The following is a 72,089-nucleotide window of genomic DNA, read 5'->3' on the forward strand; positions in this document are numbered from 1 at the left end:
AGGCTCTATCGTGGGACCGCTTAGGTCCGCTCACAAAATCCCATGGCTTTTAATTCCACTTTAAGGCTGGATTCACAAGAGCACATTACGTCCATAATGGACGGAACGTATTTCGGCCGCTAATCCCGGACCGAACACACTGCAGGGAGCCGGGCTCCTAGCATCATAGTTATGTACGATGCTAGGAGTCCCTGCCTCTCCGTGGAACTACTGTCCCGTACTGAAAACATGATTACAGTACGGGACAGTTGTCCTTCAGCGAGGCAGGGACTCCTAGCATCGTACATAACTATGATGCTAGGAGCCCGGCTCCCTGCAGTATGTTCGTTCCGGGATTAGCGGCTGAAATACGTTCCGTCCCTTACGGACGTAATGTGCTCGTGTGAATCCAGCCTTACTCTCAATGACACCCAGATTTACCTCTCTGGAGTGCAGAGAGGTAGCATAGTGGCCAGAGTACCAGATTGCCTATCAGCTATATCCTTCTTCTTCTCCTTCCACTTCCTAAAACTAAATATGGAGAAAACGAAATGAATCATTTTTCCCCCATTTCACTCAACCCCCTTAACAGAACTATCAATCACAGTTACGGGCTTCACACTTTCCCCAGTCTTACAAGACCACTGCCTCGGGATAAACTCTGATTTCGACCTATCCTTCAGACCACACATCTGAGCCCTAACCACCTCCTGTCGCTTCTAACTCAAAAAAATTTCTTGAATCCGCTCTCTCCTTAACCGTGAGTCAACAAAAATGCTTGTACCTGCCCTCATCATCTCCCACCTAGACAATGCAACATCCTACTCTGTGGCCTCCTAACACTCTTGCACTCCTACAATCCATCCTCAACATACAAGGCAGTCCACACCTGTGCCCTACAAACCTCTCTGCCCTAATCTCCTGCTACCTCCCTATAAGTAATCTCCGGTCCACAACCTGGACCCTCCATACATCTCTGCTGTAATCTCCCGATACTTCCCTATACATAATCTCTGGTCCACAACCAGTCTGTCTCGCACCCACAAATATCTCTGTCTTAATCTCTTAATGCCTCCCCAGATGTAATCCCTGGTCCACAACCTGCCCCCGCCATACATCTTTGCCCTTATCTCCCTATACCTCCCCACATGTAATGTCCGGTCCACACCCTGTCTCCTCTATCAGGGGCGTAACTAGGAAAGACTGGGCCCCATAGCAAACTTTTGACTGGGGCCCCCCCTCCCCGGGCCCCCACTCCCCTGAGTTTCACACAACCCCCCCTTGTAGATAGTGCCTTTTTTACAGCCCCCCTGTAGATAACGCCATACAGCCCCCCTGTAGATAATGCCATACAGCCCCCCTGTAGATAACGCCATACAGACCCCTTTATAAATAGCGCCATACAGCCCCCCTGTAGATAACGCCATACAGCCCCCCTGTAGATAGCGCCATACAGCCCCCCCTGTAGATAACGCCATACAGCCCCCCTGTAGATAGCGCCATACAGCCCTCCTGTAGATAGCACCATACAGCACCCCTGTAAATAACGCCATACAGCCCCCCCCCTGTAGATAACGCCATACAGACCCCCCCTGTAGATAACGCCATACAGACCCCCCCTGTAGATAACGCCATACAGACCCCCCCTGTAGATAACGCCATACAGACCCCCCCTGTAGATAACGCCATACAGCCCCCCTGTAGATAACGCCATACAGCCCCCCCTGTAGATAATGCTATACAGCCCCCCTGTAGGTAACGCTATACAGCCCCCCCTGTAGGTAACGCTATACAGCCCCCCCTGTAGGTAACGCTATACAGCCCCCCACCTGTAGATAACGCCATACAGCCCCCCTGTAGGTAACGCCATACAGCCCCCCCTGTAGATAACGCCATACAGCCCCCCTGTAGATAGTGCCATACAGCCCCCCTGTAGACAGCGCCATACAGCCCCCCCTGTAGATAGCGCCATACAGCCCCCCTGTAGATAGCGCCATACAGCCCCCCTGTCGATAACGCCATACAGCCTCCCCTGTAGATAGCGCCATACAGCCCCCCTGTAGATAACGCCATACAGCCCCCCCCCTGTAGATCATGCCATACAGACCCCTGTGTAAATAGCGCCATACAGCCCCCCTGTAAATAGCGCCATACAGCCCCCCTGTAGATAGCGCCATGCAGCCCCCCTGTAGATAGCGCCAATCAGCCCCCCCTGTAGATAGCGCCATATAGCCCCCCTGTAGATAGCACCATACAGCCCCCCCTGTAGATAGCGCCATACAGCCCCCTGTAGAAAGCGCCATACAGCCCCCCCTGTAGATAACGCCATACAGCCCCCCTGTAGATAACGCCATATAGACCCCTTTGTAAATAGCGCCATACAGCCCCCCCTGTAGATAACGCAATACAGCCCCCCTGTAGATAGCTCCAAACAGCCCCCCATCTGTAGATAGTGCCATACAGCCCCCCCTGTAGATAACGCCATACAGACCCCTTTGTAAATAGCGCCATACAGCACCCCTGTAGATAACGCCATACAGCCCCCCTGTAGATAACGCCATACAGCCCCCCTGTAGATAGCTCCATACAGCCCCCCATGTAGATAGCGCCAGACAGCGCCCATGTAGATAGCGCCATACAGCCCCCTGTAGATAGCGCCATACAGCCCCCCCTGTAGATAGCGCCATACAGCCCCCCCTGTAGATAGCGCCATACAGCCCCCCTGTAGTTAGCGCCACAGGATAGGGGATACATGTGTGATCGCTGGCACTGATAAGGAGAACAGGGGACCGAAAGTCCCCCGAAGTTCTCCATGACTAACCTCTGACTTCCGGCGTCTGCGCAGCTCAATAAAAATGAAAGGAGCGCTGGTCACGCATGCGCACAAGCGCGACCGGCGCTCCATTCATTTCTACGGAGCTGCCGACACAGACCCCGGAAGTCCGAGGTTTCTCATGGAGAACTTCAGGGGACTTTCGGTCCCCCGTTCTCCCTGTCGCTGCCAGCGATCGCGCAGGTATCCCCTATCCTGTGGATAGGGGATACATGTCTTATGTAGGAACAACCCCTTTAATGGCAGAGCGGGAAGATACCTCCCTGCTCTGCCGTAGTGTTCAGTGGCGTCGCGCTGTAGCAGCCATAGCGGCAGCTAGCGGAGCCTCCGGCCATGGTGGGGGCACGTGCCGGCGGGCGACATGGGCCCCCTCATGCCGCGAGCCCCGTAGCAGCCGCTACTGCTGCTATAGCGGTAGTTACACCACTGTCCTCTATATAGGATATCTCAACCCTAATCTCTCGATACCTCCCCACATGTCATCTCCGGTCGACAACTTGTCCCCTCTATTTATCTCTGCCCTAGTTTCCCGATACCTACCCATGTGTATTCTCTTCTCTACAACTTCTCCCCTCTGCATACTTTATCTCTACCCTAATCTCTCGATACCTTTCCACATGTAATTTCCAGTCTACAACCAGTCCCCTCTATATACTGTATATCTACCCTAATCTCCTGATACCAGCCCTATTCTACCGATACCCCTCCCATACATAATCTCTGGTCCACATCCTGTCCCCTATATATATATATATATATATATATATATATATATATATATATATATATGTGTGTATCTGCTACAATCCCGGCCCACACCGGCTGATCGACAGCCTTCTCCGGACACAAAAGCTGATATAGGTAAAGCTGCCAATCAACCTGTGTGGCCATTGACTAGGAGTCCCGTTTAACTATTCAGAAGTCCTGCTTCAAATCATATAAACCTGTATATCTTAGAGGTCAGCTTCTCTCCCTCTAGCATATGCTGCTTTTAGATAGAGCTGCATAAATCAGCTAACAGGTTCGCTTTACAATCAGTACGTAAAAATCAGAATACCCCTTTCAAGAAGGTTGTCCCACGACAACACTTTTTTTACTTTTATGACTTGTTAATTAGGTCCTTAGAGTGGGGTTATGGACTATGGACACCTCTAACATTACCAAGAATAAGGGAATAGAGGGTTGGTTGCCCTTGTGAGGTCACTCTCCAAAGAAATCATAAAGGGTGTTGGAAATGTGAGCACTCAACTGTTTTTGGTGCTCCCATTCATTTCTAGAGTGTGGCCAACTCTCTGACTGGGAATGGGCACTTGGGGCTCCTAATGCTTACTAATGACTAATGGTGAGGGACTCAATATCTTAATGCCCAACTTTCATACTTTTATGATCTTATTGTAGGGTCACAAAAATAAAAAGAGAACCGGATCGTCATGGGACAGCCGCTTTAAAACTTGCCCTTGGTCATGACGGTCGCATGTTTTGCATCATGGTGGTTCTAAAGTTTCCAGGTCTTCACTTCCAATGATTTCTCATAACTTTAATGATAGTTGATACCTATGGAATTAAACTCTGTTGTCACTCCAGTCTCGCATCGTAAGCTCAGAACAACGTGACATGTTCCCGCGTCTCCTTTAGTTAAAGCTATTTTAATGAGTTCATCCTTCATGGATGCCGGGAGAACCCAGCGATATAAACCTTTAGCTCTAAGGTAGCGTCTGTCTTGCGGGTAATGAACCATATGAAATGACATCTGCAAAGTCTACAAAGTATGATCATTAATTACACCAAAGACATGACACTTCTTTCCAACAGGCAACAAAATATTTCAAAAAGTCAGCGTGATTAGGAAAAGGGCAGAGAAAATGAAGTTGTGTGAAAAATGTCTGTGGCCCACAGGGATCCTAATTCTTCTTCCCAGGTCTTGGAATGACAACGTTTTTCACATTTGTTTTACTGACAGGTATCAGTTTTAGTGACACATGTTATTATATGAACAGTCTGTGGCTTTCTGTGTTAGTGCTTGAGTTCTTCATTAGAGATGAGCAAATCAATTCTACATGAATTGAATTCGCTCTGAACTTTGGAGAATTCCAAAACTTTTGGGGTTCGCGGTGCACGAATTGCGGCCATTTTACAGATTACAAAAATAAGCATATAATCTTGGACGGGGCTTCCCCATAATCAATGGCATCTCTAGCACTGGGCTTTCGGGGCCCAAGCCCTGAATCTTTGGGCCGGTGCCCCGTATGCCCGGGATACTGCAATATAATGGCGTTGCAATAGGGCTTGCAGACTGGGCCCTGAAGTCCAGCACTCCCGCAGCAGGTCTATAAACAGTTATTATGGCATCTGGGGCCTATTTAATAAACTATACGGGCCCCTGTTACTATAGTAACTGACAGTATACTTACCCTCCTCGTTACAGAGCGCAGCGGAGGTCCTGGCTTCTTCTCGTGTCATGAGGCTGTGCATGAGGTCACGACGCTGTGTGCCGCGCACAACATTGCAACGCTGGATGGTGTCAGGATCTCCGCTGCGTCCGGAGCCAAAGAGGACGCTAAGTATAGCGTTACGGTCTGCACACATGGGCCCTATGTCTAAGCCTACAATGTGGTAGGCTTAGATACAGGGCCCAGCAGACAGAATCACACATGCAGGGGCGGACCATCATTAGGGTGGTTTGGGCGGCCGCCCCGGGCCCAAGGCTCCCAAGGGGCCCATGGCCGCCTGAACCGCACATGACCGCACAGGGCCCCTCATGGCGTCTCTAGCACCGGAGGGAGCCCCAGTTCTAGCGAAAGCTACATTTACTCAGGACTCAGATACAAATGAATATTTTAGGCTGCAGGCCACATTAGGCCTGCAGCCTATAAGTTGCCGGAAAGACTCCCTGCGCAGGCCGGCGTGATGATGTCACATCATCACGCTGGTATGCCCATGCGTCCCGCCTGGTGGGGGGAGCGCTGTGTACATTATATACAAGGGAGAGGGGAGCGCTGAGTTGCCCTATATACAAGCGGGGGAGCGCTGTGTGCACTATATAGAAGTGGGGGGAGCGTTGTGTGGCACTATATACAAGTGGGGGGAGCGCTGTGTGGCACTATATACAAGGGGGAGGGGAGCGTTGTGTGGCCCTACATACAAGGGGGAGCGCTATGTGGCCCTATATATATATATAAGGGGGAGCGCTGTGTGGCCTTATATACAAGGGGGAATTGCGGTCTGTGTGGTCCTATATCCTATATACAAGGGGGGAGCACTGTGTGGCCATATATACAAAGGGGGGAGCGCTGTGTGGCACTATATACAAGGGGGAAAGCACTGTGTGGCCCTATATCCTATATCCAGGGGGGAGCACTGTGTGGCTCTATATACAATGGGGGGAACGCTGTGTGACACTATATACAAGGGGGAACGCTGTGGCACTATCCACAGGGGTCTGTGTGTGGCGATTCCTACAGGGGGGGCTGTGTGGCGCGATCTATAGGGGGCTGTGTAACGCTCTCTATGGGGGGATGTGTGTGGTGCTAGCTACAGGGAGATGTGTGATATCTACAGGGGGGTGTGATGCTATCTACAGGGGGCTGTGTGTGGCGCTATCTATGGGGGGTGATATCTACACGGTGCTGTGTGTGGCACTATGTACATGGGGCACTGTGTATGTGGTGCATTACTTTACAGTGTTTGACACAATTTTATTCAGGCGCGCAGTGATTGGTGCTATTATATTTAGGGGCACAGTGTTTGGCACCATGATAATTTTATCTTCGTTCATAGGTGAGGAATGTTGGAAAAGTGAGGAGCCGAAGAAATCTGAGTGACAAATTCTGAAGAAATGGGTCATGGCCGGGAGTATTCGTCATGAACTCTGGACCGGATGGAGAAGAAAACAGGAAAAAAAACTACTAGAATCTGAGACGTCATCACCTGTGAGTCACTAGATTTATAGAGAATCTGTCACCTCTCCTGACATGTTTATTATAGGAAATCCTTGCATTTCACAAATAGTCTTTCTGCAGTCCAGGACTGATAGACAATTCTCCCTGTCAGGAGGATGTGTCCCTGCACAGTGTGATACTGTCAGTATTTAGGGACACAGCTCTGTAATAAGGGGAATCATAACACCCATTTGTTAATGCTTGCCCAAAAAGGTAGTGTTAACAACAGTTGCAGCAAGGCAGGGCGGCGGTGCGGAAGGGGGGCCCAAGTTTGGGTAACAACCCAGGGCCTATGGTCTACTTAATCCGCCACTGCACACATGGTGTGATCCTGTGTGCTGGGCCCTGTATCTACGCCTATCACATGGTAGCCTTAGATACATGGCCCATGTGTGATTCTGTCTGATGAGCCCTGTATCTAAGCCTACCACATAGTAGGCTTAGATAAAGGGCCCCAGCAGAGAGTAATCTTATACTATATAAGATTACGGTCTGCTGGGTCCTGTATCTAAGCCTAACATGTGGTAGGAATAGATAAAAGGTCCAACAGTATCACACATGGACCCTGTATCTAAGCCTACCACATGTGTTTGTGCTTTTATTAAAGGTTCGGTTGTTGGACTACATAGGATTCGAAGACTTTTTTTTCATTTTCAATAAAATGGTTAATGAGGGTTGTGTGGGTTTATTTTTTCTTTCAATAAAATATTTTTTCTGTCTTTGTATTTTTTTTTTACTTTATTACTACCGCCTTAGTAATGGCCACTGGCTGATTGACAGTGTCCATTACTAAGGCGGGGCTTAATGTTAGGTGAAAAGGCTAACACTAGCCCCCATTATTACTATGGTACCCACCCCCGCCAGGGGTGCCAAGAAGAGCTGCGTACGATTCAGTACCCGACCATCTGTAGTGATGGTCCGGCACTTGAGCGACCGCAGGCTGGTATTATTAGGCTGGGAAAGGCCAAAAACAGTGGACCTTCCCATCCTGGTAATGCCAGGCTGCTGCTGCCATGTTGGATCTCGTTGGTTATGAGACATGGGGGGGACCATTTAAAAAAATTAAAAAATAAATAGAAAAAACAATGTAGGGTCCCCCCATTTTTTATAACCAGCCAGAAACAACACAGCAGCAGCAGGCAATCGTCGCACTGTGGATACCGGAATCAAATCGGACCAGAGTCAAATTTTGGGAAATTCTCTCATCTCTATTCAGTGCAGCCTGCATAAATTTATGTGACTATGTGGTGTATATACTCAAGTTCAGATCATCAGATCAAGGTTGGTGGTGGCCCATGTTCCAAAAATTTAGTGGGACCCACCTCAACAGTAAATGTCATATAACGCATGGCCAGTAGAAATGAGAACATTTCCAAAATATAATTCTGATCCCGATTTGGTATAAATTCGCCACAAATATAAAGTGCCCCGACTTCCCTGAAAATTTGTGTCTGACTCTCTGATTCTTCGAGGACTGTATCCAACCTCTTTCAAGCTTTTTAATGATGAGCCAGAAAGACTATGGCCCTTTAGTCATCATCATTATTCAGAAGCACAGACGAATGGCAGTTATTCAGTTTACTGCTTTAGACAATCCTTTTAGTTAGAAGTGTCCCCCGACAATAAGCTGTGGGGAACCAGGCAGAAAGTGTTCAATTCCTTGGCAGCGCCACCCAAGCAGAACTTAAGAATTTCACAGTTCCTATGGTCATATTCTGACAGGTGCTCGTAGGTGAAAGGGAGCCCTCAGTTCCCTGCCCCGCCATTCGGCACATTCTCTGTGACGCAGGCCGACGCAGTGACTACTTTGTAAATTCTGCAATGTTCTGCAGGAGCTTGGCCAGGGCTTTATCCAGAGGCGTAGCTAGGTTCTCCAGCACCCGGGGCAAAGATTCAGTTTGGCGCCCCCTCCCAACCTCTTTCCCGACATCTCCTTCCCCCTCGCCATGTTTGTTTTCTCTACCAATCGACGTGTCATTGCTTTTTATGTAACACATTTGTACATCTTACAAGCAATATGGTTCTATACACAACACCAGAACCAAGCTCAGTACATAAATACAACACCAGCACAAATATAGCTCAATTTAGTGCAACCCCTGCCGTATAGGTGTGTACGGCGTAAAACTACAGCTCCCAGCATGGCCCGAACAATGGTAAGGATATGCTGGGAGATGCTGTTTCACAAAAAATAAATCCTATCATAATCACACCACCCATCATCTCGCTGCAGATCATACAGGGACTACAGTGCTGATTAGAGGCAGAATAAACATTTACATTAAGTGACTCACCGGTGACGTCTCAGATTCTAGTTCTTTTTCTCCATCCGGTCCAGACCTCTATGATGAATTCTCCCGGTCACAGACCATTTCTGCAGTTTGCCGCTCAGATGTCTTCAGCTTCTCACTTTTCCGACATTTCTGCACCAATAAATAAATATAAAGTTATCATTATACCACACACTACGCCCCTAAATATAATAGTGACATACACTGCACCTCTAATTATAATGGCACCATACACCGTGTCCCACACACACACACACACACACACTGTGCCCCCTGTAGATAGTGCCTGCCATAGAACCTACTGTAGATAGTGTCCCCCATAGAGCCCCCTGTAGATAGTGCCCCCATATAGCCTACCCCTGTATATAGTGTCCCACAAATAACTCCCCCTATAGTGCTCTACAGATAGCCCACCCCTGTATATAGCCCCCCTGTAGATATAGCCCAGCCCTGTATATAGTGCTCCACGTATAGCCCAACCCTGTAAATAGCTCCCTGTAGATATAGCCCACCCCTGTATACAGTGCTCTACAGATAGCCCACCCCTGTATATAGCCCCCCTGTAGAAATAGCCCACCCCTGTATATAGTGCTCCACAGATAGCCCACCCCTGTATATAGCCCCCTGTAGATATAGCCCACCCCTGTATATAATGCTCCACATATAGTCCACCCCCGTATATAGTGCTCCACATATAGCCCACCCCTGTATATAGTGCTCCACATATAGCCCACCCCTGTATATAGCCCCCCCTGTACATATAGTGCTCCACTAGATAGTCCACCCCTGTATATAGGGCTCCACAGATAGCCCACCCCTGTATATACTATATACAGGGGTGGGCTATCTGTGGAGCACTATATACAGGGGTGGACTATATGTGCAAGGGGGCTATATACAGGGGTGGGCTTTCTGTGGAGCACTATAGGGAGAGATATTTGTGGGATACTATATACAGGGGTGGGCTATATACAGGGGTGGGCTATATCTACAGGGGGACTATATCTACTGGGGGACTATATCTACAGGGGTGGGCTATATCTACAGGGGGGCTATATCTACAGGGGTGGGCTATATCTATAGGGGGCTATATACTATATAGCCCCCCCTATAGCTATAGCCCACCCCTGTATATGGTGCTCCATAGATAGCCCACCCCAGTATATAGCCCCCCCTGTAGATAGACACCCCCCGTAGATAAAGTCCCCCTTGTAGATGAAGGCCCCTCCGTGAAGAAAATTCCCCCCCTAGATAAAGTCCCCCCCCGTAGATAAAGTCCCCCCCCCCGTAGATAAAGTCGTCCCCGTAGACAAAGTCGTCCCACCTGTGCACACTTTTATTACAATTTAAAAAAATAAAATAATAATTCAAACTCACCTTATTCCCGCTCCCACGCCGTCCGGCAGCCATGGAGACCTGCTCTCTTCTGCGCAGGTCTCCTGGGGGTTGAACGCAGCGTCTATGAAAGGCGCTGATTGGCTGGGCAGGATGACTTTCCCTGTCAGTCAGTCAGCGCCTTTCATCGACGGAAGCTTCACTGGTACAAAAGGTACCTGCGACACAGGTACAATTATAGTGCAGGAGGAGGGGGCGCTGGCCCCCCCTCTAAACTGTGCCCGGGGCACATGCCCCGCCTGCCCCCCCCCCCCCCCTAGCTACGCCCCTGCTTTATCACAGGATGAGGAAGTGGGAATGGGGACAAATAAATATTTTTTATTTGGCGGGCATCGATGGCACTCTTATTTGCAGCAGGTATTATGTGTGGCACTATTGCCTGGAGAAACAATGAGTGATAAATGTGCATTGTGTATCCAGTATGAAAGGTGCATGTGCAGTATGCAACCAGTGTGTGAGTGGTGCGTGTACAGTATGTATCCAGTGTGTGAATAGTGCATGTGCAGTATGTAACCAGTGTATGAGTGGTGCATGTGCAGTGTGTGAGTAGTGCATTTCCAGTATTCCAGTGTGTGAGCAGTGCATGTGCAGTATTCCAGTGTATAAATGGTGTGTGTGCAGTATGTAACCAGTGTGTGAGTGTTGCGTGTGCAGTATGTATACAGTGTGTGAGTGGTGCATGTGCAGTAGGTAGCCAGAGTGTGAATGGTACATGTGCAGCATGTAACCAGTGTGTGAGTGGTGCATGTGCAGTGTGTGAGCAGTGCATGTGCAGTATTCCAGTGTGTAAATGGTGTGTGTGCAGTATGTAACCAGTGTGTGAGTGGTGTGTGTCCAGTATGTATACAGTACATGAGTGGTGCATGTGCAGTAAGCCCACCGTAATGTAGACGCAGAGAGAGTGCATGACAAGGTGGTTTGTGTATAGGCTATTATGTGTGAGGCTAAGAATACAAGTATTTAAAGGGTTAAGTATAAGGGGGGCTGGCATAGGAATGTATCTTTAGGTGGTGGGAGGGGTATGTTGTATATAAGTCCGGGTGGGATGGAGGCAGCCCTCTTTCCCGCTGGATAACAGAAGAAAGAATTGCTGTATATTATAGTACGGTGTTTAAAAAAAAAATAATAATAATAATATTTCACTTACCTCAGCATGGATGCTTCCTTGGAGTCCATGATGGCCAGGATTAGAGATGCAGCGCTTCAGCACGAACCTGGATGGCTGGAGCAGCTGTCTTCTGGGGCTCTTCCTCCTGTTCCAGCGGCAGGAGCGTTGAGCGTGGAGGGACGCAAGAGTCTGCGTTCCAGGCCTCCGGAGAGGCCTTCACCCGAGGTAACGCCTCAGTCCCGTCGGCGCCATGGGAGCCCCACCAGGGACCCTCCTCCTCCGGGTCCTAAGCGGGCACCATGCTCAGGGCCTAGGAGGTCTGGGAGGAATCCCGGCACGCAGGCGGGATTGGAGGTGGCAGGAGGGGGGGGCCGCGGCCATCTTCCCTCCTCCTGTCATCAACGACAAGGCCGGAAGTGAGGGAGAGATTATCTGGATCTGTGGATACGGCTGCTGGGAGGTCACCTCAGGGACGGCCGGGTGAGTCTACCACTGATGTGGTGCCGGGGATGGGTGGGGGTGATGTGGTGGGTATGTTTTCTATGGCTCACATGCAGATGTTTTTTAAGGGTATGCAGGAATATTTTGCTAAGGGTATGGGGGATGTAGGGCATTCTCCAGCGAGGGTGTGGGGCGCAGCTAGTGAGGTGTGTGGAAGTGCGGCTGTGGCAGGGGTTGCGGTTCCTAGCGAAGTAGAGTAGGTTGCGGGCGCTGTAGTGGAGGCGGATAAGGCTGTTGATGCGGGGGTTGGTACATTCAAAAAAGTGGTGGAGGATGTGCATCTGGCTGACGCTGCGAGAGGCGAGGTGTATGTGTGCTTTGAGGGCCCGCTTGGGGCTCATTTGAAAGATGAAATTAGAGAGAAGATATGGAATGATGAATATGTGGAGATTTTTTCTCTATTGCCACTGGAAAAGTTTAACTTGGACCATTGGAAACCGCATTAGAGTAAAAAGGAGGAAGAGGAGCGGCGTCAATATCGCTTGATTCCTCGGACGTTAGCGAATTGGCTGCAGGCCTTCACTGTTTTGGCTAGCCTGGTTGGCGAAAAGACTTCCGGAGAATTTCTCGGCGCTGTTTTGCTACATGGATTCCGTGGGGGAGGCGTACAGGGTATACATCGGTAATGCATGGTTGAGGTATGACGAACAATTTCGTCAGAGGAAGGCGGTGCGCCCTTCCTTGAGATGGGATCACAAGGACATTAGTCTGTGGATGCGATTGATGTCGGCTCCAAAACAGGGGCATCAGCCCTTTCGGGATGCGGCCGGCGGGCAGGGGTCAGCAACGGGAAGGATGTTGCTGGCAGTTTAACGAGGGGCATTGTAAATTTGGATCAGATTGTAGGTACAAGCACGAGTGCTCCGGTTGCGAAGGCGCCCATGGTTTGTCCAGATGCTTCAGGAAGCATAAGGGCAGGCAGGGAGATGCTGACCAAAAGAGGGGCAACGCCGGTGAATGTGGAAAGGATGCTTCCATTTTTAAGGGAGTATCCAAATAGGAAAGTGGCAGAATTGTTGTTTCTGGGTTTTTCTGAGGGTTTTAGGATTGTGTGCACATACCCTTATAGGGAATTCTTATAGTGAGGGGGTGTCTGCATCAGGGGTCGCTCGGAGTTTGTCTGCATTAGCGTTTTGGTTTGGTTTTGGTTTAAAATCAGAGGGGAAGAGGACGTGACTAAGTCCTCTTTGGTCAGGCAAGCAATGAAGGGTTTCAGGAGAGGTTCCGTGTTTAGGGATCATAGGAAGCCGGTATCTTTTGAGCTTTTGGAAGTGATTTGTGAGCTATTAAAGACTGTTTGTGTGTCAGGGTTTGAAGTACGTTTGTTTTCGCTGTCCTTTTCTTTAGCTTTCTTTGGGGCTTTCAGGATATCGGAGTTGGTGTCAGCAAGTAAGCGTGTGGCTGGGGGTTTATTGTACGCAGATGTTAAGTGGGATGGGTCCTGCATGTCATGCTTGCTTCGTAGATCAAAGACAGATCAAGCGGGAAAAAGTTTTTAGGTGCGCTTGTATTAGTTACCAGGGTCGAGAGTATGCCGAGATTCGCTGTTTTCAGGAGTTTGTTGGAGTGAGGCCTGAGGGGCCGGCATCCTTATTGGTTCATGCAGATGGTTTGTCTTTGTCAAAATTTCAGTTTGCGCAGGTTTTCAAAAATGTATCCTGTTGTCTAGCAGAGGAGGAGCAGGGTATAGCTCTCACTCGTTTAGGATTGGCGTGGCTACTGAAGCAGCTAGGTGGGGTGTATCCCCGAAGATGGTCAAGAAGATAGGTAGGTGGGAGTCAGACAGATATAGGATTTATGTGCGGCCTCATTTGCTTTAAGGCGGTGAGGGTGAGTTAAGTTGAAAGCGGGGGATTGATTTGTTACATTACTATTGTTTTGTTTTGTTCTAGGTGCGGGCCCCTGCTTGGTCTGGATCATGGGGCACTCATACGTGCACTGGGGAGGTGTTCGGGCTGATGTCTGTCCGACTGGATGGCAGTTGGGCTTTGACCAGTCCGAGGTTCAGGTCAGATGGTTGGGTCTGAGGGGCATGCTGTGGTGCAGGTTGTTGCCGGTACTCCAGTTCTACGCAGGGTTAGATAGGGCTCCTGATATTTTGGTCGTGCACTTTGGAGGTAATGATTTGGGTATAAGGTCATCTAGGGATCTGATGCGGAACATCAAATTGGATTTGTTGCGTTTATGGTCATCTTTTCCGGGCTTGATTATTATTTGGTCGGATATTGTTGCTCGCAGGGTTTGGCGGCAGGCACGTTCGGTGCATAGTTTGAATCGGGCCAGGGCAAAGGTTAACAAAGTTGTTGGAAAATTTGTGGCTCGCAACGGTGGTGTTGTGGTGCGTCATAGAGAGTTGGAGGGGCTGAGGTCGGTTTTCTTCGAGCGGACGGCATCCATTTGAATGAAGTAGGGTTGGATATGTGGACCCTGGGCATTAAGGACGGCTTGGAAAAAGCCCTGCATTTGTGGAGGGACGTTCATGTGTAAGGTGTCACACATGAATGTCGTGGCGGCAGGAGGAGGGGTCTTTGATGGCACGTAATGGGAAGAATGAGAACAACATAGAAGATTGTTGGTAAAGAACTCGGGGCATTTAACCCTGGGTAGTATTAGACGGGCTGGGGAGTGGTTACCCAGCTGGTTTTTCATACATTCCTGATGGGCAGGGTCCCCAGGAAGGGAGGTCTTGGAGATGGTTGGTGCCCTCGGGTCAGGTGCAGTACGGCAGTGGGGCAATAAGTTCCAGACCTGAAAAGGAAAGGATGGAGTTAAATATAATGCCTGAAGTGCCTTCAAGGATCCTTTAACTGGAGAATGTTTGCAGAATAGTGCAGGATGATAATTTATGGAGTGTTTTCTGATATGTTATGGTTATGCTATTTTATTGCATAAAGTTGTGTATTTAATAAATGGCTGCTGTGGCCTTTACACCAATTTCAAGTTGTGGTCTCTTATTGGTTACTGGTGGTGGGAGGTCATAGATAGCAAAGGCATCAAACATACCTTAACTCATGGGTGTCTCTGACACGCAGGATCCACCTGTAATACATCACATCTAAGTTACTTAGATGTGATAGATTACAGGTGGATACAGTCGACTACTCTATTGATACCGCCCAAAAAACGGAAACCTTGCGAAACGGAGACAAACGGAAACCATTAGCAACGGAAGCGTTACCATTGAAATCGATGATTTCCGTTTGGTTTCCGTTTGTTGGTTCCCCTGATGGAAAGGTCTGTCAGAACCCACGAACGGAACCCCAACGCAGATGTGAACGAAGCCTAATTATTACTGTATGATCTGTACAGATGGTGGAGGGTACTGGTGCTGTATTTATGTACTGAGCTTTGTTCTGGTGCAGTATATATGTACACGTGTGTGTGTGTGTGTGTGTGTGTGTGTGTGTGTGTGTGTGTGTGTGTGTGTGTTGGTTGAACAAGCAAGGATCTGAAGGGGAGGATCCTTAAATAGGAAGTCTTAGGATTTTGGCATGCACTGACCCTTTAAGAAGGGAAGAGTCAGCGCTAGCGCCTTCTAGTGGCTGCAGCCGTACAACATGGATGGCGGCTGAGGAGGGAGGTGAGAGATGCAGTTACCTGACGATGCCCAGATGCCCGGATCGGGTGAGTGGAGCTCGGGACGAGCATGAGGGAATGGAGGGTACAGGAACCGGAGCAGAGGCCGTGGAAGCAGCGGGGAATGGCGCGGCAGCCGTTACACTGAGCTTGGTTCTGGTACTGTATTTATGTACTGAGCTTTGTTCTGGTGCTGTATTTATGTACTGAGCTTTGTTCTGGTGCTGTATATATGTACTGAGCTTTGTTCTGGTGCTGTATTTATGTACTGAGCTTTGTTCTGGTGCTGTATTTATGTACTGAGTTTGGTTCAGGTGCTGTATTTATGTACTGAGCTTGGTTGTGGGGCACTATCTCCAGGCGGCGCTATATGTGAGGCACTATCTCCAGGGGGCTCTATGGGGGCACTATCTACGGGGAGGAGTGTGTGCATGTGGGACACAGTGTATGGTGCTATTATAATCAGGGACACCGTGTATGGTGCTATTATTATCAGGAACACAGTGTATGGTGCTATTATAATTAGAGGTGCAGTGTATGGAACTATTATATTTAGGATTGTGTGTCACATTTACAGTGGGTGTCACCATGAGAATTTTATCTTTTAAATGGGTCGTGGCCGAGAGGTCTAGACCGGATGGAGAAGAAAAGAGAGAAAGAACAACTAGAATCTGAGATCGTCACCGGTGAGTTGCTTTATATAAATGTTTATGCTGCCTCTAATCAACACTGTAGTCACTGGGAGCTGTAGTTTTACGCCGTACAAACCTATATGGCAGGGGTTGCACTAAATTGAGCTGTATTTGTGCTGATGCTGTATTTATGTGCTGAGCTTGGTTCTGGTGCTGTATATATGTACTACGCATGAGTCATAAGTGTGAGTGGTGTACCTGCGCATGTGTCCTAGGTGTGAGTGGTGTGCGTGCGCATGTGTCCTAGGTGTGAGTGGTGTGCGTGCGCATGTGTCTTAGGTGTGAGTGGTGTGCGTGCGCATGTGTCCTAGGTGTGAGTGGTATGCGTGCACATGTGTCCTAGGTGTGAGTGGTGTGCGTGCACATGTGTCCTAGGTGTTAGGGGCACGAATGCAGCATGTGTCCAGCTTGTGGGTTGCATTAGTGTGTCATGTGTCCAGCATGTGAGTGAGTGTGTGTATATGGCTGAATTTAAAATTTAAATCATACTATTTATTTACAGTATGGTGAAAATTTTGCATTGTATAATGGCATAATTTGTCGTCTTTATACGTCAGTATTAGGCCATGATCACGCAATCAGGATTTGATTAAGACTAAGTCCCTGATTCCATACCTAAATCCCTTTAAAATCCCCTAACATTCTGCATCCACTACAAGTGAATGGACTATTTTATACCCCCATTCACATGCAGCAGAAATAAGACTGCTTCAATTTTTTTCGGCTCTGCGAAAAAAATCCTCTAGAATAACGATTTGGAGCTATCAGGAACTATTCCTCTTTTCATTTACACCTGTTTAAACAAATTTCCCCATGTCTTGTATAGCTGAAAGGTGGTCCCAGCCCAACACTGGCGGCTGCGTACGGTCCGCGGTGGACCTGTGGGCTTAAAAATGCCAGGGCTGATTGTAAGTCCCAGTCCGGCCCGGCACACAGGCAACATGAAGCATGAGACTGCATTGTAAATCATACAATTTGAGGATAAAACACACTAGTCAAGAACAAGAAAGATTTAGTTAACGTCTTGGGGTAGACAGCTTTGCTCCTATGATATATTTTTGTTTGTTAATCCAACACAAACCTTCCTCCTGTCTTATTTTATTCCATTGCATGGCTCAGTAAGGACCATAAACAAAAAAAGACCATAAAACTCCAAACAGTTATAAGTGACATAAACAGATTCTAAATAACGAAAAAAAAAAGTTTCAACAACAAAAAAAACACAAACATTTTTTTAGGCTTTTCGCTGTTTCTAGCTGTCAGCGGTATAGAGTAAAGCACATCTGTCTTTCGTCCATTAAAGTGCCATATTTCCTTCGAATTAAACTTTACATTCAAGCTCATAATCAATGGAGCATGTCAGTCTCCGCTCTCAACAACCGGCCTTGGCAGAGCTATCTCTGCACTTTCCCGAAGAGCATAATGTAATTGCCCGTCAGTGACTGAGCTCCACAGCAGAATCTTGAGTCGGAGAGTACTGTAAATGAGCATAAAGTCTTTTACAACTTAGCGTATTGCTGTTAATTGTTGAGCTGGATGGGGTTTTGAGGTGTTTTTAATTATCTGTACACCACGTCGTGCATGTGGAGCTGCCTTTTCGACATATTTAGGAAACAGTGTGCGATTCGAAAGCCAGATGAACTCATCAAATTTAAATTGCTTTTTGAAGTGCAGATAATTAAAATCACTTCACAATTCAAAATGTAAATTTCCTACAGGAGTCAGTTATAAAAAAATATATGTGCATACATAAGATGATTTAGTGACGTGTCCCCGGCCTAGTACAGAAATCTTAAAAAAATAGATTTCGGCAATAAAGATGGTGGACTTTGATGGGTTGGTAGATATCACTTCTGACAACACCCTGAGGTTATGGAGATGTTCAGTTTAGCTTTATTGATCCAGATTGTGATTTGAGGACAGTTTTCTGGGTTTGTTTCAGGCTTTCAAGATGACCAGATGATTTCGTCAAGGTGAAGGGTCGAAGAGCTTCTTCTAAAGATCCTCAAAGAAATTTAGACTTTTCTGCTCAGATTAGTTGGGAACTCTCATTTAGCTTCTTAAAAGGGTTGTATGAAATTAGAAAAACATGGTCACTTTCAAACAGTGCCACTCTTGTCTTTGGGCTATATGTGGTATTGCAGTTCATCCCAATTCAAACCAATGGTGACCCTGCTTCTGAAAAAAATAACCATGTTTTTCTATTCTCATACAACCCCTTTAAGAGCAAGATGAGGAGATGGATCTACCAATGACTGCTCCCTTCTCTTTCCACCTAACCATAAGCATGGCAGGAGGACGAGTCAACAATTACGACAGTGCTTACTGATGGGTTCTGCAAAGAAGCTACAAAACTTTCACAAGAACCAATCAGTCCACCAGAACCAAATGACACTAGCATTATTCAAAAAAGTTGTCAACCCATGACAATCCTTTTGTTAAATTTAAGCAGGCGGGTCCAGCTTGGGAGCCCAGGGCAGCTGTTACAGGCCATACATTTACCCAGGCTAATTAAAGGGGTTCTCCAGATCTATGCATTGATGGCCTATTGATGGCAAGCAATGTTTGATTTGTGGGGCTGCAACCTCCGGAACCCCCACCCATCAGTACAATGGAAGGGCCATAGCAGGTTGGCCTATTTAGTTCCTTAGGATAGGTGTAATGTCCGTGGCTGCGGGCTGTCAGCTCAGTTCGCCTCCTGACAGCCGCATCAACGAGTTGGCAAGCGCTGGCCCCAGCCTGCACTCGCATCCACTCACCTCAGCTGGATCACGTAGGGTGCACGCGCAGGCTCGTGCCCGCTCTCAAAGGGGCAGCGCGCGCACCGGACCTTTTGATGAACTTTGACCCGTGAGTACCCTGGACTATAAGAGGGATCCAGCCCCCTGCTTCGATGCCTAAGCGTTGTTGTTGTTGTTCCCTAATTTGTCTATGTGATGGCCACCTAGTGTGTTACCTGTTCCTGTTTCTGTACCTGTTCCAGTTCCTGTTCCTATTCCTGTTCCTGTTCCCTGCATTCCATACCATCCTGGTCGACCACTGTGCTGTGCCAAAGTCGTGTAGTGCTGTATCCACGTCAGACCTGCTTCACCTCACCTGACATCTACCTGCTGCCTAGTCTCAGCCGAGCCTGCCTTGCTGCTGTCTGAGCTGCCACAGGTACCTATAGGAACTATAGACATTCACCTGCGCCCTGTTGGCCAGCTACCTTACCGCCAAGGCGGTATGGCCCAGTGGGTCCACAGACCCTTCGTGACAATATGCCATCAATTCTATAATCTTGGAAAACCTCTTTAAACATTAACCCCTTTTAAAAGGTCAATGTTACTTTCTGGTGTTATAGATGGAGCCATTATGACACAATCATTGATAAATCAATATGTTAAGAAGTAGTGTCATCAAAGACATACAGATGTGTCCTTCCTTACCTTTCCTCAAATCTCAGCATATCCTGAGATGTATGTCGTGAGCTGACCAGCTTTGAAAAAAGACACAATTTTGCGATACTCCATCACAAAATGTCTATGCTATATGTGTCTCCGTGGCCACCCAGTGGTTGTGATGTGAGTAGCAGCCCGTCAAGGGTTTTGCTAGAATGTCGCGATATTGTATTGAATTTGTTTCATGATATATTGATGTAAATTTATATCCTTAACCAAATTCAAGCAAGGAAAGGGTGAACACATCTGTACATTGGTCATGTTTGGGGCAAGATTATAGTAGTCAGTGATTATGTAGAGAAAATATTCTCCTAAGAGTTTCATTGAATGTCCAAATTTATTTTTTTCTTTATTCTAAACTGAAAGTATGCTCTGAGCAGCTCCTTTTCCTACTCTTCTTGACTGGATACAGGGGGAAGCAACTCCCACTGTAAAGAGAATGTGAAATCTGTGCCTTATCCTGAAGTGTCATGGTAGGGATATTCAGAACAAATAAAAAAGGTATAAGGAAAAGTCTGTTATATAAACTATTCCTACCGTATGACCTGTGAATGATTACTGCACTATTGATGCTAATACGAATTGTGACTGCAATATCCTTTAAGTCCTCATGCATTGGACCGTAATATCGTTCTGTAAAAGGGACTATATACCATAGAGGTAGACCTTGTGGCTGGAGAGAGGGGGTCTAGACCAGGTTAACAGCATCACTTATTTAGATGGAAGGCCGAAATCTGTGCAGGAATCCCCTTTCCACTGGTTAAATAAACACACATGCGGGTTTTATAGAAAATGTCCAGACAGGGCCGGTATATAGAACATTGGACACTAGTCCCTGGCCAACAAACAAAGTAGGACCCCTTCAATTCACAATTTTTAGCCTTTTTTTTGTAATTTCAAGAGGTACATTTATACATAAGCTTATACATACGTATCTATAACACAGATATAAATTTAGATGATACCCAATTACCATGCCAAATAATATTTCCATACAATGCCCACACAATATGGCCATTCAGTGCCCAAATAAAGCTGCCATACAATGAGAAAATAGTAGTCCCATATAGTGTCCACTGGGTGGTTTTAGGGTTAATTTCAATCAATTGCATGGTGGCGCATGGAGTAGCTACAGCCTAACGCCTCATGCACACGACAGTGTGCGCCGGCCGAGTCTCGTCAGTGATCCGTGGAAAGATAGGACATGTCCTATCTTTCCACGGATGGGATAATCGGGTCAGTTTTCACGGACCTGATTCACCTGCTAAAATTAATCGGTCCGTGAAGATGCCGTTAAAAAGAGCCCGAGTGGCACATCGCTCGCGCGCAACTGGCGTTACTCAAATCCATAACATGATTTTCAAAAAGTTGTGGAATATTTTTTACGATCCAATAGCCGAAAATTCAGTCTAACAACAGCGCACTGCAGTCTTGTTGAGTTTAGGACACTGTTACAGTGAACTATAAAAGGCTCAGCGCTCCGGGTCAACATTACACTATAAAACTGATTTACTATTTAATTAAAAACATTTCCACAACGGTAAAAATCCCGTAACTTGAATACCTGGCTTCAGTGCATTCGTCGTTTTATGGAGCTTCATAGCCGAGAAGCTGACCTGGTCATTATACTGGTTTTATAAGGTGGACGTGAAGGAAATTAGTATAAAATCCTTCACCCTGGGAATTAGTCGTACTTTCCATTTTATACAGCGTAATGAAAATTCAACATAATTCGACCCATGTTCTTCAATCCTACACCGAATCCTATGTACATACAATTAGCATCGTTAGTATTAAAATGTACCACCAATTAGAATCTCCTGTCTGATCCGAGATCAAACTTGGAGAGATGCTGCTCCATGCTACATGGCAAAGAGTATCACATATGGGTCATATTCTATCTAATAGGACATGTCAATGATAGTCTTTGGTTGTCAGTTTTATTTTCTAGTTGTATAATTTTTTATTCCATGTTCCTTACGTGATTATGGCGGCAGCCATCTTGCCCGAGCTGTTGCTCTGAGTGATTTGCTTTACTGAAAATAAGAAATTGCTGTCAGAAAACGACCTATGGATTGCCATGAGAGAATGTAGTGAGCATGCTCTGTGACACGTACAGAGGTCACTGTGCTGGGAAGGGGAGGAGAGAGGAGGAGCTGCTATTGTCAGTAGTGGATCTTTTACTATGTTATCTGCCTCCAGCTTTGTGGTAGAGATTTTACTTGTCGTTGTATTCCGCCCTCTGGTGATATTAAAATACTAAAAACAGAAATGTCAGCCTACTGTGATGCTCAGTAGTCAGTGTATAAACTTTTCATATTTTTATTTGGAATATAAGTAGTGAAAAATAACGTAAAATTAATAAAAAATCTCCAAAAATCCCCATAAAAACTTGATTTAAACAATAGGTTACTTTTTGACAATTTATTACCTTAGAGGTAATGTCCGTCCTCCACTTACACATACACCTAATTTGTTCTCCCCAATGTAAAATAACTTTAGATTGACACTAATAGAAAAATAGTACCGCATTACCAGAGCACGTAGCCGAACAAGAGTCGGGAGCGAGTAGGGTAAGTATATCAGCTGTATCTATTGGACTAATACTTTTTTTTATGTGGAAAGGGCCCATGCAGCGCCCCCTTCACATTGGTCTTTGTATAGAGAGTTTTGTTCAGTGACATCATGGAGGTCTTATTTAATCGCTATATGGTGGTAATATTTGTACCTGGTATAGCAGTATTATTTGATAACTATATACAAGTCCTTCTCAATGAATTAGAATATCATCAAAAAGTTAATTTATTTTAGTAATTCAATTCAAAAAGTTGATGATTATGGTAACAGTTAATGAAAACCCCAAATTTAGTCTCTCAGAAAATGGGAATATTGGGTAAAAGTTGAAGATTGTAGACTCGTGGTGTGACACTCTAATCAGCGAATCAACACAAAACACCTGCAAAGCCTTTAAATTGACCAACAGTCTGGTTCATTGGGCTACACAATGATGGGGAAGATGCTGACGTGACAGTTGTCCAGAAGAGTCATTGACACCGTCCACAAGGAGGGGAAGCCACAAAAGGAGATTGCTAAATAAACTGCTGATCACAGAGTGCTGTATCCAAGAATATTAATGGAAAGTTCAGAGGAAGGAAAAGGTGTGGTAGAAAAAGGTGCACAAGCAACAGGGATAGCCGTAGCCATGAAAGGATTGTCAACAAAAGGCCGTTCAAGAATTTGGAGGAGATTTGCAAGGAGTGGACTGCGACTAGAGTCAGTGCTTCAAGAGGCGCCTCACACAGACGTATCCAGGACATGAGAGAAAACTGTCGCATTCCTTGAGACAACGTCAGAAGCGTCTTACCTGGGCTGAGGAGAATAAAGACTGGTCTGTTGGTCTGTGATCAGTGTCCAAAGTCCTGTTTTCAGATGAAAGTAAATTTTGCTTTTCATTTGGAAATCTCGGTCCCAGAGTCTGGAGGAAGAGTGGAGAGGCGTCAATCCAAGTGACTTGCGGTCCAGTGTGAAGTTTCCACAGTCAGTGATGGTTTGGGGGCCGTGTCATCTGCTGGTGTTGGTCCACTGTGTTATATCAAGTCCAGATTCAGCGCAGCGTCTAGCAGGACATTTCCCAGCACTTCATGCTTCCCTCTGCTGACAGCTTTATGGAGATGCTGATTTCATTTCCCAGCAGGACTTGGCACCTGCCCACACTGCCAATACCTGGTGTAATAACCACAGTATCACTGCGCCTGATTGGCCAGCAAACTCGCCTGACCTAAACCCCATAGAGAATCTATAGGGTATTGCCAAGAGGACGATGAGAGACACCAGACCCAACAATACAGACGAGCTGAAGGCCGATATCATACAACCTGGGCTCCCATAACACCTCAGCAGTGCCACAGGCTGATCGCCTCCATGCCACGCCACATTGATAACACCTCAGCAGTGCCACAGGCTGATCGCCTCCATGCCACGCCGCATTGATTACACCTCAGCAGTGCCACAGGCTGATCACCTCCATGCCACGCCGCATTGATAACACCTCAGCAGTGCCACAGGCTGATCGCCTCCATGCCACACCGCATTGATAACTCCTCGAGCAGTGCCACAGGCTGATCACTACCATGCCATGCCGCATTGATAACTCCTCAGCAGTGCCACAGGCTGATCACCCGCATGCCACGCCACATTGATAACTCCTCAGCAGTGCCACAGGCTGATCACTTCCATGCCACGCCGCATTGATAACTCCTCAGCAGTGCCACAGGCTGATCGCCTCCAGGCCACGCCGCATTCATAACTCCTCAGCAGTGCCACTGGCTGATCGCCTCCAGGCCATGCCGCATTGATAACACCTCAGCAGTGCCACAGGCTGATCGCCTCCAGGCCACGCCGCATTGATGCAGTAATTCATGCAGAGGTACCCCCGACCAAGTATTGAGGGCAGATACTGGACATACTTTTCAATTACTTTTCAATAGGCCAACATTTCGATATTAAAAATCATTTTTGAAATTGGGCTTATATAATATTCTAATTTTCTGAGAGACTAAATTTTGGGTTTTCATTAACTGTTGAGGGGGTTTTACATAAGACTATTATCGGGCAGACAAGCATTCATATAACACTCGTTGCTGATCATTTCCCTGTGTAAACAGGGCAGCGATCAGCAGATGAACGAGCTCAATCATCTGCTGGTCGTATCGTTTTAAAAAAGTGAAATATTATTGTTGTCTGCTGCTCATTTCCCTGTGTAAAAAGGGAGACGCGCTGCCGACATAATAATAATGGATGGGGACGAGGGATTGGAATAACGATCGCTCGTCCCCATCCATAGCTCTGTGTGACAGGAGCAAATGAGCGCCGATCAACGATCGGCGATCAATGCTGGAAATAGATCACACTGTGTGTAATGAATCTATAGAATATGAGTTTCTCTATGTGAATTGAATTACTGAAATAAATTAACTTTTTTATTATATTCTAATTCATTCAATTACTAGTATTTGTATATACATTCTTATTTTTTTTGGGAGGGGGACATATGTCTTGATGCTGGTGCCCCTCATCTTTTAAGGCCCAAGCAACATCCCTAGTTAGATAGATTTTGGTGACAGCCTTGCGCCTCCTATTACAGAATTCTAGGGATTTATCCTTTTATTATGATGCAGTATCTTACACTTTATAGCATTTGGTCCATGTCCAGGATGTGGATCTGAATGTTCAGCATCTGCAATGATGTCCCAAAATAACAGCGCATGAAAAAGATCGAAGAGAAATTGTTCCTCCGGTTATTTATTGCCAGGGAGCGATTCTCCAATCAGTCACTAAACCAGTTCCTATAGAGTCATTATTCACTTCTGTGCATTTAAATTCACTCCAGCAAGGACGGCCGGGGGGGGGGGGAGCGGTTTTTTTTTCTAAAGAGCATTTTTGCTTCAAATTAAAAAAAATCCCCTGTAATAATTAGTCATTGGGTTGTTCTCTGTAGACTGACAGCATTACCAAGTAAACAAAAACCGAAGCCTGCAGTAAACTTAAACTAACAATTCTTCATCACAATTATTAACCCAATAAATAAACAGGACACTTACTGTATATTGTAGAGAAAAAGTGGGGGGCCGGCCACAGCTTCATATGGAGAACCTTGCCTTCTTTAGCTAATCTCCTACAAGCCGCGGTAGGCATGTCATAGTTGGTTTGTCAGGTGTAATGCACGATTCTTCTTTTCTGGTATCAAAAGGGGCAAAGTCCTACTATAGGCCACCAGAGCTAAGTGTAAACCTTCACTGAGCTCCGACCCCCACCTAACAACAGGAAAATGGCCCTTTCAATGGCATCCTGAAGTCCCGAGAGAAGGTACAAAGACTGATATCATTTAGATGCACGCCATTCTGTAACATATGACCTCTGTTGCCCAATCTGACTGCCAGTGACGTATAACTGCACCACCCGTGGACCAGACGTGTCGGGAGACACGCCTATTGAAGAGACGTCTAGCTCCTTCTATTGGGGTATGGTTAGGTGCCCCATTTCCAATAACTCCGGGGACATCTTCAGACCAAACCACAGTCAAGTCCTGAAAGAAAGCAGCAAAGCGGTCAACATCATAACGTATTACCGAATTCAGCTCAGCCAGCCTAAGTGGACATATGTCGTTGCCGCCAGCAGGTATCACTAGGACAGCCGGGGCATGAGCGAATTTGCTAACAGCCGCTATTTCAGGAAGGATTACACACTTTTGTCTCGTTGGGTACGTGGACCCACTGAGCTATACCGCCTTAACGGTATGGCAGCTGACCAACAGGACACAGGTAAAAGTCTATAGGTCATATAGGTGTACCTATTGTTGCTTCAGACAGTAGCGAGGCAAGCTCGGAAGGGACTTTGTCAGCAGGCAGACACCAGGTGTGGTGTAACAGGACAGGCATGGAACACAGCACGGCACGACTCCAACTCAATACGGTACTTGACCAGGATAGCACGGGATACAGGTTACAGGTAGCAGGAACAGGAATGACTGGGAACTGGAAGACACTAGAAGACCATTTGCAGAGACAAACTGCGGTAACAACAACAAGGCTCAGGCAATACAGGGAGGGGCAGAGCCCTTCTTATAGTCCAGGGTGCTCTGGGAACAATCAGCTCAATCTCAGACCTGGCTCCTTAAGGCTGGACTGAGCTCGCGAGCGCACCCTTGTGGTCATTGTGGAAGGGGACGGCCGCATGTGCAGACATCTCTGGAGAGAAGGGTGTCGACCGGATGGAAGAAGTTCGTGGTCAGCGATCAAGGACGTTACACCTTTCCGCCCCTCCATGAGGGGTCAGCAGTGTTAAAATTGACCCATTTTCATTTTCGCTTTGTCCTCTCCTCCGTCCAAAAGCTATAACTTTTTTATTTTTGACGTCGATATAGCCGTATGAGGGCTTGTTTTATGTGGGACAAGTTGTAGTTTTTCACTGCATTATTTTATGTGCCATATAATGTACTGGGAAACTGTCAAAAATTATTTGTGGGGTGGAATGGGGAAAAACTGTGATTCTGGCTTTCTTTTTTCTGCATTAAAAACGACATGTTAACTCTATTCTATGGGTCGATATGATTATGGAGATACCAAATTTATAGAGTTATTTTTTCATGTTTTACCACTTTTATAAAGAAAAATCAATTTGTTAAAAAAAAGAAAAAAAGTTTTTGTCACTACATTCTGAAAGTCACAACTTTTTTATTTTTCTGTGTCGATTTAGCGGTATAATGACTTATTTTTTGTGGGGTAAAGTTTTTTTATAAGTCCCCTTAGGGGACTTGAACCATCGTTGGATCGCTTACATGACATACTGAAATACTAATGTATTGCTTTTTTGTTATACTGACAGTCTCCTATGAAGGGGACATCCCCCTTATTTTAATCGCTTAGATCCCACGGTCGTTATTTAATGTGGCATCTAAGTGGATAAATGGGCTAAATCGCAGTGATCTTCGATTCTGCCCGTTGCATTGGGGTGTCAGCTGTAACACACAGCCAACACCTGCTCAACCTGTGAGCACGCTCCATACTTAGCCTTGGTGGCTGTCATGTACAGTTACGTGACATGTCGCCAAGGGGATAAGGTTTAATCCACCCGGATTAATAGATTCCGCTGAGCTGCCCATGAAACATTCAAATATCCTATCAACCACACTTTTGGTTGACTTGAACCTAAAAAAGTCAGAAAGGGAACCATAAGACGCTGTAAAAAATGAGCAAGTCAACAGATTCTGACAAATATACAGTGGAAAGTAATCAGACTGCAAAACCTGAGATGCCCTCATAATTCATAAGAAAAGATTTCCATATGCGGAGATCTTACCGAAACACACTGGTAATACGAACAAAATGGTAAGGTTTTTTAACACCCACTGTGGCCATGGACAACAGGTGCGAAAAAACCCGTCCCATTGAGAATATTTTGCAAGCAAAAACTAGTTGTCCTAAAAGGGATTGTAATTGAGGAAGTGTAACTTTTTTGGATGTGATACAAAAATCTAACTCCGACCTAACTCAGGCCCACATTTCTAAGGACAAACAAAGGATTATGCAGTTAGTATCAATAAGGATCCCCCAAAAGGATAGGCAATTGACCAGACCCTCTGTTTTTTCCTCAGACAATGGGACACCAAAAAGTTGTGTGGAGAAACAATTAAGACTAGAGTATATTAGAAAAACTGGGAATCAGCCGGGCCCATGAAAATAAATTCATTGAGGTACGGTTATACATGATTGATGAAGAGCGCTTCCTCGTACCGGACAACCCACTCAAGGAAACGGGTAAACATTTCAAAATACTGACAGGAGACAGAGCACCCCCTAGTCAAACACATGTTGACGCATTACAAGCCCTCGAGCTGAGAGCCTAGTAGATGGAAACAGTCAGGATGCAACAGGAGGAGGCAGAAAGCAGATTCAATATCTCACTCCTGTCTACTGGGGTACCTGTCGAACCATGGGTGTCATGGTCACAGGGTTTGTGGACCCACTAGGCCACTCCACCTTAGTGGAGAGGCAGCTGGCCTAGTCACAGTCTATACAAGAGTCTATAGCAGTTCGTAACACAAGGGTACCTGAAATAGTCCAGACAGTGGCCGAGGCTTCAGCATGGATGGAGGTGGGTGCAGCAGGTTTGCGCCAGATGTGGTGGATAATATTAGACGTGGCAGACGACACTGGATGTGGCAGATGACACTGGACGAGGCAGAAGACACTGGACGTGGCAGACGACAGCAGGTGCAGTAGGACACGACTCCAACACTAATAGGCTTAGGAACAAAAACACAGCACAGGATACAGGTAGCAGGGCACGGGTAACAACAGGAACGGGTTAACACTAAGGGACCATTTGCAAGACTGACATGGGATACACTAATAATGCTCAGGTAAGGATCAGAAGGTCAGGGCCCTTCTTATAGTCCATCAAATCATGCGCAGATAATTTCGATGGCCCTTTAAGGCCAGGCACAAGCGTGCACGCACACCCGAGACACAACGGACTGGAGCGGAAGTGAGTGCTGGCGTCTCCTGGGAAGGAGATGCGAGCCAGCGCTAACAGATCCATGATGGTCCGCGGCTATGGAAGCTACAACAGACGCATCTTTTACATGTTAACTGGGATCCTCTGGTTTTCCGTCAGTAGCCGGCTTTGAAGGAAGCTTACCTCGCCTGTAGCAAAGAAGGACAGAATATGACCCTTTGCATATTGAACATTTGTTCTTAAATTTGCATGATGCAAAGAATCTACTATGGCCTTCATTGGCGATCCATCATGCCCCGGGGGGGGGGGGCGGCTGATGGTCGTCACAGATGCAGAAGTACCTGCGGCGGCACCTGGCAAAAAGTCGGGCTGTTGTTTTTGAGATAACATCAGTTGAATCCACACATCCGTGACATTTGTGGCCCAACCAACTTCGGTCCTAAGAGCCAACCCACGCCTGAATTCATCATCATACTTCCACCATGCAGAACCACCATGGAGCTTATGAGCAAATTGAATCATGTCTAGATAGATAAAGAGTTCTTGCGCCTTTTCGGGCTGATGCTGACTGAGTATACCAGCCATAATTTGAGAGCTAATTTCCAAAAGTTTTAGTCACATTCGGCTTCTTATCATCGTCTTTCACCGTTTCTTGTTCCGCAGAAATTAACGGCCATATATCGACAAACTCCATATCAACAATCTTTTCTTAATATCGGTTACATTGTGCGTACCCAGCGGAAAAAAACAAACAGAAATAAGTATCCTTGAATAGCCTATCTGATATGTCCAAAACCATCTCAGACGGCAACTGAGCCACCCCTGGAGGAAAAATCCCATTACTGGTATTATCCATTTTGACTAACATAGCTTTAGGAACATCCAAGACTTCAAAACCATTACCACCTAAAGAATCACTCCATGCTTGGGAACATGGCAACTCACCGCTCGGAATGACTAAAGGCTGTGCGACCAATGTCAAAAGTGAGGGCTGCAGATATATGATTGGAACCACCAGGGTAGGACCTGCACGAGCATCCCGCTCCACTTGTTGTCCAGGCATGGACTTCTGCCTTCGTTGATGACTTTCACGTCTCCTCCTGCTACAGCGTCTGACGCCGCAGCTTACCGATTAGGAGAAAGGGCTGGATGCGGAAGGCCTCCTCCGGGAACTCACCTGCTACTTTGTGAGCTTCTACGGAAATGATGGTGCTCTCTGTACTCAGAGTGCCTATCCTGACCATGGCGAGTACGCCAGTCATATTCTGAAAATTCGGAGTTATGGCCTACGATATGTACGTTTTCCAGACCACGAGAAACTCTGCTATCATTCGAAATGCTACAGGCAGTGGAAGGTCTATGGACGCTATGTAACTGAGCGCTAGTCTGAGGAGTCCCAGGAACATAATCCATTTCAAAGAACTCCCCTCTGCTGTAATAATGTTCACTGACCTGTGACCTGCTGAGGGATTGGAGAGTTGTGTGTAAGGTGCTTGTGTATTTACATTTACAGTTGGCGCAGGCACCTGAGGAGCTGATTGCTGAGCTACATTTCGTGTACTCCAAAACAATTTAGCAAATCTGCCAGTCGTCTTGGGAGGAGGCATTGAGAAAGGAGTGAGTTCACTTACAACCTCAGCCACTCTATCGGTGGCAGCGGACACTACTGTGGTCTTCGCATTCTGTGAGGGGGAAAAGCCTAAAACACATGTAGCTCATAAAGAAGTAACAGTAGCACGGTGGGGGTAAGATGACGAACCCCAGGATACCATAGAGGCACTGGCATGGGCGGAGACTGACTTATCAGCAAGCAGCCAGGCAGCAGCCCAAGCCCGCCACCGAGATAAAGGTGAGGAAGGACTAAGTTGGGCGGGGGTGTCAACGGCACACTCACGCCTGAGCTCTCAATATAGCCGGATAGCAGTAGAGTCAGCCATGTAGTGCCATCCCTCTGGAGCTTCTGCAAGAGGGCGAGCAGCAAGGGGCCATCCATATTAACGCTAGTACTCAGAGGATAGACTTTGCAAGCTGTGGAGGGGTCTAAGGAGATCGCAGTTCCTCCATACCACCCTTATATGCTGTCCATAAGAGCCGCCCAAACATGCCCAATAGTCAATAACAGCTGAAGGCCACCGCAGGAACAGAGCACCCCATCTCCCATTTTTTAAGTGCCTTTGCCAGTCAACAGCTCCCTAACTGTCACAGCCAGGGAACCCAGCAGTCCGATTGTTAAAAAATTCAATTATAACTGTAAGGCAGTGTTCACACTGGGCGGATACGCTGCGTAATAGCACGCAGCGTATCCGCCCTGTGCGCAGCAGTGAATTCCAGGAGAAAAAGCGCACCACACTGTGGTGCAGCTTTTCGCCCGGAGTGACCGCTGCGGAAAACTGCAGCATCAATCACGGGCTGTAGCGGCGGTCACACGGGATGAAACATCATCCCAGGAGGCCGCACTGGAGGGAGGAACACAGACTTTTGGGTAAGTATAAGTTTTTGCTTTTTTCTGAGTTGTGTTTTTTTTGTGGCGGGATCGCTGCGAACCCGGCGCAAAAAATGCAACAACTATTTGTTGCAGGTTTTTCCTCACCATTGAATACAATAGGGAAATGCTGCAACAAATAAGCAGTGTTTTACGCAAAAGCAATTGAAATGCTGCGGAATAAAACTCTGCAGGTACATTTCTGAGCGTTTTTTCCGCTCGCTATTTATGCAGCGTGCAGATGAGATTTATTTTATCTCATCCACTTTGCTGCTACTGTATTTGCTGCGGATTTTCCACAACGAATTCCGTTGCGTAAAAAACGCCGTATTTACGCAACGTGTGAACTGACCCTTACTGGGAAAGCTGAGTGGCAACCAATATGGGCACCATTTTAGTTCCAACAATGTCACCCAGCTGTCCTAGATTCCTGAATCGCAATGCTGTAATACAACCATATCTTTCAACCGTCCCGCTTTAGTGGGATTGTCCTGCAGAATTGACCTTAAAGAGGCAGGGCTTATAGAAGGATGCCATTAAATTGGCCTTTCTGGGAGTTTTTTTGGGCGTTCCTGGGTAGAACAGGCTGGGGCTTAACAATGCTTCTGTATCCTGAAATCATGTTTCTGACCCCTGGCCTTGTGCGACTTGCCCACTGTTTCTGTGAGCAGACATATAATGACCAGACGTATGAAAATGGGGACAGGTCCCCTTTAAATATACTGCGTGTCAGGATGAAATCTTACGGGGACCATAAAATCCCAAAATCCCTGCAGAAAAGTAGCAGCAATTAGAAGGATGCAAGCCCTTTTGCCTGCACGCAGGCAATAGACAGATACCCCTCGTCCGTCCCCAGCCCTGACGTAAAATAGCGACATTGTGGTAAAGTCTTCCGTAAATTTTTAATAACTTTTGTGCTTTACTATAAAGAACCCCACAGAGCGTTTCCCTAAAGATGCTACTTGCATTGCATTATGGTACTTGAATTGATGAGGCTTCGGAGAGCCGGTGTCGACTATATAAAAAATCTTGTCATGTATCCGGACTGTCATTTAATAACCAAAGGGAGTGCGCAGAACAGATCGCGGAAATAAAACCACCAGGATAAATTTCCCCGGCACTCTGCGGAGGCAGCTGCTCTGGGTACAGATATCCAGTCAGGAGACGCTTCTATCCCGGGATGATTTATCTCCGCTGTCATGTGTTTAAGTGTCGCCACATATCTGTCATCAGGACAATGGGACATAAAGGAGAATGTGATTGTTGTTACCGTATAAACCTGTAACGATCAGCCGCTAAATTAAACATTTGCCGATCATTAATCTGTTTATCACCCAGGCGATAAACATAAAGATAGGAAGATCATTTTGCTGATGGAGTGAACTTTAGTTTAAAACATTCTATAAAAAAAAAAAACATGCCGAGATTTCTTAACCTCTTAAGGACACGGACAATTTTGGCCTTGAGGACCGAACTATTTTTTTTATATTTCCCTGTTTGCATTCCGGCGCTCATAACTTTTTCATTTTTTTGTCCGACGTAATTGTATGAGACATTTTTTTTTCCGAGACGAGTTGTACTTTATGAAGGCGCCATTTTTTTATACATTTACAATAATGTTTCATTTCTATAAATTTTTATTTTGCCAAAAATCGAGAAAAAAAAGGAGTTCCACCGCAGTTTTCTTCATTTTTTTTTTACACCATTTGCCAATCATCATAAATAACATTATACATTTATTGTACAGGTTCTTACAGACGTGGCAATACCAAATATGCATCTATTATTTCATGTTCTGGGACTTATATTTTGAATAATTTATTTCTTGTAAAAAATTTGTATTTCTGTGTATTTTTTTTACAATTTTTTTTTAATTAACAAAACTTTTTTTGTATTAACGTAACTTTTTTTTTTAATCCCATAGAGGGATTTTTCATTTTGATTTAGATCTTTGAACTTTAACGTATGCCCTAACAACAGGAAATATAGTCAGACAGCCCTGGGGTCCTTCAGTGGGCCCTGGACTGTCTGCCCATATCAGGTATAGCCATTGATCGCATCACAGGGATTTCCTGTGATGTTATCAAAGGGGAGACCCCCTTCTTACTTTAGCTTTGAATACCGCGATCAGCTTTGATCGCGGCATTCAAGCCTTTAACGGCAGAGAGAAGAGGTTTCTCTTCTCTCCACCGATATAGCGGGGCTGCGGCTGTGTATTGCAGTCGTTACAGCTGCTGCCCTGCTAATTGTGGCACGCGGACACTGGCTGTCACACAGGGCGAGAATACTCAAGTACCCGCCGCTCAGGATGAGTATTCTCGTCCTGTGTCGGCAACCAGTTAAAGAGCATTTTCCTTAAAAAGCGGGGTAACCAATATGACCACCATTACAGCTCCCACAAGGGTTGTCACCCAGCTATCCTAGAAACCTGAATGGCATATCTGCCTGCCTATGAAGTGAATGTGAACCATTCCCTACTCCCCTATCCCCGCACAAAGATGAAAAAATATATTCTGGAAACTTGGAAGATTGGGGTATGATATTAAATATGTCCGCTATAGAAATCCCACAGTAGTTGTAACTCAGCTTTCCTGGATGGCAGTTCTACCTGGTTATTAAGAGCTACAAGAGTTGGGGTAAGCTGGAGGCAGATAACACAGGATCACAGTACTGACATCTCAGCTCCCTCCTCCTCCCTCCTCCCCCTCTCTGCACATGACATAGAGCATGCCCACTACACTCTCCCATATAAGTTAATAGGTTGTTTTTTGACATGTATGCCTTGTGATGTTTACATGAATACATCACTTGTGTGTCCTGGTAAAGTAACAAATTCAGTTGTCATAGCTAAACTAACTGTATAATTGGGGGAGATCAGAGAAACCGCTGATCTCTATCGTTTTTTTAGATAATTACGACGGTCAGCACTGACTATAATGTTCTTTAAATCAGGCACCTTGGTGACATCATCAGAAATGAAGGACCCTGGGTCCTACACAGGACTAGTGTCAGCACCAGGCAAATTTGAGCCCACTAAACATGGAGGACCAATGGCGACCTGGGCAAACATATATTTGTCAAGCCAATGGTGGGTAAATAAGTGACCCATTGCTTTTAGTGGAAAATATCTCTGTAATATGGCTCCAAATGGAGGCAATATATAGCGGCACAATGCAGAGTGTGAACCCCAAAAATTGCACCAAAACACCTTCTATGTAAGTGATTAAAATGTTTAAAAATCTCTTTTTACGATCTTTCCAAAAATGTGTACAAATTTTAGGATGCCCTATAACAATTCTAATCTGCATCAAGCTCTAAGGGCGGGTTCACACATGGCGGAATTTCACTTAAATTCCGCTGCGGACACTCCGCAGCGTTAATCCGCAGCGGAGCCGTTTCTCCATTGACTTTCACTTTAATTTAGCAGTGTTCGTTTACACGATGCGTACAATTCCGCTGCGGAGCATAGGCTGCGGAGCGGAATTTGGTGTCCGCAGCATGCTCTGTCTGTTGCGGAGCAGTGGCGGACTCATGGCGGAATTTCTCCATTGACTTCAATGGAGATTCAAAGTTCCGCAATGAAGTCCGCAGCTGTCATGCACATGTTATGTGTGGTGCGGATGCGTCTTGCTTTTTTAACTTGACATTTCTTCATTCTGGCTGGACCTATGTATTTCTAGGTCTACAGCCAGACTGAGGAAGTCAATGGGGCTCCCGTAATGACGGGAGCGTTGCTAGGAGACGTCAGTAAATAGTCACTGTCCAGGGTGCTGAAAGAGTTAAGCGATCGGCAGTAACTGTTTCTGCACCCGGGACAGTGACTACCGATCTCAATATACATGTATCTGTAAAAAAATATATAAGTTCATACTTACCGAGAACTCCCTGGGTCTGTCTCCAGTCCGGCCTCCCAGGATGACGATTCAGTGTAAGTGACGGCTGCAGCCAATCACAGGCCAAGCACAGGCTGCAGCGGTCACATGGACTGGCGCGTCATCCAGGGAGGTCGGGCTGGATGCCGAAAGAGGGACGCGTCACCAAGACAACGGCCGGTAAGTATGAAAGTCGTTTACTTTCACTAGGGAAAGTGCTGTCCCTTCTCTCTATCCTGCACTGATAGGGAGAAGGGAAGCACTTTTCCCGCAGTCCGCAGCAGCTAGTCCGCATCAATGTACTGCACATTTTGTGCAGATCCGCAGCAGAATCTGCAACGCAGATTCTGTGCGGCATGGATGCGGACAGTTGCGGAGGAATTCCGCCATGTGTGGTCATGCCCTAATTGTCGGCAATTATTTGTGGAAAGGTAAGTAGCACATTTCATCTCTCGACCTGAATGGAAAAACAACCAAAAAAACTAAATTTTCAAATCAAAATTTTTGTTGTGCTTTTTTTTAAATCAGATTTTTGTTTTGTCTTTTAATGCGAGGGTTAAGATAAGTCTCAAATATTCAAAATTACATTTTGTTTTCCGGAATAAAGTCACCATGTGATATTCTTCTTCATCCTCGCTGTTGTCCTGTCATAATATTTCACAGCCTAAAATACTAATTATCAAAAACATTTGCAAGTTCTTGAAAAAAAAAAAACGCAGTATCCCGACTTGTGCAGCGTGTCATTAAAGCTATTATTTTAACACTCCTTGCTGTCACACATCCTAAAGTTAATTAGTTGTTAATTAAACTTTATTGTAAAGATTAAATACCCATATGACTGCTCAAATGAACAAATGCCGACCGCAGATGTTTTGTAGAAATTGCAAAAACATTTTTTTTTTACACTGACACAGTTGTCAAACGGCTGGTAGGACTGACAACATTAAACTATTCGAAGCAGTCATTTCTTTAATATAAAATAATAATATAAAAATGTATTTAAAGGGGTTGTACAGGATTCGAAAAACTTGGCTGCTTTCTTCCAGAAACAGCGCCACACCTGTCCATGGGTTATGTCTGGTATTGCAGCTCAGGTCCATTGAAGTCAATTGGACTAAGCTGCAATGTCACATATAACCTGTTGACAGATGTGGCGCTGTTTTTGGAAGAAAGCAGCGCAGCCATGTCTTTATTATTCTGTACAAACCTTTTAATATGATAACCACCAGTCCAGCTTTCAAAACTCCCGGCAAACAACTGTTGTCAGACAATCATCTAGGCACTATTTCCCAAAATTTCTGAGGCCGGGACCCACCTTTGGCCGAGACTTGTTTGGGACCCCCCACTACCGTACTTAGCCCCATTAAGTCTGATGTATGTCAACATCGTTCGTAGTTAGATGCCGGTACTCAGCTCCATTCGAAAAATAAGTTGCTGCAACATCGAAAATTGTGCGGGAGGGGGTTGGGGCGGGCTCAAGGTATCCTGCTGCTGTGCGTCGATAAGGCCCGACTATGGCTGGCGATGGTGGGTCATGTGACCCAACCCATCCATCAGTGGCCATCAGAGGTGTAACTAGGGGTATAGAACAGGGGGGTGAAACACATTTGAGTGGGCCCCAACCCAGTGAGCCTCTGACACAGTATACTGGCCACTTAGTGGCCCCCTCACAGTATAATGGCCCAATAGCTGCCCCCACACAGTAAAATGACCCCTATAGTGCCTCCCCACACAGTATAATTCCCCCATAGCTGTCCCTACACTGTATAATGACTCCTTACTAACCTCACTCAGTATAATGCCCCTATAGCTGCCCACACCCAGTATAATGCCCCTATATAATGCCCCCACATAGTATAATAATACCTTTTTGCCCCCACACAGGATAATGCCCCCATAGCTGCCCCCACAGGATAATGCCCCTAAAGCTGCCACATGCACAGTTTAATGCCCTTTAGCTGCCCCAAAGGATAATGCCCCTATAGCTGCCCCACACCGTATAATGCCCTAATAACTGCCCCACACAGTATGACCCCTTAGTGCACACGACACAGTATATTCACCCCATACCTGCCCCCACAGGATAATGCCCCTATAGCTGCCCCACACAGTATAATGCCTGTATAGCTGCCCCTACACAGTATAATGCTCTTATAGCTGCCCTCCCCACAGTATAATGCCCCCATAGCTGCCCTCACAGTATAATGCCCCCATAGATTCCCCCACACAGTAAAATGCCCCCATAGCGGTCCCCACACGTTATGATATCCCCATAACCACCACCTCACAGTATAATGCCCCACAGCTGCCCCCACACAGTATAATGCCCCCATAGCTGCCACCTCACAGTATAATGCCCCACAGCTGCCCCCACACAGTATAATGCCCCTATATAATGCCCCCACACAGTATAATAATACCTTTTTGCCCCCACACAGGATAATGCCCCCATAGCTGCCTCTACACAGCCCCAAAAGTATAAAAATAATAAAATACATACACATCTATACCCGTTCCCTCGACGGGTGCAGGAGATCCTTTTGCTCCTCCAGTCTGTGCAGTGTGTGGCTCAGCGCTACATCGCACCTGTCTGCTCCGAGTCGCTCACGGCTCAGCACTCACGGCAAAGTGAATGCTGTCAGCTCTTTGCTCCAACATTAATTTCAATTGTATCTGTGTCCTGAGGACGCAGATACAGTTGAAACCGTAATATCAGTCAGTCAGGCTAGCAACCCCCCGGCGGTCTTCACATGAACCCCCAGGGGGTCACGACACACAGTTTGGGAAACCATAATCTAAGGGGTTATGATGCTGGGATCTGATTTGACTCCAATCCCGGCAGTTGTGGCAGCATCAGGGCAGTGTAGTACAGCCCTGCTGCATTGTTTGGCATGTACTAGCACCCAACTGCGACATAGATTTTCACCGTTGGTCAGGAACCGGTTAATGGAGAAAAATAGTGATGTAATACTCATTTTGTTATGGTCTTCCATAGAAGCACTCCTGGGGACATTTCCAAGACCTGCTTGTTTATAGGATATGTAGACTTTTGCAATAATTTCCAGTTCATCTAAAATAAAAAGTGAAGTATCTTAGCAAATAGTCTTGATTAAAAGTCTCCTATGGTTTTGTGTGTACAGCTCCTATGCAGATTTATGTGTCTCCATGGTTACAGACTACAAACAAACCCTCTGTGTAGTCTGATCTTGTATTTATTATTCACTTCCATCCTTCATCACTTCTACTGTAGTAGCTTGCATGTTAGTGATGTTATAATGATCTTAAAGGGGTTGTCCAGGCTGGGGGCTGTTTTTTATACTGATGATAGGTTGGTGCCGGAGGCAGATTGCTCTGACCACTGCATAGTAGCTGTGCTATAGTACTGCAGCTCTGCTCCTATTGAAGTGAATAGAAGCAGAGCTGCAGTAACCAAGCACGGCCGCATACAGTGGTCGGAGCCATCTTCGGGCACCCGCATACAGCCGGAACAGCTAATTGGTGTGAGGTCCGGGTGTCAAACCCTCACGATCATATACTGATGACCTATCATGTGGAAAGCTCTTCAGAATAAAAAACAGCCACCAGGATGGACAACCCCTTTAATGAGAGTGCAATAGGGGAGCGCCATGGTCTTACTTTTCCTTGACTTTCAGTACAAATCTCTAAGGGTGAACAAGTGATGAAAATAAAATGACAAAATAATCTTTGACAACGACAAGGGTCAGGAGCCATTCGGGCTTTTCCCATACACATTAGATTGTTGATAGATCCCAATTAAATCTGCTTTTGGTCCTTGTCCTTAGGCGGGAAAGAGCAGTTTGGGGCAATTGGGCTATACATAGGTGGGGCGATGGGTGATGCACAAGCAATGTTACGACTGTGCTTGATATTTCAGCCATGCCACATTTTATTTGCAGTTGCACACCCGCCTGCAACTGTACATGGGAGTCAAGAGGGTGATAACTACAAGTCGAATACCTTTCAGAAGCGTTACCTATTACATACGGTATGGGTGCATTTATCAGGAACATAGCTATACGGGATGCAAAGGTAGGAATTGTGCCTAGGCCCTGGTGGGCTGAGGGGGGTCAGAGATTCCTGTATCATATAATTGGGGGCCCTGTTTAATATTTAGCATTGGGGCCCAGGAGCTTCAAGTTATACCTCCGAGCTTCGCTCTAACCCAAACTTCATCAAGAACATCCAACTTTTTGTAGTCTTTTTAGTATTTTTCTTCTCTTGCAGCCGCCATCAATGTAATTAGTTCCTAAAGGTGAAAGTAATAGCCATATCTTTTCTGAGTGTCACATTCTCAGGCACAATCTATGGGCCGCCGCAGCATAGAAATTGATGTACTTCGTGAAGACGTACGTGCGAAGGGCTTTATATAGCCCAACCTAACATTTTCCTATTGCTTTAAATAGGTGTCACAGGATGCACTTCTAAAATAAATCCAATCCATTATGAGCATGGACGGCATTACCGACAACATTACTGCTCTCTCGAGAGCCGGGAAATTGCCTTTTTCTAATAATTGTGGGTAAGTGAGGGTTTTATCGGCCATTATTTCCATATTTATTTATTTTTATATCATTATTATTAGTGAAATCTTTTACCGAATCTTAAGGAAAGCTGTAGTAAATAATTTGTAAGCAATTCTCCGTAGTGATATACTTTCTACCTGCTGTTTACATTCTCATGTTGCTTTCTACAGCATAAAAAGGAGATCAATGGGACGACGATAAAAGATTATTTAGGTTTATGGTATAGACACGGACCGCACAATGTAATGAAACAAAAGAAACACTTTGATAAAGAAAATAAAAGCAGATTTTTTTTTTTCATAGTTATTTTGTAGCTTCGACTGAAGCTCCGTCTTAAATTTATTTCAGTTTGCACAATGGAATTGCATTACTAGCAATTATATAATAAACGGTATTATGCAAAGAGCTCCCTATACAAATAGGAGCCATTCTAGAATAACCTGTGGGTACTGTATAAGGCACTATTATAGACTGTGGCAGGCACTAATATTTAGGTACTTTCTAAGCACTATTGTAAAGATTCTGTGGCATGCTGAATAAATGGGGCACTATGGCAGGCACTATTATAGACTGTGGCAAGCACTAGTATATAGGTACTGTCTAAGTACTATTGTAGAGATACTGTGGCATGCTAAATAAAAGGGGCACTATGGTAGGCAATATTACAGGGGCACTGTGCCAGGCACTATCATTTGGGTTACTGTGGCAGGAACTATTATAGAAGTACAGGTGCAAGCATTATTATAAAGGTACTGTAGCAGGATCTATTATAGGAGCACTTGGGCCAGCACTATGAGGAGCACTCTGGAAGGCTGGAGCACTTGGGCCAGCACTATGAGGAGCACTCTGGAAGGCTCTACTAAAGGGTTACTATGTATGGCACTATTATAAAGTTACTGCGGCAGGCAATATTATAGAGTTATTATGACAGTCACTATTATAGGAGCACTGTGTCAGGCTTTATTATAAGGTTACTGTTATAGGCACTATTATAGAGATACTCTAGCAGGCACTATTATGGAGCCTTGTGGTATAGACTGTTAAAAGGTTAGTGTGGCAGGCACTATTCTAGGGGTACTCTGTCAGGCACTATTATAAAGGTACTTTGGCACACAATAAATGAGGGGCAATGTGGCAGGCACTATTATGGGGCGCTGTTGTGTAGACTGTTAGTTCCCCCCCACACCATCCTTATATTATAGGGGTACAAGCTTCAAGCATTATTATAAAGGTACTGTGGCACGCCCTATACTAGGGGCAATGTGGCAGGCACTATTCTAGGGGCACTGTGGCAGGCCCTATCATTGGGTTACTGTGGCAAGTTCTATTATAGGAACACTGTGGTATGCACTATGATAAGGGTACTGTTGCATGCCAGTTAATAAGAGCAAGTGGTATAGACTCATATAATGTTACTGTGGTAAACACTATTATAGTGGCACTGGGGTAGGAACTATTCTAGGGGCACTGTGGTATCATTAGGTTGCTGTGGCAAGTTCTACTATAGGAACACTATGGTATGCATTATTATAGGGGTACTGATGCATGCCATTTTATAGGGACACTGTGGCAGGCAATATCATATGAACAAGTAGTAGACACTCATATAAGGTTACTATGTCAGTACTCTGGCATAAATTAAGAACCATCATCATTATACATGTGCAGCTTACCGAAACCTGTATTTTGTAATATAAGAGAGATCTTTGGGTGGCAAAAAAAAAAGGGTTCAAGCGTTCTGTAGACCTCCATGGCTCTTTCCTTAAAAAAAATGATTGTTGTTTTAGGCTTGCAGATGCCACCAATGTAACCATCTGACTTGTGCCTATAGATAATCCAATTATACCTATCATTTTTTTAGGGCTGTTTATGGCAGCCTGTAGTCTCTCGTTTCAAAATAGGCTGTAGCGTCCACGGCCGCAGACTGCTGGGTTTTCTAACCCCCCTGGCAGCCGCAGCCATGGATCTGTGAGCGCTGGCTCGAATCTCCTTCCTAGGAGAGGCATGCGCTCACTTCCACTCCGGCCGCTGTCTCCCACAGGGTGAGCGCGCACGCTCGTGCCCGTCCATAAAGGGCCAGCGCGCACACAAATGGAATCATCATCATCTGTCCATGATTCCCTGGACTATAAAAAGGGCCCTGCTCTTCTGATCCTTGCCTGAGGGTTGTTAGTTTATCCTATGTCAGTCTTGCAATTGGTCCCTTAGTGTTATCCCGTTCCTGTAGTTACCCGTGCCCTTTTACCTGTCTCCTGTATCCCGCGCTGAATTCTTGTTCCTGAGCCTGTTAGTGCTGGAGTCGTGTCCCACTGCACCTGCTGTCGTCTGCCATGTCCAGTGTCATCTGCCACGTCCAGTGTCATCTGCCACGTCCAGTGTCATCTGCCATGTCCAGTGTGATCCGCCCTGTCTGGCTTAAGCCGCTGCACCTGCTGTCATCTGCCACGTCTGGCATAACCTGCTGCACCTATTGTCGTCCCCCACGTCTGGCATAACCTGCTGGATCCACCTCCATCCATGCCAAAGTCTCGGCTACTGTCTGGACTATTCTGGTAACCTAGTGCGGGACTTTGTATTGCTGGGGTGCTCTGTTGATTGGCCAGCTGCCTCCCCGCTACGACGGTGCGGCCTAGTGGGTCCACGTTCCCACAGACCATGACAGTACGCTCAGGCCATGGACCCCGCTGGTCAACCTGAGACTTGACGACACAAGCCATGCTGGCCGAGATCCAAGACCTCTAGTCACGGCAAAACCAACTCCTCCTGTCGGTTAACGCCATTGCACATTGGCTGGTTGCCCAAACCACAGTCGTCACTGCACCTATTCCTGCTGTTTCTCCTGCTACACTTCCTGTTTGCACCAGTGCCGATCCCCTATGCTTCTTGCCGCAACCTCTTCGCTATGACGGAGACACGTGGACCTGCCGGGGATTTCTGAATCAGTGTCAGATCCACTTCAGACTACATGCCAGGGCCTTCTCTTCTGATGACGCCAGGATTGCCTTCATAATCTCTCTCCTCACCGGAAGAGCCCTGGCATGGGAAAACCCTCTGTGGGAACATCAGGGACCAGAGACCCGTGACTTGCAGTGCTTTTTACAGACTTTCTGTTTGATATTTGAGGAATCTAGGAGAGTTTCTTCTACTGCTGCATCCCTGCTGACCCTACAGCAGAAAGACCTCTACGTGGGCGAGTATGCCATTCAGTTTCGTATCCTGGCTGCTGAACTGACCTGGAACAATGAGTCTTTGGTGGCCATATTCTGGCAGGGACTGTCTTCTGGGATTAAAGACGAGCTGGCCTCTCGTGGTTTGCCACCTACCCTGGACGATCTCATCCTATTAGCCACCAGGGTTGATATGAGGATCCGGGAGCGTTCCCAAGAGGTTCTCAGGGAGAGACAATGCAGACGCATTCCTTGACTTTGTCTGTATTGTGGCCTCGGAGGCCATATTGTGCGTTTGTGTCCCCAGAGGCCAGAGAGACCCCTGTGCCTAGGATTGGTTGGAGAGATGACCCCAGGTGGAACAGTACCAAATAAAGCATTCAGGTTAAAGTTGACCATTCCTGTGATCATATTATCTGGCGAGAAGACGCATCAGGTTTCTGCCTATCTGGACATCGGTTCCGCGGCAAACTTCATCCAAAAGGAGCTAGTGGATCATCTCCAGTTGCCCACAGTTCCCCTGGAGATATCTTTGGCTGTTGCCTTGGTGAATGGACTGCCTCTGCCTGATCCGATTGTATCTAAGACCAAGCCGCTGAAGCTCCAAGTTGGAGCCCCTCATTCGGAACTAATTTCATTTCTTGTTTTGCCCAAAGTCATCAATCCTTTTCTGCTGGGCCTGCTTTGGCTTTGACTACATGCCCCAGTCCCGGAATGGAACTCCGGAGAGGTTCTTCTATGGGGCTCCAAGTGCCTTGGTCGCTGTCTGTTGCAGATCCATCCTGTCCAGCCTTCTCTGCCTCAGTCATTGGCGGGATTTCCCCCCCCCCCCCCCCATTTCACTCAGTTTACGAATATCTTCAGCAAAGGGGGAGGCTGAGACGCTGCCGCCACATCGGACTTATGCTGCCCCATCGAACTGGTTCCACATACCTCACTCCCCCGTGGATGGGCATATCCTCTCTCCTTACCAGAGACTCTATCCATGTCGGCCTATATCAAGGAGAATTTGGTGAGGGGTTTCATACGAAAGTCTTCCTCCCCGGCCAGGGCCAGGTTCTTCTTCATTAAAAAGAAAGACAGATCTCTTCGACCCTGCATTGACTACCGTGGTCTCAACCAGATCAGTCAAGAACAAATACCCGTTGCCACTTATATCTGAAGTGTTTGACCGTATACAAGGAGCCAGGATTTTTTCAAAATTAGACTTGCGTGGGGCTTATAATTTGATCCGAATCCGTCAAAGTGACAAGTGGAAGACGGGCACTACGAATACCTGGTGATACCCTTAGGACTGTGTAACGCTCCCGCGGTCTTCCAGGAATTTGTCAATGATATATTCTGAGATCTCCTCTATGTCTGTGTTGTAGTCTATCTCGATGATATTTCGATTTTCTCCCCAGATCCGACGACTCATCGGAGGCATGTCCGTCAGGTTCTACTGCGATTAAGGTTGAATCAATTATATGCCAACTGCATCATTGAAAAAAATTTGCTGCCCTTCCTGTGCTACATCATCTCGGATCAAGGTCTCAAGATGGATCCTGAGAAAGTAAAGTCTGTCCTGGAATGGCCACGTCCTAAAGGCCTGAGGTCCATACAGCGTTTCCTGGGATTCGCCAATTTCTACCGGCAGTTTATCTCAAACTTCTCATCACTGACTGCTCCCATCTCTATCCCTACCAAGAAGGGTGTGAACGCCAAGGTGTGGGCTCCAGAGGCAGAATCCGCATTTATTAGCCTCAAGAAAGCCTTCACTTCAGCCTCGATCCTCCATCATCCTGATGTGTCTCGGCAGTTTTCATTGGAGGTGGATGCTTCTTCTGTTGGTGCAGGTGCACTTCAGTTCAAGAGGAGCTCCAAAGGAAAGGCAGTAGTATGTGGCTATTACGCAAGATTTTTTCTTCTGCAGAGCGCAACTACTCTATTGGGGATCGGAAGCTACTGGCCATCAAATTGGCGCTGGAGGAGTGGAGACATCTGCTAGGGGGCACAGCCCACCCCATCCTGATCTACACTGACCACAAGAACCTCCCCTAGTTACGACTAAACCCCCGTCAAGCCAGGTGGTCACTGTTCTTCACCCGTTTCCAATTTGTGCTCCACTACCGTCCCGCTGAAAAGAATGTGAGGGCCGATGCCCTGTCCAGGTCATTTGAGACGGATGACACGGTGGAGTCCCTTCAAAGTATAATAGACCCGTCCTGCATCGTCACTGCCAATACTTTGTTGGTTAGAGACATCCCTCCGGGGAGGACTTTTGTTCGGTTGGCAGACAGTAGAAGAATTCTCATCTGGGGACGCATCTCTAACCTGGCTGGGCACGCTGGTGTTTGTAAGACCCGAGACCTGATTACTCGTCACTTTTGGTGGCCCACGCTACCCAAAGATGTTGTGGACTTTGTCTCTTCCTGCACGGTGTGTGCCTCTAACATGGTTGCTCACTCCAAGCCTGCCGGCCTGCTTCAACCTCTGCCTGTACCCAATGTCTCCTGGCAGCACATTGCGATGGACTTTGTCACAGACCTTCCTCCTTCAGCAGGATGCAACACTGTCTGGGTGGAATTGGACCGGTTTTCGAAGATGGCACATTTTATCCAGCTGACCGGCCTACGTTGTGTTCCCCGACTGGCGAATCTCTTCTTTTAGCACATCTTCCGCTTGCATGGCTTTCCCCTTCACATCGTGTCCGATCGGGGGGTTCTATTAACCTCAAAATTCTGGAGAGCCCTCTGTAAACTCCTGGATGTGAGATTGGACTTTTCCTCAGCCTATCCCCCCCAGTCCAATGGCCAAGTCGAGTGGATCAACCAGATCATGGAGAATTACCTCCACCACTTCATCTCCTTGCAGCATGATAACTGGGTACAACTTCTTCCATGGGCCGAGTTCTTGTATGACAACCACACAAGTGAGTCTACCATTTCCACATCACTCTATATTGTGTACAGTCAACATCCTAGAGTCCCTCTTCCTGTGTCTGCTACATCTCAGGTACCCGCTGCTGATTCTGCTTTCGGGGACTTTCTGCAAATCTGACAACAGACCCGGTCCTCTATTTTGCCGGCAGACGATTGCATGAAGCGAAAAGCGGATATAAAGAGAAGAGAGCCGTCTCAGTATCTTCCAGGTACCAAAGTCTGGCTGTCCTCACAGAACATTTGTTTAAGGGTGCCTTCATACAAGTTTGCTCCCAGGTTCCTCGGACCTTTTGAGATAATGCAACAGATAAACCCTGTCTCCTATAAGCTTTGGCTGCCTCCTACCCTCAAAATCCCCAACTCCTTTCATGTGTCCCTCCTGAAGCCTGTTGATAAGGAGAAAAAACAAAAAACACCCGGGGCACATTGTGCATCATCTCTTGTTTAAAGTGACAAAGGGTCGGGGGTAAGCGGTTGTGCTTATCTTGTGGTGTTGTGCTAGGAGCACAACACCCAGAAGTGCCTGTATGGTCTCAAAGGTCTGCAGCTGGTAAATCCGTGCAGGCGCTGTCAGGGCTCCCTCAGTAGATCGAGATAAATGGAGAAAATACTGTATGTTGTCCTTTGCCTGATGAAGAGATTGGTCCGATCTTGTAACGCGTAGCATTCTTATCCATTGAACATATGTCTTACTTAAACTTTGTGCCTTGGATTGTATCCTTCAATTCCACAACATTTGGACAGCGCTGGAGAATTTTATCACCCTTTTTTTTCTCCATTTATCCCGAAGCCTGTGGTACTGAACCGCTACAGTTAGACTCCCAGCCCCGCAATTGCTCCCAGCAGTTCATCTGATGTGTTTGAAGTGAGGGAGATCCTGGACTGCAAAAGGGTAGCAGGAAGGACTTCCTATTTGGTGGACTGGAGAGGGTTTAGTCCTGAGAGAGGTCGTGGGAGCCGGAAGAGAACCTCAGTGCCACTGCTCTCATTAAGAAGTTCCTCTCTTGCTCTAGTCTCAAGAAGAGGGGGCGTAAGAGGGGGGATATTGTAGCATCCATGGCCGCCATGGATCTGTGAGCACAGGCTCGCATCTCCTTCCTAGGAGACGCCAGCGCTCACTTCCACTTCAGTCCGCTGTGTCCCGTAGGGTGCATGCGCACGCTCGTGCCGGCCTTAAAGGGCCAGCGCACGCACAAATGGAATCATCATCATCAACTGTCCATGATTCCCTGGACTATAAAAAGGGCCCTGCCCTTCTGATCCTTGCCTGAGCATTGTTAGTTTATCCCATGTCAGTCTTGCAAATGGTCCCTTAGTGTTATACCGTTCCTGTTGTAACCCGGGCCCTGTTACCTGTCTCCTGTATCCCGTGCTGTATTCTTATTCCTGAGCCTGTTAGTGCTGGAGTCGTGTCCCACTGCACCTGCTGTCGTCTGCCACATCCAGTGTCATCTGCTACGTCCAGTGTGATCTGCCACGTCCAGTGTCATATGCCACGTCCAGTGTGTTCCGCCACGTCTGGCGTAACCTGCTGCACCTGCTGTCATCCGCCATGTCTGGCGTAACCTGCTGCACCTGCTGTCATCTAACACGTCTGGCATAACCTGCTGCATCCACCTCCATCCGTGCCAAAGCCTCGGCCACTGTCTGGACTATTCAGGTACCCCAGTGCGGGACTTTGTATTGCTGGGGTGCTCTGTTGTTTGGCCAGCTGCCTCCCCGCTATGGCGGTGCGGCCTAGTGCGTCCACATACCCACAGTCCGTGACATAGACACAGGCTGTGATGCTAAGCAGAATTTTATGTCACTGCTGCCCCCTGCTGGTCCAATACACGTGCACAGTATACTCTCAGATAGTCAACTATAAATTGTAAGAAAATTTTCATGTGATTTCTTAAACTGATATTTAAACTTTTACAATTGGAAAAAAAAACTAAAATAGTTGCACTGGCTCATTAAAACGAACAGTCCTGCTGGTGTATGACTTCTGAATCGAGACTAGTTATTTGCAATAAATATTTTTGCATTGTTACAATGTGTTTTTCACTTTTCAGGTGCTAAGATTCCTCCAAAGATTTAAAAAATAATTTATGTAGCCCCCCCACCATCGTTACCAGTGGAGAACGTACAGGAGGGCGACATGACCTCCCCCTCTCATTATTTAATAGGTAAGGCTCTGAGTATACAATCTGTCAACTTGTCACTTGGTTTCGGCAGCACATCATGCACAATTTGTGCAGATTTCGTCTAAATGGCCTAAAGTAAATCTTTTTCCTGTGTTTTCTGCTCCGGTGCATAGAAGAATGGATAATAATATTCACCAGTTTTGTGGAAATGGAGAAACTTTGTTGATATGTAACGTAGAACATATGCAGAGCCCGATCACTGCATGAATTTATTTTTAAGCAGAATAAAACCTCAATTTGTAGTTTCGAGTTCCTCGTTAATTTTGAACATCTCTGTGACAAGCGCATGGCTGCGAATTATAACCACAAATGTAAAGTGACTAAATAGAGATAAATAGACAAGCCACTAGTCGCAATGGTAAACCCAATGGCGGATTATCATTAGGGCAGTTCAGGCAGCCGCCCGGGGCCCATGGCCGGTCAAACCGCACATGATTGCACGTAGCGACGCCACCGGGCATGAGGGGGCCCCCGGTGCTAGCGGCAGCCACATTCAATGGCCTAACTATAGGGGTCGCAGCGGTCCCAGAAGCCAGGGGGTCCCTCGACCCTCCGCACCACATCAATGAAAAGTTACTATAGTACATGGGGCCTATGTAATAAACGACACGGGCCCCTGTTACTATAGTAACTGACAGTACTTACCCCTCCCCTTCCTGGAGCGCATCGTAGGTTCTGACGTCACAGCGCTGTGCGCAGCGCATAAAATCCGGACACTTGATGGAGTGAGGACCTGCGGCCGAAGAGGAGGTAAGTTTAATTTTAGTGTCTTGCTGAAGCTGATAGGTCGGGGTCCAACACCCGGGACCCCCGCCAATCAGCTGTTTTGAAGGGGTTGCAGCCGCTCGTACGAGCGCTACTTCCCGTTCATTCCGGTCACTTTCTCACACTGTATGCTAAGCCGCTGTACCTAATCCTATCCATAGCTATAGGGTTGTAGTGCTATAAATATGCTGTCTCATATATATGTATTCATATACGCACACATTTTTTTTTTGGGGGGGGTACATAAGTTTTGGGGCTATTCCCCCTGATGTTTTAAGTCCTTAGTGACTCCCCTGGCTGCTAGTGCTGCATTGTTGGGTCACTTAGGAGACCCAGCGATGCAGTTGAAAGCTGCGGGCCATCGGCCATGAGAAGTTTGGAGGGAGGGGGGCCCAAGAAGAACCTTTGCATCGGGGCCCATGAGCCTTTAGCTACGCCCCTGGCCACATTCATTTGTATCTAAGTCCTCAGAACTTAGATACAAATGAATACTATAGGCTGCAGGTCACGTTCGGCTTGAAGCCTATAAGGCACTGGGAAGACTCCCTGCGCAGGCCGGCGTGATGAGGTACTGCATCAAGCCGGTCTGCGCATGCGTCTAGTCCGGATGATTCACACGCGTCCAGCTGGAGCAGCCGCCACGGGGTAAGGTAAGTAAACTGTATATATTTTTTTAGGTGGGGACTATCGCTGTGTATATATATTCAAGGAGGGAGGAGATTGCTCCGTTACACTATATACAAGGGGGAGTGCTGGGTGGCCCTATATACAAGGGGGAGGGTAGCGCTGTGTGGGCCTGTATACAAAGGGGGGAGTGCTCTGTGACACTATAACCCAAAAATTCTTCAAGTATATAAATGCAAAAAAGCCAAGGTCTGAACATGTAGGACCCCTAGATAGTGGTAATGGGGAGTTGATCACAGGGGATCAAGAGAAGGCAGAGTTACTAAATGGGTTCTTCCGCTCTGTATATATAACAGAAGAAGGAGCAGCTGATGTAGCTGCTGCCAGTGCTGTTAATATATCAGTTGATATACTGAATTGGATGAATGTAGAGATGGTCCAAGCTAAATTAAATAAAATAAATGTGCACAAGGCCGCGGGACCAGATGGGATACACCCTAGAGTTCTTAAAGGGGTTGTCCCAAGTTGACTCAAATTTTTTTTTTTATACATTCTAAGCAGGAAATGAATTTTAAAACATTTGGTGTTAAAAAAAATTTAAAATTCATTTCCTAAGTGCCTTTTTTTTACACTTGATAACTCAGCAAGTGCTGGTTATCTTTTCTAAAAAGGGGCGTGAGCGGCTCGATGTCAATCAAGCCGCTCCGCTCTGCAATGTGCGCGCTCCCGATGTTGCTAGATACTGTAGTTCTAGCAACATCGGGAGAATGTTCGTCTCAAGCGGGCATGGTAAGCCCGATTGAGACGAACTTACCGTGAATGTCAACTACACTACACTACACTACACTCACCCCGTTTCGGCAAGCCACTTTTCCCTCCCCCACCCTGTCACTACATTTTTGTACCCGCCGCATCGGTGCTGCATCAGCACCCGGCGAACAACTAAAAATATATAAAATAAAATAATAATCACCTAAGACGTTCTAACGGCGCTCTGAACGGTCCCGTCACTTGCCATCTTCCTTCTTCTTGGCGCCGCTCGCATTCATACGGTAGTAACAATGCGTTGTGGCGCAGATGACGTAATCATATCAGGCCCACGTGATTACTTCATCTGCGCCCACCGCTCTGTTATTGTGAATGGGAGAAGAAAAGTGACGGGACCGTTCAGCTCTTCGTGGGAACGTCTTAGGTGAGTTTATTTTTGTATGTATGTTGGTATGTATGTATGTATATGTTTTCTTGTATGTATGTTGTCATGTTTGTATGTGTATATGTGCATGTATGTGTATATGTGCATGTATGTTTGCATGTATGTATGTTTTCATGTATGTATGTTTGCAAGTATGTATGTTTGCATGTATGTATGTTTGCATGTATGTATGTTTGCATATATGTATGTTTGCTTGTATGTATGTTTGCTTGTATGTATGTTTGCTTGTATGTTTGCTTGTATGTATGTTTGCATATTTGTATGTGTATATGTGCATGTATGTGTATATGTGCATGTATTTTTGCTTGTATGTATGTATGTATGCTTGCTTGTATGTATGTTTGCATGTATGTATGTTTGCTTGTATGTTTGCTTGTATGTATGTTTGCTTGTATGTATGTTTGCTTGTATGTATGTTTGCTTGTAGGTATGTATGTTTGCTTGTTTGTATGTATGTATGTATGTATGTATGTATGTATATGTTTTCATGTATGTATGTTTGCATGTATGTATGTTTGCATATATGTATGTTTGCTTGTATGTTTGCTTGTATGTATGTTTGCTTGTATGTATGTTTGCATGTATGTATGCATATACGTATGTTTGCTTGTATGTATGTTTGCTTGTATGTATGTATGTTTGCATATTTGTATGTGTATATGTGCATGTATGTGTATATGTGCATGTATTTTTGCTTGTTTGCATGTATGTATGTTTGCTTGTATGTTTGCTTGTATGTATGTTTGCTTGTATGTTTGCTTGTATGTATGTTTGCTTGTAGGTATGTATGTTTGCTTGTTTGTATGTATGTATGTATGTATATGTTTTCATGTATGTATGTTTGCATATATGTATGTTTGCTTGTATGTTTGCTTGTATGTATGTTTGCTTGTATGTATGTTTGCATGTATGTATGCATATACGTATGTTTGCTTGTATGTATGTCTGCTTGTATGTATGTATGTTTGCATGTTTGTATGTGTATATATGCATGTATGTGTATATGTGCATGTATGTTTGCTTGTATGTATGTTTGCTTGTATGTATGTATGTATGTATGCTTGCTTGCTTGTATGTATGTATGTTTGCATGTATGTATGTTTGCTTGTATGTATGTTTGCTTGTATGTATGTTTGCTTGTATGTATGTTTGCTTGTATGTATGTATGTATGTTTGTATGTGCATGTATGTGTATATGTGCATGTATGTTTGCATGTATGTATGTTTTCATGTATGTATGTTTTCATGTATGTATGTTTGCATGTATGTATGTTTTCTTGTATGTATGTTTTCTTATATGTATGTTGTCATGTTTGTATGTTTTCATGTATGTGTTTTCATGTATGTATGTTGTCATGTTTGTATGTGTATATGTGCATGTATGTTTGCATGTATGTATGTTTTCATGTATGTATGTTTGCATGTATGTATGTATGTATGTTGTCATGTTTGTATGTGTGTATGTTTTCATGTATGTGTTTTCATGTAGGTATGTTTGCATGTATGTATGTTTGTATGTATGTTTTCATGTATGTATGTTGTCATGTTTGTATGTGTATACGTGCATGTATGTTTGCATGTATGTATGTTTGTTTGTATATATGTCTGTATGGCCATGTATGATACTGTCTGCTGGCGCCCTGTATCTAAGCCAACTTTGCCGCAGGCTTCTATACATGGTATAACAGTCAGTATCACACATGAAAGTGAAAGTAAGCCTACGACATGTTTTATTTCATTTTTTTTTTAAATATTTTTGATTTTTTACAGGTTTGGTGTTTGGACTACGTCGGTTTCGAGGACTACTTAGATGACGCTTTTTTTTTCATCAATAAAATGGTTAATGAGGGTTGTGTTGGGGGTGCTTTATTTCAATAAAATATTTTATCTATATCTTTGTCTTTTCTTTTCAAGTTTTATTACTATCACTTTAGTAATGGCCGCTGTCTGAGTGACAACATCCATTACTAAGGCGAGGCTTAGTGTTAGCCGGTACAGAGGCTAACACTAAACACCATTATTACCCCGGTACCCACCACCACCATGGGTGCCGGGAAGAGCTGGGTACGATCCAGTACCCGACCATCTGTTGTGATGGTAGGGCTCTGGGGCGGCCGCAGGCTGGTATTATGAGGCTGGGAAGGGCCAAAAACAGTGGACCTTCCCACCCTTGTAATGCTAGGCTGCTGCTGCTGTGTTGTATCTGGCTGGTTATAAAAATGGGGGGGACCCCACGTCATTTTTTTTTATTATTTATTTATTATTTTTATTAAAAAGACATGGGGTTCCACCCAATTTATCATAACCAGCCACAAACAACACAGTGTTATTAGCCTGGGAATGTACTAAACCAGTGGCCCTTCCCACCAATGTAATGCCAGACTGCTGCGGCCTTGTATATGGCTGGTTATTAAAAATGTGGGGGACCCAACGTCTATTGTTAAATTTTACAAAAAAACGACGTGGGGGTCCCCCCCATTTTTATAACCAGCCCGATACAACACAGCAGCAGCAGCCTAGCATTACAAGGGTGGGAAGGTCCACTGATTTTGGCCCTTCCCAGCCTCATAATACCAGCCTACGGCCGCCCCAGTACCCGACCATCACAACAGATGGTCGGGTACTGGATCGTACCAAGCTCTTCCCGGCACCCCTGGTGGTGGTGGGTACCGGGGTAATAATGGGTGGTTAGTGCTAGCCTCTGCACCAGCTAACACTAAGTACCGCCTTAATAATGGACGCTGTCAATCAGCCAACTGCCATTATCTAGGCACTAATAAAGTTTGAAAAAAAAACACAAAGACAATTTTTTTTTATTGAAATAAGAAATCCCCAACAAAACCCTCGTTAACCATTTTATTAAAATTTTCAAAAAACGTAGATCTACGCAGTAGTCCAACGAATCGAAAGACGTAGTCCAATCGGTACATCAAAATCTGCAACAACATTAAAAAAAAGTTAGCAATGTGAACAATACCGATACTTATACTCACCTACACACACACAAACAACCACACACAAACATATACACAAACACATATAAACACACACCCATATATTACACAAACACACACATAAACACATATACACACACACATATACACACACACATATACACACACACACATATACACACACACATATACACACAAACATATACACAAACACATGTACACAAACACACCCATATATACACAAACATATACACACACACACACACATATATACACAAACACAAAAACACACACAAACATATACACACAAACCTATACACATATGCACAAACACACCCATATATACACAAACACACACACACATATACACACACACATATGCATACATATACACATATGCACAAACACACCCATATATACACAAACACACACATATACACACACATATACATATACAAAAACACACAAACATATACACACAAACATATGCACAAACACACCCACATACACAAACACACACACACACATAAACACACAAACATATACACAAACACACATATACACACAAACATATACACAAACACATGTACACAAACAAACCCACATATACACAAACATATACATATATACACAAACACACCCATATATACACACACACACACATATACACAAACACACCCATATATACACAAACACACACACACATAAACACACCAAAAAAGCACACACACATATACACACAAACATATACACATATACACACAAACATATGTACACAAACACACCCATATATACACAAACACATACACAAACCCACACATATACAAAAACACACACACACACAAACACACCCATATATACACACACACAAATATACACAAACACAAAAATATACACAAACATATACACACAAATACACCCATATATACACTCACACATAAACACACACACATATACACAAACACACCCATATATACACAAACACAGACACACACACACACACACACACACACCTTTAGCGGAGCGCAGACTTCTCGCGACGGGTGCCTTCCACTTCATCTCCTTGCATCTCCTGCGCATGCGCCGAGATGCGCCGGGATGCGCGTTCATGAGTAAATGACATCCTCTGCTCCGGACGCAGAGGATGTCATTACGCATGCGCGGCCACCGCTAAAGGTAAATAGCGGTGGCCGGGAACCTAGGCAACGAGCAGGATACAAAGAGGGACCGACCGCAACTTCAATCAACGATATCAAGAAAACGACATCGCTGGACGACGGACAGGTAATTAGAATTCTTCTTATTTTTACATGGGGGAGCTTTATAGCTCCATTTATCAACTTGGGACAACCCCTTTAAAGAGCTTAGTTCAGTTATTTCTGTCCCCCTTTTCATAATATTCAGAGAATCTCTAGTGACTGGTATAGTGCCAAGGGACTGGCGCAGGGCAAATGTGGTGCCTATTTTCAAAAAGGGCTCTAGGTCTTCACCGGGTAATTATAGACCAGTAAGCTTAACATCCATCGTGGGGAAAATGTTTGAGGGGCTATTGAGGGACTATATACAGGATTATATGACAATAAATAGTATTATAAGTGACAGCCAGCACGGTTTTACTAAGGACAGAAGTTGTCAAACCAACCTGATCTGTTTTTATGAAGAGGTGAGCAGAAGCCTAGACAGAGGGGCCGCTGTGGATACAGTGTTTTTGGACTTTGCAAAGGCATTTGACACTGTCCCCCATAGACGCCTAATGGGTAAATTAAGGACTATAGGTTTAGAAAGTAGAGTTTGTAATTGGATTGTATCCAGAGAGTTGTGGTCAATGATTCCTACTCTGAATGGTCACCGGTTATAAGTGGTGTACCCCAGGGTTCAGTGCTGGGACCACTATTATTCAACTTATTTATTAATGATATAGAGGAAGGGATTAATAGCACGATTTCTATTTTTGCAGATGACACCAAGCTATGTAATATAGTTCAGTCTATGGAAGATGTTCATGAATTGAAAGCGGATTTAAACAAACTAAGTGTTTGGGCATCCAGTTGGCAAATGAAGTTTAATGTAGATAAATGTAAAGTTATGCAGCTGGGTACGAACAACCCGCATGCATCATATGTCCTAGGGGGAGCTACACTGGGGAGTCACTTGTTGAGAAGTATCTGGGTGCACTTGTAAATCATAAACTAAATAACAGCATGCAAAGTCAATCAGCTGCTTCAAAGGCCAGCAAAATATTGTCATGTATTAAAAGAGGCATGGACTCACGGGACAGGGATGTAATATTACCACTTTACAAAGCATTAGTGAGGCCTCATCTAGAATATGCAGTTCAGTTCTGGGCTCCAGTTCATAGAAAGGAGGAAAAAATACAAAGAAGAGCAACGAAGCTAATAAGGGGCATGGAGAATCTAAGTTATGAGGAAAGATTAAAAGAATTAAACCTATTTAGCCTAGAAAAAAGATGACTAGTTACGGCGTGGCGGTGCGGAAGGGGGGCCCAAGTATGGGTTACAGCCCAGTGTCCAAGGTCTACTTAATCCGCCACTGGGTAAACCATGCAAAAATATCCACACTTTCCCCTCAAAACCCCAAAATGTACAAAAATATAAGTTCTCGATTCATCCAATTTTGTCACTTTTATAACAAAATCATTTTCTTGGGTTATATCTGTTTCTGGGAAAGTTGGGTAAGGAGCAATATGGGTGGCTAGAAGGATTGGCACACTGCGTGCCCTGTCATGTACTGATAAGTCACCTGCTCCCACATCACTGTTCCCATAAAACTGATTTGTCATTCAGAAGTCAAAGAAAGAAAGATTACAGGGTGACCCAGCTTTCCTGGTCACTAAGAAATTAGTAGAATTTGTAAGGGGGTTTCTCCACCATTAGTAGTGATTACATATCACTAGGATATGCCATAAATTCTTTATCGGTGGTGGTCCATCTAACAAGACCCCACAATCCTCATAATGAAGGTGTGTAAAGAGGCTCTGTCACCAGTTTACAACTTCCCTATCTCCTACCTAATCTAATAGGCGCTTTGATGCTGATAACTACTGGTTTTTTTATGAACATTTTTCGATTTATGCAAATTTTTTCTAACTGCCCAACTGGGCGTTTATTTTCTATTCACCCAGTGGGCGTTGTATAGAAAAGTGTATGACGCTGACCAATCAGCGTCATACACTTCTCTTCATTCCAGTCCAGCTTGATCCACAGCGTGATCTCGCGAGATCACGCTGTGACGTCACTTTCTCCCGCATGTCCTTCACCGGAGCGACAGAAGACTGAACAGACATCGCCTCTAGCCGTGCCAGGACGTTTATCCGAATCTGCAGCGGCTGGAGGAGATGTCTGTCCAGTCTTCCATTGCTCTGGTGAAGGACATGCGGGAGAAAGTGACGTCACAGCGTGATCTCGCGAGATCACGCTGTGCATCAAGCTGGGCTGGAATGAAGAGAAGTGTATGACGCTGATTTGACACTTTTCTATACAACATCCACTTGGGGAATAGAAAATTATTTTTTTTTCATAACTTGGTCAATAATAAGCATTTAAAAAACAAACAAACAACAGTAGTTATCATCATCCATCATCAAAGCGCCTATTAGATTAGGTAGGAGATAGGGAAGTTATAAACTGGTGACAGAGCCTCTTTAACTCAATGCGCTGTATTCTGCATTCACGTGTAGGGAACATGTTGTAGTTCAATGCCCCTATGTTCTTATCATCAAAGGGACCCCCACCATTCATGAAGATATCGCAATACACCTTTTAATCAGTGAGGTCATCCCAGGGATTTATATTTACTAGAACTTTTTATTTCATTTTAGGGTTAATTACTTTTTGTAGAAGCTCAACAGCATAAGGATGGACATACTAGAGACAATTTCAGACAGTGTAGAAGATTTAAGCCAGTAGCATCAGATCATGTATTAGGTAAATAACTAGGAGGATCATGAGGTGGAAAATATTAATATTGAACGTAGGATCTGCAATGAACAATCCTCATGGGCGTGTTCTATAGAGGCAGCCCCTGAGGTTACTATCAGACCCATGAATAACATTAGCTATAGGTCTGATAGCTAACTATTGGGTTGCCTCTATGTCCAGGTTTGGCTTATCCCATTCCTAGGAGATGTGGTGGGATGAACTAGCACCATGAGGGGAATACCATTTTGTATTCTGTTATGGGGAATGGACTCTCCATTCATGGAACCACTAATAAGTACTATTATACAGAATTTCAAAGGTGGCTGAAGGGGAACCAAGGGCAGACAGATGTCACATGGTTTATTTTTTCAGTAAAACCATTGTTTGTACAAATAAAACATAACCAACAGCAAAGGGATTAAAATGTCGTTACCACTGTCGATGCAATGTAAAAAAAAAAAAAATGGGTCCGATATAATGTGTACTCCATAATATATTATAATAATATAATAATTATTACAATGATTAGGATTAAAGTCTAGATTCGTTTTTCATTACCAATTTACAGGTTACATATAAAATGTACAGTGAAGGAAATAAGTATTTGATCCCTTGCTGATTTTGTAAGTTTGCCCACTGTCAAATACATGAACAGTCTAGAATTTTTAGGCTATGTTAATTTTACCAGTGAGAGATAGATTATATATAAAAAAAAAAAAAGAAAAAAAAGAAAATCACATTGTCAAAATTATATATATTTATTTGCATTTTGCACAGAGAAACAAGTATTTGATCCCTTTGGCAAACAAGACTTAATACTTGGTGACAAAACCCTTGTTGGCAAGCACAGCAGTCAGACGTTTTTTGTAGTTGATGATAAGGTTTGCACGCATGTTAGATGGAATTGTGGCCCACTCCTCTTTGCAGATCATCTGTAAATCATTAAGATTTCGAGGCTGTCGCTTGGCAACTCGGATCTTCAGCTCCCTCCATAAGTTTTCGATGGGATTAAGGTCTGGAGACTGGCTAGGCCACTCCATGACCTTAATGTGCTTCTTTTTGAGCCACTCCTTTGTTGCCTTGGCTGTATGTTTCGGGTCATTGTCGTGCTGGAAGACCCAGCCACGAGCCATTTTTAATGTCCTGGTGGAGGGAAGGAGGTTGTCACTCAGGCTTTGACGGTACATGGCTCCATCCATTCTCCCACTGATGCAGTGAAGTAGTCCTGTGCCCTTAGCAGAGAAACACCCCCAAAACATAATGTTTCCACCTCCATGCTTGACAGTGGGGACGGTGTTCTTTGGGTCATAGGCAGCATTTCTCTTCCTCCAAACACGGCGAGTTGAGTTAATGCCAAAGAGCTCAATTTTAGTCTCATCTGACCACAGCACCTTCTCCCAATCACTCTCAGAATCATCCAGATGTTCATTTGCAAACTTCAGACGGGCCTGTACATGTGCCTTCTTGAGCAGGGGAACCTTGCGGGCACTGCAGGATTTTAATCCATTACGGCGTAATGTGTTACCAATGGTTTTCTTGGTGACTGTGGTCCCAGCTGCCTTGAGATCATTAACAAGTTCCCCCCGTGTAGTTTTCGGCTGAGCTCTCACCTTCCTCAGGATCAAGGATACCCCACGAGGTGAGATTTTGCATGGAGCCCCAGATCGATGTCGATTGACAATCATTTTGTATGTCTTTCATTTTCTTACTATTGCACCAACAGTTGTCTCCTTCTCACCCAGCGTCTTACTTATGGTTTTGTAGCCCATTCCAGCCTTGTGCAGGTCTATGATCTTGTCCCTGACATCCTTAGAAAGCTCTTTGGTCTTGCCCATGTTGTAGAGGTTAGAGTCAGACTGAATCATTGAGTCTGTGGACAGGAGTCTTTTATACAGGTGACCATGTAAGAGCTGTCTATAATGCAGGCACCAAGTTGATTTGGAGCATGTAACTGGTCTGGAGGAGGCTGAACTCTTAATGGTTGGTAGGGGATCAAATACTTATTTCTCTGTGCACAATGCAAATAAATATATATCATTTTGACAATGTGATTTTCTGTTTTTTTTTATATAATCCATCTCTCACTGGTAAAATTAACCTAGCCTAAAAATTCTAGACTGTTCATGACTTTGACAGTGGGCAAACTTACAAAATCAGCAAGGGATCAAATACTTATTTCCTTCACTGTAGATAGATAAAAAATTGAGTAAGGACAATTGCACATGGGAGAGCCGGTACGGAGAAAATGTTTTATTTTCTGTCAGATTTGATTTGCACAGAATCAAACAGAAAAATCTCTGTATGCCTCCGTATAAAATTGGAGACATGCGGAGGTAGAGTAGCACTCAAATAGGAGTCATATTACAGGTACCTACAAAACATGGTGTGCATGGGGCCTGACATTGTTAATACATTACTTATTTTGTACTAATGCTAAGTGCCAGTATTAGTGCATGTTCACACAGCCTATTTTCGGCCGTTTTAAAAAAAAACGGGCACGTAAAAAACAGCCGCGAAAAAGAATTGCAGGTTACGTCTCGGGACGTTGTGGGAGCCTTTTCTCATAGACTCGATTGAAAACAGCTCCAAAAACTTCTGTAAAAAACGCAGCGAAAAACGCAGCAAAAATCGTGAGTGGCTTAAAAAAGTCTGAAAATCAGGAGCTGTTTTCCCTTGAAAACAGCTCCGCATTTTCAGACGTTTTTGGTTAAGCGTGTGAACATACCCTTAGTGCTTTTTCGCGGCCGTTTTTCAAATAGAGTCTATGTAAAAGCTGCTCCAAAAACGGCTGAAGAAGTGACATGCACTTGTTTTTCACGGCCGTTTTTTTATTCAGCCGTTTTGAAAAACGGCCGCGAAAAAAACTGTCCGTCGGAACAGAACGCCGTTTTTCCATTGCAATCAATGGGCAGATGTTTGGAGGCGTTCTGCTTCCGATTTTTAGTCAGTTTTTTGGCCACTTACAGCCCGAAAAACGGCCGAAAATAAGCCGTGTGAACATACCCTTACTGTACAGAGCCTGGAGTAAAGAGCCTCGTAAAAGGTGTTTGCCAGCCCTGAACAAGTAGGGATTGCTGCTAGATTTCAGCTCTGAAGTCTGCAAAATTGTGCCGAAATGCTATCAAAATAAAAAACAAAAAATCTGTTACTGTATTTTATTTTACGATCGGAGGAGTCAGACAACTAATGATCTCTGCTACTCTTGTGAAAGTCCACGTTATTTTGCAGTTCTGTGTCAAAATGACTGGATTAAGGAATATTCCGGATTAAAGAAAGGAAAAGAAGTAATTGAGGGTAATTCACTGTATACATATGTAGTCATATATTATTGAACGCTATAGTCTGGACTGATCTGTGGGTCTTTATGGACTATCACTCATAAAATATTCACCAGAACTGAAAATCTAGCTTCTATTACAGAAAAATCAGATGTAATTAAAGAGATACAGTCCCTCGTTCCATTCATGCGGCCGTTATACGAGTGTAATGAGCCATAGTGTAGCAATAATCCATTGATATAACAATATAATTAAGCTTTTTATTTTGAGACGTACTGTAGTTGTATAATTGTGCAATTACTTTGCTAAATATATCCGATGAGCGGCTCGACCTTCTTGGCCTTTTTGAATTGGAGATGTAAGGAGAACGTGAAAAACTCTTTAGAGAAATGATGTGAGACGCACCAATCTTATGGGTCTATTACTTAACGGGATAAGGAGCTTTCAGGAAGGTTACGCAATGAAATAGACCTTGAATTAAAGTGCCAAGTCTAGATCAGAATATCTTATTGAAATCAACTTTTACAGAAATTGGAGATGGTGAGAATCGGAGAGTCCATCAAATAGACGAGGCTGAAAACTGGAGTTTAAAAGTGAATGCAAATATTAAAGGACTCCATATAAATCTGACTAGATGTCGAGAACGGGCTCAGGCCAGTGACTTGGACACTATAGACTACTACTGTAATCATTGGCACACAGGGCAGGGTTTATAGGGGGCGATGGAGCACCAGTCATCCTTCCTGCCCAAGCTACTTCTTCTGGCCCTATCTTCTGGGAGAAATGGTTGTCCGGTAGGCACAAGCCACAGGCTAATTTTAGCTTGTTGGCCACAAGGACCCCTCTTTCCAATCTGGCCAGCGCCATGTCATTATGTCATTGTTCCCTGTGTTAGAGATAGGAGAGCAGGGTTCTCCTCTTCTCTGTATATAGAAGACATGATAGCAGTTAGGCTTCGTCCACTGGCTCAGAGAAAACTGAAAATTAGGATAGAGCCTACAGAGGGGAAAACTGCTAAAAAAAAAAAAAAAAAAAAAAACATTTACAAGTCATATAATGACCATAAATAGTGTTATTACTCATGTACAGACAAATGTCAACTTATTATGAGAGATCAACTGAAAAGTTAGGTATGATTTAAAGGAAAATTCCTAAAATATCTATAGTAATGGCCATTTAGTATTACGATTAATCAATGATTTATGTTATCTCTGTGTTTGGGCGTTGCTAGGCAATGCTTTTGGTCTGAGTCTGGATTTGGTTATCATTTAGCTTTGCATGGTTAATTAGGGTGGAGGACTTTTCTTCGGCCTATATATATTTCAGGCTTGGATTACTCCGGTGCTGGTTATACTGTTTCTGGCATGTGCTAAATGCTTTCTAGATCCTAGTTGATATCTTTGGTTTTTTCTATGTGTTTGTTTGTGCTGTGTTAACTGATGGTCCTCTGAGAGATCTAGTTTTTGTATTGTGGTTTTATATGTATCGTGGGATCAATAGTTCCACTGGTTTGTTTGTCTCTACGGTGCGTTTGGTCTGCCGCCAAGCTGTTGTCTTACCCTACTGTGGAATAATATTCAGATAGGGTCAGTGAGTGCTGTTAATTCTTGTTCAATGCTATTTATCTGCCATCCACTCCATTTATGCATCCTCTCCATCTTCTACAACCTTCAGTATTTGGCTCTACTCATCCACTGGTGAATTGTCTGGTGCTGCGGTCCTGAGCACCGCCAGCGGCATAACATTTAGTGGCACATGCCCCCCATGAGTGCAAAGTCATATGCTATGCCCTTTATGCATTGCTACATTGTGTTATGCCTAGTTCAGGGCCTGAGGGGGCGGATCATGACACAGGAATTCAAAGCAGACTTAAAAGAGAATACATGTGACATGCTCCTTCCCCTCAAACCCTGCACCAGGCATAAGATAATGTTACTGTAAAGAAAAAAAAGCCCTTGTTGTATCATGAAGCTCCTTGGCTCCAATGCAAATAGGTCCCTCTCCAACCATGTACCAGTTATAATACTGGTGTCTTCTTATGTGTCAGAGGGGCTTTTAGGACCCTTCAGGCACCAGGGCCCGGTTGCTATTGCTACATATACATCAACTATAACTATGTCCCTGTTGTCGCCCTGAACAACCAATCTGAGTTTAGCTTTTAATTTTTTAAACTGCAGTGGAAAAGAATAATTGTTCACTCTGATTTGTTGGTATGGGCACCATAGCCACCTATTTCCTTTTATTGTCCCCGTTAATCCCAAAAATTACAAAAATAGAAGTAGTTATTTAATAGACATTTTATTCTGCAAATCCTGCTAATACAGAATTTACAGGTTTGTATAAAGAGGTTAAAATTCCCACTGACTGAAATGTAATTAATTTGTTATTAGAAGTTGAAGTTTGATGGATAAACAGATTCAAAGCAGAATCCCCACAGGGATGATGAAGACAGGAACTGAAGACGCCATCGCTTTAATAAATAAATCCATTCTTCTTGCATGAATGCTTTTTTCCCAAAAATAATATTTCTTGTATTCACTGGTTTATAACTGGATTACGATCATTAATATCCCCATTTAGCTATGGGTATTGTAATTAACCTAGCATTATACATCACAGGCAGTACTTTTCTGCAGTTCGGAAGAAGTAATATCATTTATCATACCATAATACTACCAGAATATCTATTGTAAAGCCCCTTTAGTGGCACATGCCCCCTAAAAGTGAAATGCCTCCTATGTCCCATCACATATACATTGCCAGACATATGTTCCCCTTACTAAGTGACTGCCACATGCTCCCCCTATAATTCCCAGCCACATGCCCCCAATGTACAGAGCAGACATGTGACCCAATGTACAGGGTAGCCACCTGACCCAATGTACAGGGCAGCCACCTGACCCAATGTACAGGGCAGCCGCCTGACCCAATGTACACGGCAGCCACCTGACCCAATGTACAGGGCAGCCACCTGACCCAATGTACAGGGCAGCCACCTGACCCAATGTACAGGGCAGCCCTATGCCTCCAATGTACAGTGCAGCCACCTGACCCAATGTACAGGGCAGCCACATGCCTCCATTGTACAGGGCAGCCACCTGACCCAATGTACAGGGCAGCCACCTGACCCAATGTACAGGGCAGCCACCTGACCCAATGTACAGGGCAGCCACCTGACCCAATGTACAGGGCAGCCACCTGACCCAATGTACAGGGCAGCCACCTGACCCAATGTACAGGGCAGCCACATGCCTCCATTGTACAGTGCAGCTGCATGCCCCCAATGTGAAGGGCAGCCACATACCTCCAATATAAAGGGCAGCCATATGCCTTTAATGTACAGTGGAGCCATATTCCACCAATGTATAGTGCAGCCATCTGCCCCAATGTACAGTATAGCCCCATGCCCCCAAATGTACAGTGCAGCGACATGCTTGTAATGTACAGGGCAGCGACATGCTTGTAATGCACAGTGCAGCCATATGCCCCCAATGTACAGTTCAGCCGCATGCACCCAATGTACAGTGCAGCCACACGCCCCCCATGTACGGTGCAGCCACACGCCCCCCATGTACAGTGCAGCCACATGGACATATGGACACGAGGCAACCAATCTGAATACTGCATCTGGCAAAACACAGACCGCAGGGGCAGGCAGTGTTGTCACATGCACAAATAAGGCCTGTAAGTCTGAGAATGTGAAACAATAGTAAAATATTTCATTCAAAGGTTCTACAGAATTTTCAATTGATGACCTAGCTTTAGAATTGGTCATCAATGTATGTATGATCGGTGGGGGTCCCGAAGGTCCTCAGGACAAGGGCCGCATTTCAATGGGCAGAGAAGCAGTACCAGTCACCGTTTTGGACATTTTAATATAGACCTGCTGCTTCTCCTTTAAATATTCAATTAACACAAGCCTCTTATCATGGACTTCCATTATAGCTCCTTGTAATGTTTGCATATGAAGAATTAATTAAAGTGAGAAGTGATTACCTGGCTGCTGCTATATACATGGAACTCGGGGGATATGGAGAAATATAGCATAAAGGTCACCTTAAATGGAAGCCTATTGATTGGGCTATTAAAGTAATGATATTTTCCTACCTATGAAGTTGTTATATTTAAATATCCCTTAATAAGTGTCCTCTTTCTCCAGAAGATAATTAAAATACCATTGAGTCTAATTAAATTTGATTCGCTCTAAACAAGAGGTGATGAGTATGAGCAATTATTGAATGTTGTGCTCTATGCCTGTTGGATTTTACCTGTATATAATATAGTGATAAGTACATTTTGGTTAAAACCTGGTTTAACTCTATACTTTGCAAATACTTTAATTATCTTACACTAATTTTGAATAACATTGTATCTTCTACTCCAGTCACATCCAGAGCTGCATTAAAGTTTTGTGCTTTTCACCCCTAAAGCTGACCATAGACATGATGGCTTATAGACGAGCGCTTCTTCATCAGACAACTTCAACCTCCCTATTAACTCTTGGCCGAACAGTTCCTGTAATGCCCCTAGACTTTAATATAGAGAGGCATGTGCATGCTCAGAGCACCGATATGTAGACTGCGCATCTTCTTCAGGCTGCAGTCTCCTGCATGTCTCTTGAGCAGGACACAATGTGATTGAGGGACGCTCCCACCTGATGGCAGCACTGATTAACTGCAGTTTCCTAAGTTCCAATAGATTCCTTTCTCATGGGATCTTTTAGGTCTGGGACAGAGAGAGGAGGGGACATCCAGAACAGAATTTTTAACGCTGTGACAGAAGAGGAAAACACAAGTACTTATATTTACTGCCTCTTAAAATGGACACCTGAAATATATATATCAACTTTGTAATTTACTTGCTTAAACAACTAAGTTGTTTTATTCATGCAAATTTTGTATGCAGTTACTGCCACTAGGTGTCCCTCTTCCGATAATCTGCTGTCCATCACCTGTTGTCAAGCACAATCCTTCTCTAGTTACAGAGCAGAGCAGACATACTGCAGGAAGTGGGGGTGTATCTGTTTACTGCCTGCCCATAGACGTCTATGGAGAGGGGAGTGGGAGAAGCAGGAGCAGAGAGAAAGAGACACACAAGCTGCCAATTAAATTATACACCTATCTATTTCCTGAGCATTGCTTACAAAGCAAGACACAAAATTCCACAAATATGACCAAAAAATGTCTACCGATGAAGGGTGTGAAACGCTTGTCGTGGTGTTTCCTAGGGTGAACTCCTCCATCTGCCATCATGCCAGCCACAGGTAATTGATCCACTCTTGTTATGATTATATACGTTTTGGTCTTAGGATCTTGTTCTAGACATTGAACCTGTATACTATGAACCATCATTGCACATACTGTGACGTTATACCTATATGACTGGGGTTTTGGGAGTTTTCACTTGTTTTTATGTTTTTTCAACATTCTTATATATATTTTTTGGGGGTAGTCTGTTTATATGTATGTATCAATAAAGATTGGAATTTCTAGACTATTTGGTCTGTATTGCGTATGATTATTTTGAGCGGAGACATTTTCTGATCATATACACTGCCAATAGAAGTCTATGGAGAGGAGAACAGGAGGAAGAAGCAGGAGACGAGAGACAAAGATGCTGCCCATAGAAGTCTAGGAAGAGGGGAGAGAGAGACGGAACAGAGTGAGTAAGACACACAGATGTCCAGCAGCTTCCTGCAAGAGTTATGTCACTCCTGTGCTGGATTCTCAGCTACACAGCTCATTACTGCTGTATAATTGCCTCCATGCTGCTGAAGCTTTTCTATATATATACAGTGAAGGAAATAAGTATTTGATCCCTTGCTGATTTTGTAAGTTTGCCCACTGTCAAAGACATGAACAGTCTAGAATTTTTAGGCTAGGTTAATTTTACCAGTGAGAGATAGATTATATATTTAAAAAAAACAGAAAATCACATTGTCAAAATTATATATATTTATTTGCATTGTGCACAGAGAAATAAGTATTTGATCCCTTTGGCAAACAAGACTTAATACTTGGTGGCAAAACCCTTTTTGGCAAGCACAGCAGTCAGACGTTTTTTGTAGTTGATGATGAGGTCTGCACACATGTTAGATGGAATTTTGGCCCACTCCTCATTGCAGATCATCTGTAAATCATTAAGATTTCGAGGCTGTCGCTTGGCAACTCGGATCTTCAGCTCCCTCCATAAGTTTTCGATGGGATTAAGGTCTGGAGACTGGCTAGGCCACTCCATGACCTTAATGTGCTTCTTTTTGAGCCACTCCTTTGTTGCCTTGGCTGTATGTTTCGGGTCATTGTCGTGCTGGAAGACCCAGCCACGAGCCATTTTTAATGTCCTGGTGGAGGGAAGGAGGTTGTCACTCAGGATTTGACGGTACATGGCTCCATCCATTCTCCCATTGATGCGGTGAAGTAGTCCTGTGCGCTTAGCAGAGAAACACCCCAAAACATAATGTTTCCACCTCCATGCTTGACAGTGGGGACGGTGTTCTTTGGGTCATAGGCAGCATTTCTCTTCCTCCAAACACGGCGAGTTGAGTTAATGCCAAAGAGCTCAATTTTAGTCTCATCTGACCACAGCACCTTCTCCCAATCACTCTCAGAATCATCCAGATGTTCATTTGCAAACTTCAGATGGGCCTGTACATGTGCCTTCTTGAGCAGGGGAACCTTGCGGGCACTGCAGGATTTTAATCCATTACGGCGTAATGTGTTACCAATGGTTTTCTTGGTGACTGTGGTCCCATCTGCCTTGAGATCATTAACAAGTTCCCCCCGTGTAGTTTTCGGCTGAGCTCTCACCTTCCTCAGGATCAAGGATACCCCACGAGGTGAGATTTTGCATGGAGCCCCAGATCGATGTCGATTGACAGTCATTTTGTATGTCTTCCATTTTCTTACTATTGCACCAACAGTTGTCTCCTTCTCACCCAGCGTCTTACTTATGGTTTTGTAGCCCATTCCAGCCTTGTGCAGGTCTATGATCTTGTCCCTGACATCCTTAGAAAGCTCTTTGGTCTTGCACATGTTGTAGAGGTTAGAGTCAGACTGATTAATTGAGTCTGTGGACAGGAGTCTTTTATACAGGTGACCATGTAAGAGCTGTCTATAATGCAGGCACCACATTGATTTGGAGCGTGTAACTGGTCTGGAAGAGGCTGAACTCTTAGGCCTCATGCACACGACCGTGTTTTTGCGTCCGCAATTCCACCGCAAATCCACGGGTTAATTGCGGACCCATTCATTTCTATGTGGCCATACCCACTATCCGTGTTTTCACGGCTCTCCGCATGTCCGCACATCCGTGCCGCAGAAACTCCGGACATGTCTTATTACGGTCCGCAAATGCGCTGCGGACATGCCAATAGAAGTCAATGGGCCCGTGGAAATTGCGGATGCACCTCCGTGTGTCATCCGCAGTTTGCGGATTTGCGGAAATGTTGCTAGGCGACGACCGGGAATGAGTTCTGTCGTCATCCTGTTTTACCTAGGCTTTTTTTTTTTCATCCGCATTTTGCGGATTACATACGGATGAACTGCGGATTACATACGGATGAACTGCGGATGACATTCCACGGAACACGGTCCTGGAATTTGCGGACCAGAAAAACACCACGGTCGTGTGCATGAGGCCTTAATGGTTGGTAGGGGATCAAATACTTATTTCTCTGTGCACAATGCAAATAAATATATATCATTTTGACTATGTGATTTTCTGTTTTGTTTTTTATATAATCCATCTCTCACTGGTAAAATTAACCTAGCCTAAAAATTCTAGACTGTTCATGTCTTTGACAGTGGGCAAACTTACAAAATCAGCAAGGGATCAAATACTTATTTCCTTCATTGTATATATATATGTATATATATATATATATATATATATATATATATATATATATATATATATATATATAAAATAGATAGAGATAGGAGAACAGTATCATCCTCTCCATGTGTGCTGTGTATAGAAGGCATGATAGCAGTGAGGCTCCAACCACTAGCTCGAAGAAAAATGAGAAGTAGAATTAGAGCCTGCAGAGGGTAAAATTGCTAAATAATGCAAGTCATTTAATGTCCAGAAATAGTGTTATTCCTCATGTACACACATATGATAAATTATTCTGAAAAGCAGAGTTAGATACGCTTTAAGATTCCATCGATTTAATTTTCAATGTAGAATTCTTTACTTTCAACCACCATAAAAACGATCACACGCAGTATTTTTAGAAGTCAGATTTTTTGCCGATCGTGGTATTTTTGTCATCTGTTGTTCGAAAAATGTCCATTATTAACAACTTAATATATTAGTGAAAATTTCTCGTGAAAAGCCAAACATGTCCCACTGTACAAAACGCCCACTGCAGTCACCAATATACGAAGATTGCACCATGCCCCCCATAAGTTTTTGGTACAGTCCCCCATCATTTCAAAGCCACATGCCTTTCCATACACAGTGCAGCTACATGCTCCCCATACAAAGTGACTACCACATATCCCCCACGTACAGTGCAGCCACATACCCCCCTTCCCCATTAGAATTACTGACCTACCCAGGGCTCCATCCTGCATTAATGATGCTGCCACCTGCTGGCAACTCTTATTATGCCTACTCTAAAAGAGAGAAGACAGAATTATTTTAGTTTTCCAAGATTTCTGGTTCACAGGACCATTCGGGACTCGACAGGACGGGGAGGACAGAATTTTAAACAATGTGACAGAGGAGTATATGAAATATTCTACACATTTTCTATGGCCGTTCCTGCATAGAGCCATCAGCACTATAAAAAGGATGACATGCGGTATATTTTAGGTCAGATTTTCTGTCGTTCGCCAGTATTTTTGTCATCTGTTGTTAGAAAAAGGGCCATTTGAACTACTTAATATGTTAGTGAAAATTGCATGTCAAAAGCCGCTCTCCCCGCTGTTCTAGAAACTGGTGCAGGGAGCCTCAAGCTGTGATATTGAATGAAATTCTATCTCATAAATTCAGTAAGCCATTTAACCTGGGACGTGAGATTATCTATAAATTTTAGTCTTAAGTCATTTCCTTCGCTCTCTTCTCTTTTTCCTATTGAATACGTTATCAGTCTTATAACAATATGAATACTACATCTATTTTTTCTGCAGTCCTTGCAACTTGAAAAGTAACCAATTGATAATTATATATTATGGCTAAACTATCTCAGAAATACACTTTTCCCCTCCTGATGATATCATCAGTATTTGCTCAGATGGAGAAATGTATGAATTTTTCAGAGGCCGGCAAATTACCTGCTGTGAAGAATCAAATATATATATATATATAGTTCTCTGACGTAAATAGTCACAGCTTCTCATACATTCAATAGTAGTAAAATCTATTTTGGAAAAGGAAGAATCCAAAATGTTTTTATGCGGTAAAAATAGCCAAATTGGCCCAAAAGGTCTCTAGTTGCTTACACTCGGCCAAAGATTTATTTTTTTATCAGATTCTTCAAATGTTTTCTTTTTTTTGAGAACTCCATTCCATATAATCTATTACAGCATATTGACATCCTAGAATAGGATCCCTCATTTTGAAAATCTAATTTCAGTGGAGTCCATCCATGTATTGCATGTTTTGAATGGCCGCATGTAATACTACATTTCCCCTGTAGTGGCCACTGCAGGGAAAAAGAGCAGCCAATGGCAACTTCCCTCTGGCAAAATCAGCCAGCGATCTTGGCAGCTCTTATATCAAAATGGTTGTCTGTAATGGCACAACCCCTTTAAGAGAATGCAAATATTTTTTGCCAGCCCTAAAGACTAATCAAATTATTATTTTTAAACCAATTTTTAAAGTTGTGTCACTTTCTTTAAGGTTCATTGTTATAGGTTTTGCAGGTTTGTTCAAGCTTTAAAGTGGTGTACTGACCCCTTAAAATTATTTCCTACAGGCCCATTCCCAAGTCGTTGGTCACAAGGTCCCCAGATGCTTCCTGTTTCGATTGCTATATGATGACATCCAGTGGCGGATTAAGTAGACCATGGGCCCTGGGCTGTTACCCAAACTTGGGCCCCCCTTCCTCACCGCCGCCCTGCCGCGCCGTAACTATTTTTAACACTACCTTTTTGGGCAAGCATTAACAGTGTTACGATTTCCCTTGTCACAGCGCGGTGTCCCTACATACTGACAGTATCACACTGTGCAGGGACACAACCTCCTGACAAGGGGAATTGTCTATCAGTCCTGGACTGCAGAAAGACTTTTTGTGAAATACAAGGATTTCCTATAATAAACATGTCAGGAAAGGTGACAGATTCTCTTTAAATCTAGTGACTCACAGGTGACGACATCTCAGATTCTAGTAGTTTTTTTTCCTCTTTTCTTCTCCATCCGGTCCAGCGCTCATGACGACTTCTCCCGGCCATGACTCATTTCTGCAGAATTTGCCACTCAGATGTCTCCTCACTTTTCCAACATTTCCACACCTATAAACGAAAATAAAGTTATCATGGTGCCACATACTGTGCCCCTAAATATAATAGCACCAAACACTGCGTGCCTGAATATAATAATACCACACACTGTAAAACACCACATACACACAGCCCCCTGTACATAGTGCCACACACAGCCCCTGTAGATATTACACACCCCCATAGATATCGCCATACACAGCCCCCTCTATATATCACACATCCCCCTCGTAGAGAGCGTTACACACAGCCCCCTGTAGATAGTGCCATACAGCCCCCCTGTAGAGAGCGCCACACAGCCCTCCCCCTCTTGTAAATAGCACCAAAAAGCCCCCCCTATAAAGAGCGCCACACACATACCACTGTGGATAGCACTACACAGCCCCCCTTGTATATAGTGCCACACAGCGCTCCCCCTTACATATAGTGCCTCACAGCGCTCCCCCTTGTATATAGTGCCACACAGCGCTCCCCCTTGTATATAGTGCCACACAGCGCTCACTCTTGTATATAGTGCCTCACAGCGCTCCCCCTTGTATATAGTGCCTCACAGCGCTCCCCCTTGTATATAGTGCCTCCCAGCGCTCCCCCTTGTATATAGTGCCTCACAGCGCTCCCCCTTGTATATAGTACCTCACAGCGCTCACTCTTGTATATAGTGCCTCACAGCGCTCCCCCTTGTATATAGTGCCTCACAGCGCTCCCCCTTGTATATAGTGCCACAAGGTTATGTACATATTTAAAAACTTTATATTATATATATATATATATATATATATATATATATATATAGTGTATGTGTGTGTATCAGTGTGATTGATTGATTTTATTAAAAAATATTTTCACTTTTTGAGATACAGCTGCTTTGTATCCTGTATCCGTCAGGTCAGCAGGACTGACAGGATCAGTGACACGCAGGATCCACCTCAAAT

This window comes from Rhinoderma darwinii, chromosome 2 (genome assembly GCF_050947455.1).
Source record: "Rhinoderma darwinii isolate aRhiDar2 chromosome 2, aRhiDar2.hap1, whole genome shotgun sequence".
Classification (NCBI taxonomy): domain Eukaryota; kingdom Metazoa; phylum Chordata; class Amphibia; order Anura; family Rhinodermatidae; genus Rhinoderma; species Rhinoderma darwinii.